We start from the raw sequence: 72089 nt of genomic DNA, 5'->3' as shown, positions 1-72089 counted from the left end.
TCAATGATTCTACAAGCTGAGAGGGAGGAGGGATTACCAAAAATATTGAGCCCATAAACTAAATCAAAAGGTTTAATATATACGACGGCATATCTCAGTGACCAAAGTCAGAAAGAGAAAACCACTGCATCAAACTTGGAACCAACACTCAATAGTGTGACTGAAACATCCAGAACACAACACAAGACAATCCAACTATATTATGTCCTTTTGAACTATCGAAACCTAATTATCAACATAACCTCTCCATTAAACCAATTAACCAAATCTTATTCTTAGGGCCCAATTTATGTGTACGGCAAGGCTGGCTTATACTTTTACAAAGTCTAATTCCTTTGTATGGCCATGTTTTAAACTGAAAATTAATTAGTTTTTGACCTAACGGTATAATCCTCTTACTCTTAAAGATGGGAGGGATTTGAATTCGGACATAAATAAAATGATGAATGTGTGTGTTTGCTTTGCCATTCCTAAATAATAATAATAATAAAATATAAAAAATGTGGAGAACAATAAATGTTTTAAACTGGAACCATCATCAAACCGGAGACAAAGTTCCCAGGCTAAGGGTTGACAATTCAACTATGGGACCAACCAGAAAGAACTACGAATGGCATCATAAAAATATAACAATAAATTTGAAAATAACAAATAAAATAAAATTAGGAACTGTAAGTTAAAGTCACAAATTTTTGAAAACAAAAAAGAAATATAGACCTGACTCTATAAGAAAAAGTTGAACTAGGAACAATAGCACTCAACCCAACAATATCTTATCCTAGCTGTTTGGATTCATTTACATTAATTTTATTTAGCCATTCGATCAGATATAAAGGTGGTATCAGAGGCTCAATTTGATCACTTATCTATTAAAACTAACAAGTTTTTGGTTTAACAACAATTCTAACACCATACAAAGATTAAAGTATCAAACACAATAACTAATTATGCCCTTCTACCACACATGTACACAAAAAAAAATCTAGATAGAACGATAAATCACGATATTATAATGGAATATAATTCTTGTACCGAATAATTATAGTAAAGGGTTAAGTGTAAAAAATCCTCCTTTACTATTGATATAATGCATATCAGTCCCTATGTGGTAAAAAAAACCCTATTCTATCAATTCGGTGCAAATAGTTCCCTATGTAGTATAAAATAATGAAAATACCCACACTTCAGTTGAATAAATTAATAAATATAAATATAGGCCATGTAAAATGACCTTTTTATCCCAAACATCACCTAAACCTAATTTCCCTCAACCCAAACACAGCCTTATGCCCATATGTCCTTGTTCATCTTCTTCCTTCAATCTCCACTTCTATCACCCGCCACCACCCATCACCGCCACACCCTATAAGAGCATCTCCAATGGTAAAATGCTAAATTTGGATGCCAAATCTATATTTTGACAGTGCTACAATGTCAAAATACTACATTTTAGCAATTCTACTCCAATGATGCATTTTATGCACAATGCTATTTTTTGACACAACCATTATTCTTTTTCAACTACCATTCCCACCATTCATATTTGCATCAGTAATGTTAATAATAGGCACATTCTAAGTCAAGTTGTAGACATTAGAAGGATACTAAAATTAAACTTAATTAAAAAGAATCAAAAATCTAAAATACATGGTCAATAAAGGATCCAAAAATATATATATATGTATAAATTTATATATTTGATTATATTATTATAGAATTTTTTTTTTCTTTTTCAGAAATTTATATTATATTATATATATATATATATATATGTATATTATATATATTTGATTATATTATTATTAAAAATATATATATATATTTAGGGCAAATCATTTCAGCCTCCCAAATTGCCATATATAGTTTTAGGGCAAATCATTTTAGCCTCCCCAATCGCCTCCATCTCTATTCTCGTTCTCAACTCTGAAATTGTCCCCTCTCTCTTTCTCTCTCCAACTGCAAACTACAAAATCAACAAGAATCAGAAGTTCAAAACCCATATCGATTGATCAAAACCAGACACTAGATCAAAACCAGGCATTGTTCCTGGGAAACTCAATTTTTATTTGGTTCGTCACACACATGATGATGTTGGATGGTTGAAGATTGTTGATCAGTACTATGTTGGTTCCAACAACACCACCCGGGTTCTCTCTCTCTCTATATGCATGTGTCTATGTGTGTATAATATATATTACATCAGTATCTCAAATTTTTTTCTTTGCTTTATTATTTGATTTTTGAACTCCATGGCACCATATCCTCTCATGTATGTATGGGTTTTGTTTTAATTTTTTTTTCTGTAATTCAATTTTATGATAAAGGTCTGTAATTCTATTTTTTTCTTGTAATCAAGGTCTGTAATTCTTGTTTTTTAAACTAAATCCTATTTGGTGTAATTCTTTTTTTTTTATTTTTTAATATCTATATATATATATATATATAGATCTGAATAGCTTCTCTCTCTCTCTCTCTCTGAAATAGCAGTAGCTATTTCTTGTGCTACAATTGGCATAAGAAATAACAAAGTTAAAAAGTAGCAGGTGATATAGCATTGCATTGGACAACCTATTTTAAAACATATCTGCTATATTTTGAATTGGCAGCCCATATGACAGTCCCATTGGAGATGCTCTAAGCATATAGATATACAATTTTGAAGCGGTGAAAAAAGCAAGCAAAGGGAGCAAAGAAAAAGAAGATAGAGGGTGTGCACCAATTTGTATGGCAGCAAGGATCCCAACAAATTTGTATAACGTGTCAAGATACAAGTTCCAAAGAATTTAGGGAAAATTGTGGAGCAACTCGGCGACTGGTCTATCACTTGACCCGAACTCGCAGACACCTTCAATTGGCATTCGATCCACATCCAACATAGAATCACAACATCAATTTAACCCAGCAATTGTGAGAAATTGTTGCAGAGTCACCATGAGAGAGGGTGATTGGTTAGAGAGAGAAAACATGCGTTTAAGAGGTAACGACAATGAAGACAAAGGAGAACGGCAAGGAGTTGCTCGACGAAGATGAAGGATTTACCAGCGATGAAGGACAGCGGCTGAGCTCGGTTTGAATAAACTGAACAAAATGGCAGCTGTGGAGGATCGCGTTTCCGGCGAGCACAGATGATTGCATAGGCGGGCTTAAGGCAACTAGAAACCGGCGATACAAGGATCGGCGGTGATAGTGTGGCACAGAGTTTGTATGTATCTTTTCGGCAGAGAGGTTGAAACCTTGGGGTTAATGTATCTTTTCGGCGATACAAGCACCAAACAAAATAACAATAACCCACAAATCTTTTTCAGCGACGCCGACTATTACAAGCTCCGACCCGCGACAGCTGGAAAGGATCGTCGCAATTCAGCTGGCGATGAAGTCATCAAAACTGGGTTTTCACTGGGGCAACTAGAATTTATGGCAACGGCTAAATACGCTTTAGGAATCGATTAAAAATAGATCTGAAATAGACCTGATCAATTAGTCACAGATTGGCAACAAAGAAGCAATTCCATATTGTGATTTTGAAATTTCTTACTCTTTGATGTCATCACTACATTGGGTTAAAAGCATGACACTTGTATAAAAAAATTAGGAAAAAAGTTGTCCAAGGAAGAGGCCAAAAAAAAAAAAAATCAAATTCGATGCTCTCTCTCTCCTCCAGCGACACCACCATCTTCTCCGGCGAGCCACTACCACCATCATTGCAGGCATAATGGTCCATAAATATCTTTCACCCAATAGACTAATTGTTATAATGAATTTTCATAATAAAACCTCATCAAACCATACAAGAAGATGAAAATTTATGTATCATGAATTGGAATAAAATTGAGAATTTGGGCCGGAGCCTTCCCGGCGTTCAAAACAATTATTCTACTCTCTCTCTCTCTCTCTTCGTATTTTCTCCCCTTTCCTGCAGCCGCAATGAATATAGTTTTTCATCACCGACTGTGGCGCCGCTGGTGTAGGTGTGGGGACGCTGTGGGATAGTGGTGATGGTGTTGCCGTTGTGGAACTTGTTGAGTAACAGAGTCAACTCAAATTTGGGTTTGTGATGTGGCTCTGATGACACACTGAGTCAACTCAACAAAAGGGTAGAATAGGAAGATAAAAGGGCAAATTAGGTTTTTTAAAGTTATTTTATGTCAATTTTGACCAAAAAGTGGTCAGAGGAACTAGTTCTGCACCTTTTTTAAATTTTGTGGACTTGCATACACATATTCAAAAAGTAAGGACTAATTTTGCACAAAGTCCATATATCAGGGGGGTTTTTTGCACTTAACCCTATAATAAATTGGTAGACCTACTTCATTTATATAATAAATAAGGGAATAAAACCTTCTATTTACTTGTATTTAGTATAAATTACCAATAAAAAATTATTTGATTAGGTAATTCATACAAGTTTTTGATGTGAGTATCACAGTACTCTATTGTAATACATTTTTTAATACAGCTAACTTCCTTGTAATAGCACCTATATGAGAATATTTGAACACGGATAAAGTTGCAAACAAGAAATAATTGAAATTCATCCTACCAATTGAATTTTCGATCGAATCTTTAAGAACAAAGGAAAAGGAAAAGAACACCAATCACACCATAGCACCACCATGGTTCAAAGATACAAACTTGGTGTTTTAGGCGAGGGCCCGAATTTCATACCATAAAGGAATCGGCTACGCACACACGGTCGTACACAAGTTTTCTACTACGGAATTTAATAACAATATGGCCAAGCACAAATTTTATTTACTATACAATCTAATAAAGATTTATCTTTAGTGAATTTTAGTAAAGTCAAATATAAGAATTATCAAGGGTCTTTTGTGTTTATCAAAAGGGTCTTGGAGAATGGTGAGGACCGGATCCGGATGAGAAAATGATTGGATATAAATGGGTGGGTATGCAGTATTACCCAACAACTTGAGCTTTTGGATAAATGGGTAAGCGCCCACCCGTTACAGTGTGTGAGTAAGATGTATGTTTATTGCTGAAAAAAAAAAAAAAATACTTTAACAATTTCAGAAGCAGCAAATAAGCGAAACATTGAGACTTAAAAGATGATTTTGCTTACCGCGAAAATTTATCAAGTTCAATCACATATTATAGTAGGGGTGGCAAATGGGCAGGTTGGGTCGGGTTTGGGTTAGGTTGAAAATGGGTGGGTCAATATACGTCAAGACTCATATTCAACCAGTTCAAAATGGGTCAAAATGGGTAGGCTCAACCCGTTATGACCCGTGAATCCATTAATTATTATTAATTATTATTTTTTATTTTTTTATACTTTCAGAAAAATAATGAAAATTTAGTAATTGAGATATAGGAGTTATGAATACGAACCATCAACTAAAAATGTAGGATTAGTTACCAAATGTTTACAGCTTTATTAATAATGAAATTTAGTAATAGAGAGATACGAGTTATGAATTCGAACCATCAACTAATTATTGTATGTGTATATATTAATATATGAAAGTAATAAATTAAAGTACATATATCAAATAAAATAATAATAATTTTGACTAGCACGCATTGATTTATGATACCGCTTCTATTTTCTTATAAATTTATGCAAAAATAATATGATGAAACATCTAACAGTAAAAGTATTTGAACTAACCTTGACTCCAAATTCACAAATACAATAATTTTATTAAAGATAAAATCTACAATCATTGAAAGAAGAAAATCAAGAATGACGAAATATCAACTAAGAGAGCCCAACGTCGTCCATGTTTTCAAAAGGTTTTTAAAATTTTTTATTTTATTTTTAAAATTATTATTTTTAATTATTATTTTTTGATTTTTAAAAATTTTTTAAATTATTTTTTAATTATTTATTTTTTTAGAAGAAATTTGAGAAACTTAGAAAGAGGAGATTGATGAAAGACAAATTTAGAGAGAGAGGGTTGTAAGTGAGAGAATTTTAGAAAGAGAAATGAGTTGAATGCAATATAGAATAGATGTGTGTTGTGTGTTTATTATGTGATGGTTGAAATATGGGTTGAATATGCTTAACCATATTTAACCCATCTTGACCCTCAAATTAAGTGGTTAAAAATTACCCAACCCATCTTGACCCTCAAATTAAATATAGTTCACCCATAACTATTAAAAGGCGGGTGGATATGGGCGAGTTGATGGTTCCTGACCCATTTTATGACCCCTAGTAAAATGAGATCTTTGCAGACCTAAGAATGTAGGCTAAGTTAATCTATTAGATATTTGGACCTCCCATGACCTAGGATGGAGCGTTAAAAGGCTCAAATTGAAGTTAAAAAGATATTTCAAGTGAAATAAGGATACACAACAATTGAACTCTTAATGGACCAATCTTACTTCTAAACAAATTTTATATGAAAAAAAGAAGGCGGAGATCAATGTTAGAGGATCGACATCAGAAAGTGACGAATGAATCGATTAACCAATCGATGACTGATGGATTGTGAGTGTTCTTGGCTCTGTTTGACTATTTTCAGTCAACAGAACTTTTTGCACCTACAACCATCAATTTATTTAATGAGTGTTAATTATAGTATTTGTAATGCTTAATAAAGAGTTAGGAAGATACCACTACGGTATTTAGTATTCTTATTTATTATGATTTATAATTACGTGAATTACACGTGTTTTTTTTTTTTTAATTAGTATTCTTATTCATTGTGATTTTTAATTACTGGCCAAGCTTTTAACGAATAGTTCAAACTCAGTACGTTTATTAAAGAAATGAACAAAACTTGAACAAAATTTATAATTTTGATTAATAAATGAGGCCAATCTCTAACAGCGCGGCTAGTTATTTTGTGAATTTATATGCTCATTCAACAATGTATAATACATAATTGCCCATAAATAATATTTGTGAAAGGGCATTATTTGTCATTTCATTCATAACCCAACCCAACCCAACCCATCTATATTTTATTATTTTATGTCTTTTAAAATAAATATCCCTAAGCCCATCAACTCAGTAGGCCCATAGTCCATTTGCATTTGCATAACCATAGATTATCTATCTCTTCTTCCTTTAAAGCCATGAATGGTCATTCCATTTCATTCCCATTCTAAACTCCATTCCATTCCCATCCTATTATATTCTTGCCACCAAACTAGTCCTCAGACTTATTAGGCGGTGCTATCTCCAATTGATATAAAGTCAATTTCATCGAATTAGATTATACATCCATACATTATGTATAATGGAACGGTAAGTTTTAATATATTCCGAGTTATAATCTTTTTATTCAATATATATTTTAATTAAAATTATTTAATTTTTAGAACACTTGGCTTAAAAAACCTATCATCACAGTACGATTTGTAGTAATTTATATCTCAATTAAATCTTGAATTTAAATTATTTTCAGTTTCAATTTAGATCAACATTTTAATTGAACTCATGAGTTTTTTAATAACTAAAGAAATGCAAACTAAAATAACCCATGGATCTCAATTCATTACTGGGATGTGACGGGCAAAGACCGTGCGCACCAGCAGATTGAAAACTTTAATTTTGGCTTTCTGTGTGAATGTGAAAGGAAATCTTGTTTTCTCCTTTCTGTCATCCATAACTTTCTCTAATCCATAACTCATCCGTTACTTTCTCTAATCCGCAAGGGTGTGTTTGGATGGGTTGATTTGGAGGGATAGGAAGAGAGAAGAAAAGAAAAATAGGGTGTGAGTGTGTTTGGGTGGGTTAAGTAGAGAGAAAAGAGATAATAGGGAGGGATGCTATCCCTCTCTATCCCTCATTTGGTTTCTCTCCCATTCTGAGAAGATAGGGAGAGAAAGGATAGTGAAGTAAGTGATATTTTTATAATACAAAAAATAACCTCCACAAACAAGAATAAAATGGATAGCTAGAGACATTATGAAAGGATAAGACAGTAATTTTGTCATTATGTTTTCTTTTCTTTTCTCTCCTCTATCTTATCCAAATAAGAATAACTATCATTTCTTTTCTTTTCTCCCCTGTCTATCCAAACAGGAATAAAAATTATTACTATCTTATCTTTTCTTTTCTCTCATATGTATCCAAACGCACCCTAAAGCAAATCAAATCTGTCATCACTCTCTCCATCTTTTATTTGAAATGTTGTCTGGACTATTGATGCTTTAGATGAGGAAAGATCATTTCTACACAAGAACTTAAATAAAATATTGAAGCTTGGTTGCTTGATGTAGAGCCAGATCCATAACTTTCCCTAATCCATAACTCATCCGTTATTTTCTCTAATCCATAAAGCAAATCAAATCTCTCATCCCTCTCTCCCTCTTTTATTTGAAATGCTATCTGGACTATTGATGCTTTAGATGAGGAGAGATCATTTCTACACATAAATTTAAATAAAATATTGAGCTTGGTTGCTTGATGTATAGCCAGACCCATAACTTTCTCTGATCCATAACTCATCCGTTACTTTCTCTAATCCATAAAGCAAATTAATCAAATCTCTCATCCATCTCTCTCTCTTTTATTTGAAATGTTGTCTACTAAGACACCAAAGTGACATTTCATAAGGCCACGGAACTCCACGAAAACCGATGCGAAAGAAAATATTAGAAAAAGACCAAATAAGCCCTCAAGGGAGAAATAGTCTTTTACATGGAAGCCCCACGCGCATACAAAACACTTCGGCCCCGACCTGGCTGCCCTCCATCTTTCCCCGATCTACCCAAGCTCGCCGATCGGACTGAGGCAACATCGGTGTGCACACCGGCGTGCACGTGGGCATTGTATGCTAAAAATTGAAATTTGGAGTTTGTGTTTGGAAATTTTATGGAAGCTTCCTTGAAGCTTAAGAAGTGTACTGCTTGAAACGGATTTCGACCAAGTCGAACACCAAACACTTGTGAATATTTGTACACTTGTGGGTGGCGAGCGTATGCAACGATATACCCAAGCAAGAACAAGAAGACCAAGGAATCCAGCAAATTTTTTTTTTTTTTTTTCCTGGATTTTTTTTTCCCCAAGAAATTTTTTTGAATTCCTAATTGAGAACCAGAATGTGAAAAATATGTTGTTGCGCCTTCCTACTTATCGGGGCCTGGCGCTTGCCCCGACGGCCGGGTATAGGTCACGCGCTTCAGCGCCATCCATTTTCGGGGCTAGTGGATTCCCTAAGCAAGAACAAGAAGACCGAGGAATCCAGCAAATTATTATTATTATTATTATTATTATTTTTTCCCCAATTTTAAACTGGGCTCTTCCCGGTTCGCTCGCCGTTACTAGGGGAATCCTTGTAAGTTTCTTTTCCTCCGCTTATTGATATGCTTAAACTCAGCGGGTAGTCTTGCCTGACCTGGGGTGGCGGTCGAGGCACTGTCGGTGACGCCGCGTTAGGGTACGACTTCTCCTTCCTCTAAATGATAAGGTTCAGTGGACTTCTCGCGACGTCTCCGGCAGTGAACCGCTCATATCTATTGATGCTCAATAGTCTTTAGATGAGGAGAGATCATTTCTACACATGAACTTAAATAAATTATTGAGCTTGGTTGCTTGATGTAAAGCCAGTTCCCATCCCTATTTATAGGCACAAGGGCAAAGATGCTTACAATACTTACCCCAATTCTAGACAATAAAGGTATTTTACTAGTGTCACAAGTTCAACGATTCTAGAGTAAAGATACAAGTGTCACAATTCCAATTATTTGGAGAATTCTATAATTTGGTTATAGAATGCTCCAAAAGAATAGCATAATTGGTGTACTTCATTAGTTTAAATATGTGGAGGGTACATATACAATTATGTCATCAAGATGTGGATCGATCCATTGCATTATTTAGTGTAAATATGTGAAGGTATATCTACAATTATGTCATTTTTGTGATTTTAAGAAAGCTCACCACTTTCAAAATGCATGGAAAAGGGACTTGATATATACTAGTAATAGTACTTAATTAATTATTCTCTATCTTTTAAGAGAAAAAAATATTACTAGAGGAGAAACATTGATGATATATATATATATATACACACACACACACACATATACATATTTAATGAATAATGATATTCTTTCTGAATTTCGACTTGTCTCAAAATGAAATTTTTGTTCCATTTTCAGAAGTCGAAATCTTGCCAAATATAAAACACTATTCTTTTCAAATAATAGAGTATATCGTTTTATGATTATTATAATTAGGAATCACAAAATGAACAAAAACCGAGTTGTACTAACTATTTTAACTTTTGCAACTTGGAGTTGTAAACTATTTATGCATAAACCAATGGAGTTGTGAACTATTTGGAATTCCAGAGCAAGAAAGGTTTCTCTCTTTTCTTGTCAAAATATTGTTATTATGGTTAGGGAAAAAATAGGGGTGACAAAAGTTGACACGACTCGCCAACACGATTCGAACACGACACGAATTAAATGGGTTTGGGTTGATTTCAAACGGGTTCAGGTCATAAACAGGTTGACACGATTAACCCGTTTAATTAATCATGTCGTGTTTGGGTTGAGGGATTCAACCCGTGTAACCTGTTTATATACGTTTAATTATATATGTCGTAAATAAATTTCTATTTAAGTTCTAAAATTACTATATAAACTTGTGTCTTATAATTTAATTTTTGTAAACTATAAACTATTTAGTAATATGGTTGATTAAAATTTATATATTTTTTAGTATTTATTATTTTATTGTGTATTATTAATAATTTAAATAATTTTTTTTTTTTTTTTTTTTTTTTTTTTTTTTTTTTTTTGTAAATAGGTCATTAAACGGGTTACACGTGTAGTCCGTTTAATAAACATGTTGTGTAGTCCGTTTAATAAACATGTTGTGTTAGTGTTGAGAGTTTCTGACATGATTATTCAATGGGTTGAACTGTTTAGTATAATACCCTTAAATTGACACGACACGATTACGACTCGTGAACATAAATTGCCACCCCTAGAAAAAATCGCATAACCGTCCTCTCTACTATTATTTTTGTCCAAAAAAGCTCCACTAAAAGTAAACACCCCCCTAAACTAAAGAAATGTTATTAAGTTACTACATGTCCGTGACCGACCTGTTTAATAGATTGTGAAATGACAAAATTAACCTTATGATTTAATATTAAATTAGAAATTAATATTTATTATTGTGAAATTACAAAAATACCATGATCTTTTTCTTCCTCCTCAACTTGGTATTTGAGAGAATTGGGATGCAGATAAAGGGACAGGGGTAGGGAAGACTTAAATCAAAGCAGTGTCAGGTAGAGAGAGAAATCAAAAGTGCATATCAGAGAGAGAGGTGCCAATTTTGTGTTACAATCGCAGGCTTTATCAACTTTATTTTTTTTTAATTTTCTAATTAATCTCTGTCACTGTGACACTGTCAAAGAAAATCTTGGTAGTTGAGGGTGCACCCATCGGTTGGGTCACTGAAATGAATAGAAATTAATTGGTAGTTGAGCTCTCGCCGGCGTCTATGGAGTTTGACTATGTTGAAGCTTTTGGTTTTGACAATGGTGAAGCTTTCTGGTCTTGCCCTTTTTCTTCTCTCTCAAGCTTGCTTCATTGACGTACCTTCAGCCATTTTTATACTCAGTCCATGAAACCCAGTTCTCTATTGAGAGCTCTCTCTCTCATATTTCTTCTCTTCAACCCAAGTATTTATGCTCTGCATCTTTCCTGGGTTTTGGTCTTTCATCTCTTTGAAGAAGACAACCAGCACGAAGAAGACAAATAACACGAATAGGGATGGGTCTTATTTGAGAGTGAGAAGTAAAAGTTCTAGAGAGAGAATAGGAAGAAGTAGATCAGGGGTATTTTTGTAATTTTATAATAAATATTAGTTTTAAATTTAATATTAAATCATAAGGTTAATTTTGTCATTTCACAACCTAATAAACAGGCTTGTCGCGGGTACGTGATAACTTGACAGCATTTCTTTAGTTCTGGTTTAATTTTAGTGGGAGGTTTTTTTGAACGAAAATGATAGTAGAAAGGGGGCAATTAAAGCCTAACCTTTTACTACTTAAACAAAGCCGTCACACCTAAATAAATGCTATAGTCGGTGAGTTCTCTAATCAATACGCTTCTATATATTTTATTGTTGCGTTATTTATAAATGAATTTATTTTATTTTATTTTCAACTTTGGAAAGAAATTCACAGATTCATATTGTCCTAATGACATTAAACTCTCTAATTTCTACTTAAAAAAAATTTATAAAGTTTTACCGATAGCCCTCTTAATCTCTTATTTCAATTTTTACTGATAGCCCGTTTATTTTTATTTTTTTCTAAAGCTTGTAATTTATCCCCTATCATTAGGGCTGCAAATGAGCCGAGCCGAGCCTAGCCAAGTTTTAAGTTGTTTGGGCTCGGCTCACCTAGGTCAGAGAGGTGCTCGGGCGAGCTTGGATAAGCAAGGCTCGAGCTTGGCTCGGCAATTCTTTGATGAGCTCGGGCTCGGCTCTGATCGGGCTCGTGTGTATCATGTATATTTTCATCATCTCCCACTCTGTCACCCATTTTCTCTAATATCAAATGAATAAACTACTTAACACAAAAAAATCACCACCTATCTCCTTCGAATCGACTTCCAAGTTCATCTATTAATCACCCATCTTCTTTGCAAAGTTCCAATTCATCAAGAGAATAGAAAAATAGAGGGAGAGAAAATAATATATAGAGAGAGGGGGGAAAAAAGAACACCAACCTGAATGTCGCCAAGGATGGTGCAACGGAGGATTGCTGTAGAAGAGTTAGGATTGCAAAAGTGTGGTTGTGTCCGTCCTTTAGGGCTAGTTTGGTGTGGTTGAATGAAATGAAGTGGGAGTGGAATGAATCAAAGAATGGAATGGGAATGGAATAACCATTCTCATTCCCATGTTTGGTTGCACAGGAAAACATCATATTTTTGTAAAACATATATATATATATATGTATGCCGACGTTTTATCAAATATTTTTTTTATTCATTTATTTATTATTATTATTTTTAAAGTGGGGAATTGAATGGCCATTCCTTTAGTTGGAAAGTGGAATGAATTAGTATAAATCACAGCAAGAATCATCATTCTAACTTTAAAGTTAATTACCAAACTAAAAAATGGAAACAAAAGCATTCCATTTTCACTTTATTTGATTCCATTCACTCACACCAAACATGCCCTTATTGTTTTCATCTAATCATTTTAACATATTATACATCCAATGGCTGAGATCAATAGTTAGTTGGGGTAGTGAGTTGTTTAACTTAATGGACTCTATTTGTCAATGGGCTTTTAATTACTAGTCAACTAACTGGACCAATTAAACAAACAAGAATTTTGGCTAGTATATATAGGTTAAACTTTTTAATTTTATTATTATTGAAATAAGCCTACTCACGAGCTGAGCTTAACGTTGCTCAAGCTCGGCTCGTTTACTAAACGAGTGTAATACCCCTAATTTTAAAAAGGATAGTCTCGGCATTTTACTTTTTGTTTCATTATATTGTTGTGTGGCTTTTTGCTTATTTAGTAATTGTTTCGTTGTTTTAATAATTAATTATTTGATTTAATTGTTTAATTGGGTGTTTAAATTTCATTTATTTGTTTTAATGGTTTAATAATTAATTATTTGATTTAATTATTTAATTGGGTGTTTAAATTTCATTTATTTGTTTTAATGGTTTAAATACGTGTTAGATTGCATTAATTGATTTACGTTAGTGAGTATTAATTTTGGGTGTATTAGTTTAACTAATTACGTTAAGAGATTTATTTATGTAATTAGATTAAATTAGTAACAATGTTTAGTGTATTAAATTAGATTCATTTATTTGTTTTAATGGTTTAAATATGTGTTAGATTGCATTAATTGATTTAAGTTAGTGAGTATTAATTTTGGGTGTATTAGTTTAACTAATTACGTTAAGAAATTTATTTATGTAATTAGATTAAATTAGTAACAATGTTTAATGAATTAAATTAGATTCATTTGTTTGTTTTAATGGTTTAAATATGTGTTAGATTGCATTAATTGATTTACGTTAGTGAGTATTAATTTTGGGTGTATTAGTTTAACTAATTATGTTAAGAGATTTATTTATGTAATTAGATTAAATTCGTAACAATGTTTAATGTATTAAACTACTTGTTAACAGGGGTTTAATTAAACAGTAGGGTTCTCTAAGAAGGTTTGTATAGTAAGCCGCCGTATGTTACAACTTAGATAGTTTCATGGGCCGGCTATGATTGGAATTAGAGCTCAATCTCTAATATTACATGGGTTAGGGTTATCGTTTTTCACCTATAAATACAAGCAATACGGTGGTTTAGGGTTTTAGAAAACTAAGCCAAATTCTGTAAAACAGAGAGACCGTGAGATACAGAGAATTACAGAGGGATATAAAGAGAAGAAAACTAGGATTTGGGCTTAAGCTAAGACTGAATCAAGGAGGGGAGTTTGGTGTGTGCTACTGGACTGAACTAGGAGCAGCAAAGGTCGTTTAATACAACCGACGTTGCTGGAGTTGATAAAGACGACAGTTAGAGATTTTAATCCAAAGTCTCAAAGGCAAGTTTATGTTCTATTCTTTCCCATGAATCTGTGTTCTGTGCATGCTTAGGTGGACTCCAGGAATTCAATAAAGGATTAAATACTCTGTTATGCATGTCTGATATGTATTTAATCCCGTTTACTGAAACTGTGTTGTTAATAAGTATGGTGAATTAATTATATATAACTATACTTAGTTTTGGATTTAATTGATACTCAAATTGTTATAAATGTATGTATTTAATCCCGTTTACTGAAACTGTGTTGTTAATAAGTATGGTGAATTAATTATATATAACTATACTTAGTTTTGGATTTAATTGATACTCAAATTGTAATAAGTGTATGTATTTAATCTCGTTTACTGAAACTGTGTTGTTAATAAGTATGGTGAATTAATTATATATAACTATACTTAGTTTTGGATTTAATTGATACTCAAATTATTATAATTGTATATATTTAATCTCGTTTACTGAAACTGTGTTGTTAATAAGTATGGTGAATTAATTATATATAACTATACTTAGTTTTGGATTTAATTGATACCCAAATTGTTATAATTGTATCGATTTATCGTTTGTTTTGGAGGATGTGAACGCTATGATTTATTTTAGTAATCTAAATAATTGGAGCATGATTTCTAGGTTCTCTAGTGAATACCTAATGTCATTATATATGTATTAAACTATACTGATGCATATTTTGGGGAACTGTTGATAAATTAATTAATGTTATTTTTATCAAATTATGCGGATTGGAGGACTGTATGCACCAATATGGGACGGTAGCATACTAGGGATGGATTAGTTCAAATACTAAGTTCTACCTAAAGTGGATTAAGGTGTGGATTAACCGTAAAAGTTAAGTCTAACTCCTATTAGTGTCAGGTCAGTAAATAACTGAATGATATAATTTTGATTTTTGGGATGGATTGTTATACATATATCAAACCTCTATACTAGATGGGTGATATTTTGTATTAGGAGGACACGGACTTTATATATATATATGATATGGCACCATGGTATGAGCTTGAGTCTCAGGACCAAGGTTATGGCCCGTATATCGCCTAGGATGGATAACTGGACATAGGTGTTGTTCCCCGGTAGGTCTAGGTACTCATGACTACTTTACGTGCGATTTGCATGATATCTCTACTCAGGCTGAGACAGACCTATTGGACTAGTGAACGTCCTATAGTGTGTATTTATACATATATGGACTACTTTAGATATTGTTTAGTCTATCTAGGATGTATCTACGTATCGGATTCCTGTTTGGATCGTAGTAGATCAGGACTTGTATGTGGGTCTGACCCACTCTTTTATTTTTCAGGTGCTCGTCAACTCAAGGGTTAGAGTTTGATCGTGCAGAGCAGATACAGACTTCTATTCCACCGACTACGTAGGACTGCTTCCTTATTAGCTTTGTTTGATTTCAGCTATTTTATTTATGTTGGGATTTGTTATTAGGGGTCCATTAGATGGATTCCCGAGTTGTAAAATAATTGGAGATTTTGGAGTTTGGTTCTTAATAATTATATTTTGAGAATTTTCATTAGAATTCATTTCAGCCATTTTTACTTATTTCTATTTCAACTTGTATTTGTTGTTCATACATATTAATTGTTTGATATCCCTCGGGTTTGGGTCTAGGCCTAATCAACCTGTGTCTCGGATCCGAGGGGTATCGCAATGAGCCTGAAAAAATGAGCTCGAGCTTGGCTCATTAACTAAACGAACAAATCCGAACTGAGCTTTTAACAAACCAAACCTGAGCTGTTCAAAAGCTCGGTTCGTTTGCAGCCCTACTTGTCATTTGCTCACCGAAGTTGTTAAAAAAAAATTAAATTAAATTAAAAAATTGTTCACCATTTGAAAAAACTATTTGAAAAGTGATCATGTACAGTGCATACTTTTTTGAAAAATGTATGTTGAAAAAAATATTTAAAAAGTCATCAATTAATTATATCTCATTACATAAGTACAAATATTTTATTTTAGTGAGTCATACCACATGACAATATTTAATAAGTTGGTGATATCACATCATTAATATAATAGGAGCAACAACGTATTTTTTCGAACGGACGCATGGAGCCAACATTGAAAAATAGCGAGTGATAGGCATGTATTTATGGATTTGTCGTTGTCAAATACACTCCATATCAAGATAAAATACCTACAACTATTTAACTAAAAATGTCTAATAGCAAATAGGGTCAAACCACGCATTGAAGATGAGTTTCTATTTTCGAACAAAAGATTTAAAAATATTGATTTTGAGGTTTGTCACGAACTATGAAAATGAAATTATAACTCCAAAATATTAAACACTTAAATGAGAATAAACTTGTGAAAATAACTTGCATTAAATTAGAGAAAGCTTTAAAAAAAATTACACAAGTAAATAAACTCTTAATGAAAAATACAACTATTTCTAACTATCTATTCTCTATCTCCAACTCTACACATTTTTGAATGCTCCAGAGTCGGCTATTTATAGCCAAAATTGTGTATCCACAATTGTTGCCTTCTTATTAGTATTAACTTCTTTGACTTCTTTCTTCCTTCATACCACCTCGCTACACCTTACTCTGTCCACTCCCACTTTTGTATCAACTTCACATTATCTTCCTTTCTTTGTTGACTTTTCTTTCCTTTGTTTTTTTTTTTCTTTTCTTCTTTCTCTCTCATCATCATTCTCTTTTTCTTTTATTCTTTCTCCCTCCTCCTTTTCTAGCTTCTTCACATGGCATATATATATATATATATATATATATTGCTATGACGTGGCATGCTGACTAGATGGAAGACCAAAAAAACAATGCTTGACAATGTTTCTTGTCTTTGGAAGGATTCAAACTTGGGAACTCATGAAAGACATTTGAACACAAAGACATCTCAGCTACACTGCTCCTTGTGTTTTCTTTTGTTTAGTAAAACATATAACCTTCCGTGCTGAAACAACTAATTGTCATTTCTTTTCCATTTTTGCTTGCATTCTTCTCATTCATGTATTAACACCTACAAAATACAAAACAAGCATATAAGAATATTTAAATAATATAAAAGTCTAATTAAAAGCTTATTTTGGTGCATGAAATAATAGGTTTTGTGTACTTATCAGCGTGTTTACCTTTGGCTCATAACCAATGAGTAAGAATGATGATACGGTATCACACACTAATTACATATCGACACATGAGTCAAAATACATTTATTTTAGTAAGTCCTATCATTATTTGTCCGTGTATAATTAATTTGTGATATTATGTCTCTATATCTGAAACATTTATCGGATAACCATCTCAACATTCGCTTCTTTGACATACTTATTTTATGCAAATGCTATTTCCAAACTGCCTAATATTTGGTAGGGAAAAAAAAAAAAAAAAATGAAAGAAATTTAAAAGGAAAAAGCTGGTGTGATTAAAGAAGGGGAATTATTATTCTAATAATAATTATTATTGAAGGGAATCAAATAAATCAAAGAGAAAAAAATGGAAAAATGATAGGGATTTTAGAAAGTGGAAATTTTAGGAGAAGCATCTTTGCAAAATTTCATAAAATTATATAGTAATTTTAAATTTTTTTTTTAAAAAAAAAACAAACTTAATAAATTTCTAAAATAAAGAACTAGAGGGAAAGAGGGAAAAATGGTGTTCATTTTATATACATAACAAGTGAATTTCTCTTTTGCTTTTATAACTAATAAATAAAATAATATTTTTGTTTGTTTTTCGTCACTTGAATATTCCAAGTAGGATGATTGGAAGAACACATGATTCCAAGGGTTTTATTTATTTATTTTTTTATTATTATTATTTTTTTCCTACTAATAAAGGTTAAATAAATGATATATGACGAAGTAATTACAAGAGGCCCAGAGTTAGTGAGGCCCAAATAGGATTGGAGAGCACAAATCCAAACATGGGCTAGTACAATGCAAGGCTTAAGCCGCAACATGACAAAACGTAGGTTAGTACTAGCTTTTTTTAAACTCTTCACAAAATCTATAAATTTATCTCGTTTGACAATCACAGTTACTTAATGTTTTTGCTTTGACTCAAAGTAGAAGTAATGTTTTTATTTTAGAGTATGTTTAATACTATTTCAAAACTTGTTTGGTAATGTAAATTTGTTACAAGATTTTTAAAAGCAAAAACGTGAAAGCATATTTGGTAAAATGTGTTGCAAATTTGAAAAATTGAATAGCTAGTTAAAAATGTTAATTTAGAAATGAATTTATTTATTTATTAATTATTATGAACAGTAATTTGCTATAGTGTGAAAGCAAATAAAAGTATCATTTTGATGTTTTCGATTTTGACCTCAATTTTGGAAGCACTTCGGTACTATTCAAATAACAGCAAATATTACCAAACATGTTTCGTGCTTTAGTATTATTATAGTACATTAGCAAAAGCAAAAAACATTGGCCAAACACATAACATGACAGAGAAATGTTCTCGAAATCAATGTCAAATTAACACACAAAAAAGTAATAAAAATAAATAATAATAATAAAAAATAAATTAACACCACACTGAAGTCAAAGTCACAGGAACATTAATCAGACTCAAAAGAGAATAAACAGAGAGAACCACACCTGGACACTGAGAGTGAGAGTGCAAGTGTGCAACCGTTAATTCACCAAACCATGACAATTGACAAAGAAAAGTTCATCTTTCTTCTTAGGGCAAGGCTACAGGGAGATGACACTTTTTCAATATATATACATAATTCATGTGTGTGTTTATATATCTATATACACAAACATATGAATTATGGTGGTTGATATGGTTTGTGTTGATTGAAATATTGAAACTGCTTGTATCTGATTATTATGGAACTTATTTTCATCATAAGAATGGTAGTTGACATGGTTCAATTGAAAATATTAGAACCGTCTACATCTAATTTATTGAAGAACTTATTTTCATGATACTAATGGTGGTTGACATGGCTCATGTCGATTGAAAATATTATAACTGTCTATATCTAATTATTGAAGAACTTATTTTCATCATAATAATGAGGAAGTTAATATCCACATGAATGTAATCACTGAAATGATTATTCTTTTCTAGAGTCCTCTACAATTTTTGTAGGCTTTCAACTCATCGACTCTTATCAGCATAATCCAATGGTTTCAGAATATAGCGCGAACTGAGTTTTGGAGAATAAGATTTGAGACGGTAATATTGGTTGCTTGGCCTGGCTCAATCAAAAAATTATTAGATAGTTCTGAACTATAAGCCACTTGATGATCTAGTCTAATTAAAATTCATGTTTAAGTTACTCTTTCTCTATATGCTAATAAACACTTATGACCGTCAATTACTATGATGTAAGAGTGAATTGGAAGAGAAAAACTACAAACCTTATTTTGAATAATTGTATAATCTAACTTGGTCATTATTTTTTTATATTTTGTAGTACCAATTTTGTATTTGGTTGAAAATTTTTTTATACAAACAAAATGACTTTGACAGAGAGCTTTTGAAAACTGTTTCTGAAAAAGATTTTGCAAAAAAATTCAGTTTCCAGGGGACCAATAGGCATTGAGAAATAAATCTGTCTCTTTTAGTAATTTTTTTTTTTCCCCGGAAGTTAGCTTTGAGTGAAATTGATACGACATTTATAGAGGGAACTAGGTGGTATGCTATTCAAACTTTCAACGAACCGTTCCAACTCAATTCGCTAATGGCTTGATTTACGTTTGTTTATTTAAGAAATGAACAAGACTTGAACAAAATTTAATCAATGAGACAATCTCAAATGCCCGGCTGGTTATTTCATGAATTTATGTGCACGTTTTATAAAAATAATATATAAAACATAATTTCAAGCCCATAAATAATATATGGAAGGACCATTTATTTTCATTTCATTCATAACTAAACCCAACACAAATCAGTCCAACCCATCTGAATATTCCTAAGCCCATCAACTCAGTAGCCCATAGTCCATTTGCATTTGCATAACCTAGGTCACCTCTTCTTCATTCACAGCCACAGAAGACGACCTCTGAAGATTCAACCAGATCTAGAGAGAGAAGAAAGCGTAGAGAGCGAGAGAGAGAGAGAGAGAGAGAGAGAGAGAGAGTCTTCCGTTTTAAGTTCTAACCAGGCTTCAAGTGGTACGTTATTCACTGCTCTGAGAGAGAGAGAAACAGAGAGGAACATTCAGGAGGAGAGAGAGAATATACAGATTTAGAGAGAGAAGTGTTGAGCACAGAAACGAAGCACTGAGGTGAAAGAAGGGGTTTCTTTGGCTTGGACAAGAACTTTTCAGGAACAATCGGTCTGATCCTAGCCGTTGAAGCTTCTGATTCGGACCGTTGGCATTTCTATCTACGAACGCCGGTCGACGGTCGGCTAATTGTCGTTCTCTGTTTGTGATTTTCTCAGATCTCGCTGTCTGGTGAGTGAATCGCTTGGATATCTCGAATTTATTCTCTAATTAGGTTCTTTGAATGTCGGTTCTTTGTTGTCGATGTCTTATCATGCCTTATCTGAATCGATTCGATCGAATGTGAATATTATTATGACATAGAAGTTTAATTTAAGTTATGATTCACGGAAGTGTTTAGAAATTAACTAAAAATAGAAAGTGCTTTTAGTTAATGCACTGTTTGGTTGCTGTTAAAGCTGGAAAAGAAGTAAAAAATTTGAATCCAAGATTTGGAACTAAAACATAATTCAAGTAATTTGTGAATTGCCCATTTAAAAGGGTTTTTAGTTTTAGCATGTCATTTCTTTTGTTGGGATTTGAAATATAGGTGTGAATTGAGAAGAAAGTTGTGTAAGGAATAAGGATCGACTGTCAATTGAGGTAGCCATCTGATTTGTGATGAAAATTCAATTAATGTTAAGGAAACTCTCCTTTCAAAACAGCCCTTCTAATGGATAGAATTGCAGATTGTTGTTACCCTTTCCTTGGGGTACAATGAGGTACAAGTTCATTGACTTATTTTTAAAAATTGTCCTTTAAAACTCTCACACTTAATTTATTTATTTATTTATGCTTTTGTCATTGATAAGAAATTTGCACACGTCACTCACACACTCATTTTGCACTTTTGAAAACTCACACTCACCATCCACTTTGAGATGTATTTATTATTGTTTTTGTGTTTAATATTCATTTATTCCATTCTAGTTTTAGCTAGAGGAGTTATTGGAGAACTAATTTTGATAAATTGAGCAGTTCTTTTTGCTTTTCATATGTGAGATGTGAAAATTGAAGAAACTGATACTATATTATTGAATTGAACATATATACACACGAAGAGTATGCTTGCCTCTAATCTATCACTCTCTCTGTCTCTCTCTCTCTCTATATATGTATCTCATACTATGTGTAATCTCTCTATCTCAGCCTCTCGTACTCTGTTTAAAGAACGACCTGATCTATCAGTCCTGTGCATTTTGGTTCTAGCAATATGCCTCCTCAGTCCTCAGGTAATTAATATCACTACTATTCATGCTCTTCTTCTTTCTTTAATTGGTGTTTTAAGACCTATAATCACATGTTTGTTTTCTTCATCTTATGAACTATTTGAAATCATTTTGAGCAGAGTTCTCTAGCTGTATGATTTTCTTATTATTAATATGTTATATATCTTTATGTCTGTGAGGCTAGCTTAAGTCATGAATAAAAATACTCAATTTTTTTTTTCTTCTCAAATTCTAGGTTTACTTGTTGGGACAAGACAACCTCTGTGAAATGAGTGGATTCGGAAAAAAATATAGGTATGTTTTCTGGGCTGTTCTTTTGTTAATTAAGTATGCTACATTATATTGTTTTCTTTCTCATGCATTTGAAAATATTCTGAACATTATTTGTATTACTAATGTCCCATATATGTGCATGCATTGACACATGCACAACACAAATGAGCTTTTCATTAATTTGTTTCTGTACATACATATTCATGTTGACCACGAGAATAGAGTGCCTGCACTAATTTAGAATAAGAATGATATATTTTCTTTACTTTGTGCAATACTAGATCATTTTTTTTATTATTATTATTATTTTTTTTTGTGGTATATATGAATAGTAAACAATAGAATAGAAACTATGCTCAGCAAAATTTATAATTGAATTGCATCAATCAAGAAGCAGTAGTGCAAAAAGTGGCTAAGGGTGGTAGTTCAGTTTCTTAAGCATGACAAAATGTTTTCAACATACCATGTACTTGTAGCTAATTCAAACATTGACTACATATGTCTTATGTTGGAGATATTGATGTACATTTTCACTATGTTTAAGGTTGCGGTGAATATTCGTTCATTCTTTTTGTTCGGATGACGTACATTTACAATCCATTCAAGGTAAATATTTGAATATCGAAAATCCTCTTTCCCTGTAGTGAATGAGAGATTATTTGCTTTCCCATTTGAGTTCTGTTTCATCTAATGAGTGATGAATCAATCAGCACCAGTCCTAGCGTGGCAAGCGGGACATGGGAATCTCAAATTATGAGTAGTGAATTTTATCTCCCCAAGTTTATCGATATTTATTTTAGTTTTAAAATCATATTAAAAAAAAAAATTATTTTTAAAATTGTGCATAGAACTCTTAGTAAAATTTTAAAAAACCTTGTGAACTAACAAAACTTATCACATTTCCTCCAAACCCGTAACCAAAGTGAAGTTATTGAGACCGACTGAATTTAGAAGTCTGATCGACTTACCTATCATCAAATGGGTTGTGAAATGTCAAATTTGACCATACTATTTAATATTAAATTAAAAGTTATAATAATTATTTTAAAGTTGCACCTTTATAATAATATTATTTAATGTTAGATGAGTTGTCTCATTTCTTGCCTCTATTATTTTTGTTATTTTAAAATAATAATTATAACTTTCAATTGGATCAGACCCCAAGAAAGTTAAATTCGTAATTTTAAAATACTAATTATCAACATTTTAATTTAATCTTAAATACTAAAGTTAATTTTGTTAGTTATTTAATTTTGTTAGTTATATCCATATTTTTTATGGTACATTTTTTTTTTTTTCCTTTTAATATTGATTTTATTTAAACCCTAATATTAAACATTGCATCTTTTACCCTTCTAAAGTAGTAACTGGTCTTCTAGGTTACGAACACAATGACGACCGCAACCCCTTCTCTCAGTAACTGCTGCGACTGTGAAGTTTCAATCAGGTAATGCATATACAATTATTTGTATAGATCTGTATTGAATGGAGAAAACAATACAAAATTTGCATTGTGATTTTGTTTCGGAAGACTTCAACTCTTCAATTGTAATTTTAGGTTTTTTTTGTACTCCGAGTCGAGCTATTCCGCCCAGATCTTTACTTTTATCGGCGGCTCCTAATTGTATGTGTATAACACACAATAATTCATTTGGATTTGGTTTCATTTTTTATATTTCATCTGAAATTGTATGTACCCAAATATGAATTTAATTTGGGATGTGGTGTTCTGATCTCATGTGTATCAGTTTCACCACTGTGTGCGCGTACGTTGAGACTCAAGGACCACCTCATCGGTAAAGGTAAAGGTGAGAATAGAGAGATAATATGTGATAATGTACGTTATTTATGTACCAGTTTGATTTATTTAGAGATCTCAGCAATTATATAGTTCTGTGATAGGGTACTTTCTTTTGTTGTACACAAATTTAGTATGTTTTGGTTATTGATTTTGATCATGTGCCCTACTCATATGGTGGAGCAGGTGTTTAGAAGGGGAGATGCAGTGCTGTAGTCGGTATAATCCTTATGTAGAGTAAAAAGAAATTATTCTGTAGCAGTTTCCCACAATTTTCTCTCTGGTTTTTTTTTTTTTGTTTTTTTTTGGGCATCTAGCAGGTGTCTCCTCTATTATTGAGTTGTCATCTCAAAAAAAAATGAGACCGACTTTAGGTTGTTGGAGCTCAATCTCATTAATATGTAAGTAAAAGCTGTAAAAGCTATAATGATACAGTTATAATTGTTATAACATGTACTATTGTAACTGTTTTTTTAATTAAGAGAAAAAATACACACTTTGGCACATGCATGACACAATTAAATACAATGAAGCATCAAAGAGACAATGGTGAGTACGCACCTGCTAAATGAGCTTTTCAAGAGATTTTAAACTTTCATTTATTTTTCTAGTCAATTATTGCTGCTTATTAATTTTTCTTATTTTTTATTCTTAATCAAAAAATTTTATACTCGTAGACACGAGCTGACAAACTTATATATATATTTTTTAGCTCATTTGGAGATTTAAATCATTATCATCTATTTTAACCATGCATTTTAAAAAGTAGAGGAGATACCAAGACTCTTGGTTATAAAATATTTATTGGTGGTTGAATGTGAAGTTAGTGTAAGCCCTTACTATGTTAACAAGTGAATGAGAATGTTGATATTTGTTTTTTAATAATGAACATTATGGGACGCCGGTTGATAATTGTATATGGGATTATTTGTGTCCTCCCATGCGATTGATCGCATCTCAACACTCAGAATTTTTTCAAAAGCCTTTGAAATGAATGCATGCTGTATCTGCGTTGGCGTGATCGTAGGTTGCCTCGCGATCGATTACCTAACAAAATTTTTGAGCATATAAAAAAATGCAAATTTTGAGCATCTAAAAAAGTGCAAACATGCAATCGATGCGTTCGCGCACTCGCGATCGATCACGAAATCCTAAAAAAACTTCAAATCTCAGGTAATCGCGAACTAAACGCGACCGATCACGTGCGCCGCAACAACTTTTTAAAGTTCATTTCGGCCGTTTTCCTCCTTTTTTCCCGAGCTCGTTCTTCTTCTCTCTGGTCCACGAAGCTTCCATCTTCCACTCTCTCCCTCGTACAAGCCAGATCCAGTGATTTAAAGGCATTTCTTTTTGCATAGGGATGATGAACTTTGATGCATGATAATGATGATGATATAGATGACATTGATGATGATTATTATATCATTTGAAAATGTTTCAATTTTGACTATGATCTTCCATGAATTGTCCATGCTTCATTCTTTGACATAATGATGAACTTTGATGCATAATAATGATGATAATCATGTTGTTGTTGCTGCATGACAATGTTAATTGATAACAATTGTCCCTTCTATTGCTTTGATCCATGCTTGGTTCCATGCTTAGGTGCCTATGAGAAATGGTGTTGATAAATGCTTGGTTTTTGCTCACAATCATACTTGCCATGTTGATGCTATTGTCTTCTCAAGAAATGATGGATGTATTCTAAAATGTTTGGTTTTTGCTCACAATCTTACTCGCCATGTTGCTGCTATTGTCTTCTCAAGAAATGATGGATGTATTCTAAAATGTTTGGTTTTTGCTCACAATCTTACTCGCCATGTTGATGCTATTGTCTTCTAAAGAAATGATGGATGTGTTCTAAAATGCTTAGATCGCTTAATTTTTGACTATTTCTAAGCTTTTATTCATGCTTGAGGGGGTCACGTTATTTTAATTGACCATTTTAATTCATTTTTTTTGCGGTGTAAAAGGGGTCACGTGCCTTAAGTGACCATGTTTCGTTGATGTGCATATTTGGAGGATGGGAATTATAGCAAATGGAGTATTGGATTGCACAGTGTTGCTTAAATTGTGTCGTGTTCATGCTAAAAGCTTTCACCTATTGCACTTCATGTTTAGGAAGGCATTCGTTGTCATTATGTGCATGAGATGGCTTGGGCACCGAAATAATGGTTCAAATGGTTACACGTCCACTCACACTGTGATTCATGAGTAAAGTACAGAGACATCCCCTTAGGTTTGAAGGTAAGGCCATGTAGATAGAAGTTCGTCTATTTTTGGACAATGATATTCCTTTAAGTTTGAAAAATGAACAAAGAAACTCTGAAAATAGTGAATTGACCTTATTGCCCTTTAAAATAAAATTAAAATTTTAATTGACTTAAAATACCCTCGAATTAAACCCTAACCCAAACCCATCTCGAACTCTAACCCGAACCTGCCTGTGTGTATATATATTTATGTATCTATGGCGGTGATGGTGAGTGGAGACAGGCACGGACCCAATGAATTTTTTATATTTTCATTTTATACCTTATTTTTTTTAGAATTTATGAAGATGTCCTCACTAAAATTATAATTTACCCCCATTGAATTTTTTATTTTTCATTTTATACTTTAAATTTTTAAGAATTTATAAAAATTCCCCCACCAAATTTACAATTAAGCCCATTGATTTTTTTAATTTTTTAAAAATTATTATTATTTTTTGCATTTTATACTTTACATTTTTGAAAATTTATGAAAAAAACCTTATTGAAAATATAAAAATGGAACACTATATAAGTTTGCCCCCCCCCCCCCCCCCCCCCCCCCGGGCGCGGCAGGGGTCACAAAATTTTCTGGGTCCGTCACTGGGTAGAGAGGAGAGAAAACGAAGAGAGGAAGAAATGAGATGACATAGATTATGGTTGTAGCTGCGATGGTGGGTGTAGAGAGGGGCGGCCATAGTTGAGGAGATAAAGGAAGAAGATAGGAGAGAGATTATGGTGATGGCTGCGACAGTGGGGGTGGCGGCGATGATTGCGACAATGGTGGCAATCGTTGTGATTGTCGTCGATTATTCAGTCGCCACCGCCTCATCATCACTCCTCAACTTTCCCCCCGCCCTCATTATCGGCGGCGGAACCACCGATCTCATCCTTAGCTATCCACATCATCCAGATCTGACGATGGTAGAACCACATATCTTATCCTCAAAGCTTCGTTACAGGCTCAAACATCAACTTTCTGTCACCGTTAATAATCAAAGACGCTGGCGTAGGGAGTACATCCTCATTATAAAACCCCGTGTTTTCGGCCTAACTGTGTCTCTGTCAATCCTTTATTCATCCGCTTCACGCCGAAAATCAGTGCTCACTGTGGGATCATTCTCATCAATGATCCGTCCGCTTCATGCCGGAAATCCGTCCGGCCCGTGCGTAACGCCGATTCTTACTCACGGCTCCACCGTCAGCGATCAGTCTCAAAAAACTTCGGAGTCCAAGTCAAACCCCGCTTGTCCGAGGCCAAGTTCAACTGAACCGAGGCTGAGCTCCAGCGAGATCAAGGAGGTGGCGGTGGCGGTGGCAGAGCTCCTCTTCGGCGTCTTCTTTAGTGGGTGGTGATTATGGAGGTTAGGGGTGGTGATGACTGTGGTTGTTTGTGAATATATATATATATATATATATATATATGTATATATATATAGAGAGAGAGAGAGATGGAAAAGGTAATTTGGTCATTTAAATATTTTGATATTTTATAATTAAAGTTAATAAAATAGTGAAGGGTAAAGTGGACTTTTCATATGTTTTAAGCTCTGTTTGGATGATAAATTTTACAAAGGGGTATCGTTATCCAAAAATAGGTAAACTTTCATCTACACGACCTTACCCCAAAACTCAGGGGGTATCCCTATATTTTACCTTTGATTCATTCATGTCAATGTCCTTAGGTGACCTCATCCTTAGCAAATGTCATGCTCTCACATGTTATATCCCGTAGTTGTCACCATTGTGCATCACTTCTTCATGTTCAATCATTTTTTAAGAAGTCTTGTGTTCTTTTTTACCAATAACATGTGCATTATCCATGGCCAAAGTCGTTTTAAAAGTAAATAAGTGTTCTCTTGCATTAAGTTGGCCATGTGTCTTGTGGGTCAAATTTTGTCAACATGATTCTAAAAAACTCATCCGGGAATTGTTATATGCCACTAGGGATGGCAATGGGGCGGGGCAGGGCGGGGATCTCATTCCCCATCCCCATACCAGGTAATTTTTTTCATCCCTATCCCCGCCCCCATCCCTATTTAAAATTTCACTTCAATCCCTGCCCCCGCCCCCGCCCCCGCCCCCGCCCCCGCCCCCGCCCTCCATTCCCCATCCTCACCCCTCAATTCCCATTCCCATTTAATATACACTATAATTTTTTTATTTTTATTTTTAGAAGTATGTTTATATATAATTTAGTAATATATCATAATATATAAGGGTATTTTAGTAAATGTACACTCTAAACAGGCGGGTTTACCCTATCCCCGTCTCTGCTGAGTTTTCAAAAATTACCCCCATCCCTATTCCCGTTTGCATAAAAGGGTCCCCAAACCCGCCCTAAACTGGACGGGGTGGGGCAGGGACCCAACGGGGATGGGAATTTGCCATCCCTATATGCCACCCCTTCTATTCATCTTTGACTTTGAGAATGTGAGTCCATTCATCAATGGCTTTAATAATCATATGCTTCCCAAGAATGCATCATAGCTCGGGGTTTAGAAACTCAAATGCATGCACACCAATGCACTCACCCATTATCCTATATTATCACTTGCATGTTTAGTAGTTTTGAAGCAAAGATTGTGTCAATGTGGTTTTGAAATAAAAAAGGAATGCATTCCCCACTCACTTTGGTTACCATTAGCATCATAGTCTATGCTTACCATCTTCATGCTTCAAGATTTAACCAAAAGTTCAAATTTAGCATAACCATTCGACTTATGTGATCATTGCATTGCCATGGTGAGTATTCCAGCCTGTCACGTGGGTGACACGATTCGATCCCTGGCAACGGCGCCAAAATCATGAGTGTGGAATATAAAGCTTGGAAATTTGTCAATTTTAAATTTATACCACTATTACTATATAAAGAGTATGCCGAGTGGGGATCGAATACAATGACTTGAAGGCTTAATTTAAGTTTAATTATAATGATCAAATGATAAGAAGAAGAGTTTGGTTTGCTTATAACTTAAGACTAAAATTGAACTATCAAAAATGTATTAAAGAGGATATTAATGTAATGTTTCTGATTTTTACCATTTTCTAATTTCTGGAATTTTCTGTTTTTGCGACGGCATTTTCGTATTTTCTCGTTTTACGTGCCGGACACCGTGGGGCGTGCCGGGTGTGTCCGAGAGTTAGTTGGGACATTTCTTTGAGTTTAAGACTCTTAGAAATGCAATGGTTGTCATTTCGACATTTTTTCGTTTTTCGGGCCGGACTGTCCCGGGTAGGACCCGCTACTGGAATTGTTGTGTACGGGTGTTGCGTCTTGAGTCCATTGCATTTCATGCGTAATTATTTTGTGCATAATTTTGTGGTGATGTGTTAATTGTGTGGTGGTAATATATTAGTGCATATACATTTTTGTGGTGGAAAATTAAAAATTTAAAAGAGTGGTGAGACCCACCATTTTATTTTTTAGTGGCCAAAAGGCCATATTTGACCTCACTTTTTCTCTCTCCCCTGTAAATCTCTCTCTTCCTCTCTTTTCTTCTCTTTTTCCTTTTATTTTCTTCACATATTTCAATCCTTGATTACTCTCTCTCAATTTTAAGAATTTCTCGGTGCCGTTTGCAGCAAATCGATGAGCTCGTTGTGATCTACGTGTTGATAGGAGCAATTCACCATTTTGGCCAACCCTTGATTTTTGAAATTAGGGCATCAAATTGGGGGTTTTTGCATTTTTGCAAATAGGGGTTTCTAATACATAATTTCTTGCACCTATTTGAATTACCTTTCATGATTTATTGTCTAGCATGCTAAAATTGGTTTGATTTTCTTGCAAAATGTTTAAAATTGTTATAAATGAAGTATGTGATTATATGCGTTAATTGATATTATGTAAATTAGCATGCTTAAGTGGTGGTATTCCTTGTTTATGATAATTAAAATGCCAAATTTCATAATATGAAAGCATGATATTTCTTTTGGGATTTCTTGTATATTATACTATGTGAATTGAGCTTGGATTCGATGAATGGAAATGGAGTAGCATGATACATTCATGCATGACTTTGGGCAAGGAAATTGGGAAAATTGATTTGAAATGGAAAAATGGAAATTTTTCGGAAAAGTTTTGATAAAGGGTTTGCGAAAAACCCGGGCGCCTAGGAGTTGCCTAGGGTCCGTGGTATTAGTGTGACCTAGAAGGGACTAGGGAGATTGCCTTAACGTGGTTGAGTTACCTGGGCCCAAATGAAGCCATGGAGTTGCCATGGGTCAGGGATAGTTAGCCAATCCTCCTTTCATGCCGCCATGGAGTTGCTATGGGACGGGTTTCACTAACGGTTTGGAAATGATGATGGAAAAGGTTTTGAAAATGGGGAGCTACATTGTATGACATCGCATCCCATTGCACGACATAATTCATTCACGACTTGGATTTATTGATATTGATGTTGTGGTTGTATTCTCCCCAGTATGGGATGATCCCGTTTCCTTTAGTTTCTATTCATTGTATGGATTCACGGGGTCACAAGATATGTGTAAGGCACCACCTACTGAGTAATTTGTTCACCCCTTTATATTAACATTTTTTTGGTCACGGGAAGGAGGTAGCGAATGACAATCCACAACATGTTTAAACGGATTAAAAAGAACTTGGAGCTCACTTGTAATCAATGTATTTACTTCTAATTTTGTAGTAAAAATGTATTAAGACGCATATTTTGAGCAGTTTGGTCTTAAAATGCTTATTTGTAATTCAATGTACTTGCTTAGGGTAGAAAATGGTTTTTGAGACCCTTGGCACCATATTTTGAAGTCTCATTAGAATTTCTATTTTTTTTGTTCTGAGGGTTATAGCTTTTCAAGATGTAACTTAAACTCATTTTGTTTATATACATTGTAGCCAGACAATGATGATAAATTTATGGTGTGATCAAAGTTTCTTTGCGTCGCCATGTTGTAGAATTCCTTGAATTAGCTTGTCAAATTGTTTATTTTTACCATTCGTGCATGTTGGATTGAGAGGATTTTAAAGTGCAGCTTAGAAATGCAATTGAGGCATTAATTTCAGATCTCCCAGGTTGGGAGCTGGCTCTTTTTTGTCTGGTAGGCATTTACGGCAAATTCTCTACATAAAGTTAGCTCCATTAGAATTAGAGCAGGCTCCCTCAGCAAAAAAGGAGGTGGCTCCATCAGAATGAGAGCTGGCTCCCTTGCTACTTTGAACCTTTTCTTAGCCTGAACTTTGAATGGCCATATGTCCCTCGTTTTAAATCCAAATGGAGTCATTCTTGAGTCCAACTTTGAGGATTTTGAGTCATCTTTCCAATTGTACCAATGCCATTTTCAGATTCCATTACTACTAGGAGACATTCACATTTTAGTGGGATAGTGTCGGAAGTTCACCTAGGCCAAGATGAGGTAGTTTTGGGAAACCTAGCTAATGTCCCTAGAACCTCAAATGATGTTACAAACTGGTTGAGATGGATTCATTTGACCTTGTTTGAGTCATATATCTCTCCTCACTTGTGAAATGACTAAGTTACCCCCATGACCCAATTATTGTTTCGGACCCCGGGCTTGGGTCGTTACAAACTTGGTATCAGAATGATGGTTCGAATACCATTAGGACGACGGGTAGAAGCCTACCTAGGATTGCATGGGAAGTTAAATTGCATGTTTATATGCTTATGTGTTAAGATGTTTAATTGTTGAAAAGCATGTATAACTGATTATCTGCTTTATTACTTATATGTTTACAATTTTGAAAGCATGCCTATTTGCTAAGTGCGTACGTGTTTAAATTACCGATACATGTAAATGAAGTGTTTATGTTATTTGAAAACATGTTATACATGATAAGGTGGAAAGTATGTGATACGTGACGGTGGCAAGTAGTAGGCACAGTTGGTACAATTTTCTTTTACGATAGTGTAACAAGTAATGAGCAAGGTTTATGAAAGCATGTTTCGTATAGTATTGTGGGTTTCATTCATCTTGTATATGTAAATATCTATATTCTTATGTGTTTACGCTATTAAGCATTGGATGGTTGCTAATACGATAGAATACTTGTCACGGCATGGATGGTTGTGTAAGTTTTAACCTGAGTAGGCGAGGTGCTCGATTACTCCAGGGTTGTTTGGGTGCCAGTTCTTATCGAACGGGTGGTTTTGTTTTCTAGCTCGTGGATTGAGCTATTTGGTGTGTAGTCATTTTTTATCTTCTTGTTGCATTTGGTACAGTGCATAGAGCACGACTTTAGAATGGGTTCATATCTCATGGCATGGTGTCCTTGTTATGTGTGAGTTTCATGCATCGGTGGATAGGTCCTGTAACCGTGGAAGTTAGGTGCGAAGTGAGGGTTTCGAGAAAGAAAGGTGTGACCTTAGGAGGTTAGTGGTTGTGACTTGGGTCATGGTTTGGTGTGGAGGTTCTTTTCGAACCGATCGTGGTAGGTGTGATAGAGGTTGTTTGAGTCACAAGCGTAGTCTATGGGTTGTAGATGTGTATTTTGAGTATTCTGGTATAGTCTAGGAAATTGTGTTGTTTATGGTTGGTTGAGAAATGATTCCCATTCCGGGAAACTACAGATGTGTGCCACGAGTAATTGACTCTCGTTGATTGTATGGCTCGGTGGATGAGCGGGGTTATAGGTTGTCACGGTTGTCGAAAGAGTCTTGAGGTGAGCTTTAGTGGTCAGTTTTAGCTGTGTAGAGCAGGGTTACACTATAAGGCAGGTTGTATGAGGTCATTAAGGTGCTCGGTCATTTTTGGACAGAGTGATTGATGGTAGGTACTATGTTACCAAATGGACTATGTTTTAGAAATTGAAGGCTGTGGACTGGAGTTGAATTTTACGTTGCGTATGGGGTATGAAGAGGTAATGCTTGTTGTTTAAGAATCAAAGAGGTAGATTGATGATTAGAATGATTGGGACAAGGTTGATCTTGTGGGTTTAGTTGGTAGCCCCATTTGATTTTTGTCGGGGCCAAGGGTGTCCTGAGGAGCGGGAATGATGAGAAGTAATGGTGTTAAACCTAGGGTATGAAGTTTTCTTGTTTAAATGCGTAGATTGCTTAAAAAGAGTGGTTTGAGTAGCCGATTAAGCATTAATGATTGATTGCATCGTTGATGGTTTTGAGGTGACAGTTGGGTGATGAGCATTCTGGTTTTTATGCTCATTTTTCTTTGGGGATTTGTCGGTATGGCATTATTATGTGGAGGTTCTTTTCTAGTGCTAAGTAGTGGGCGTTGTGGGGAGTATCGAGAGCAATGGTTATTCTCTTCTTATGATGGTATTATCTTAAAGATGTTTGAGGAAGAATCATTTAGCAGTGGCTTGATGATCCTGTGAGATGAAATGTTTGAACTGTCATTTGAGGATGATAATAGTAGAGGCGTTATAGTGGATGTTTAGTACTGATGAGCATAATAGTTTCAGGTATGATCAAAGTCACATAAAGCGGGAGCGAGAGTGAAAGCGAATTCGAGAGTGGGAGCGTGAAAACGACAAAATTGAGTCATAAATAGTGAGAATTTAAGTCAGAGCGTGAGAGCGGGAGCGCGCTTGGAGCGTGAGAGCGACACCCGTTGAGAAGGATTGTGTGACTTAGGGTATGATCCGAGGATGGATTAGAGATTGTGAGTTGTTTGTTGTGTATTGTCAGGTAGGTGATGGGGTTGTACATCAGTCGAGGTAATGGTGGACAGCTTAGTCTTTAGAGCCAGTGAGAGCAATATTGCCATATAGGCACCTTTTTTCTTTTGATTAGTCAGTGGATTGCTGTGACTGAGGTCACGGGTCTTGTGTGCGCGTTGTTCGAAGGAGTGTCGCCTTGAAAGGTAAAGATGGAATGGGTGATCTAATGTCATTGTTTAGCATGGAGGTTGTCATTTGGGAGTGACGGGCTCTTGATGGAATGGGACGTGGTGTCCAACGTCCATTGATCCTTTTTAGTGTTGGTATGTTGTGAGCATTGACACTCTTGTCTGATGGTTATGTTATGAGTTGTGTCATAGTACTCGACGAATGGGTGGTATGGTTCCGATTGGTTTTGTTTAGCATAGGTATTACGGTGTATCGTATGCGGGGTTTCTATATTGATAGTGTATGATGGTCCGTTAGTGGTGAGATCGCATAGAATTGAGGTCGTAGTCTCGTATGTGTTTCCAGTTGGTTATTCTCCTTATATGTGAGGAGTTCATTTCATCTCAGGTGAGATTAGGTGTCCATGGTTAGGCGATTGGTGTGTAGCATGTGACAAGGTGTCGGGTGCATTCGGGTAGGAGTTATCAGTCTTTGGTGAGTGCAGGGTTCATTCCCTTTCCGTTTGTTCTAGTCCTGGCAAGGACGTCATTTGTCTTGAGACTTGCTCTCCATTTATGAGTTGTGCACGTCCGTTAGTGGATGGACCTGTATGTGGGTTGTTATGTTGTTAGAGTTCACCAGTAAATGATTAGTTGTTTTGGTCGACTCACCCCCACGGAGGGAGGTGGGGTCTTTGGTTTTGGTTGTGCTTGAGAGTAGTATTGACTGGGGGTATGTGAGGCATGAGTTACAGAATAAGGATTATGTTTTTGATGTCTAGTACTAACGGTGATGGCTAGGGGTGTGTCGTGAACTATAAGCTTGATGATAATTAGGTGATGTGATGTGAGTCATGTACTTGAATGTTTTTATAGATGTTTGATCCGAATAGTGTCTTAAGGACAAATGTTGGTGTTGTTTAAGTGTTTAGGGGCTAGAAAGCGTATGCGGGACTCTATTGAGGAATAATGGGGATAATTGACTTTGGTTTTGAGGTTTTAGGCATGAGATGGTTGTATTGTGTGTTTTGAAGAGGTAAGAATTGAATCGAATGATATTATGGAGTTATTTATCTGATATGGGTGTTATGAGGAGATCGGAGAGCTTTTAGATTGGTCGATGATTGTGGTATTTGGTGCCGTGTTGCTTTTAACTTGTTATTAGTTGTATGATTAAGGCATGATTGGGATTTTTAGAGTAGGTATATGACTGTATAGTCGTTGTGGTTACTTAGAGCGATGGATTGACAATGAGTGGTTTCATGATTGTTTTATGGACGTTGTGAGATTTTATTTGAGGTTTGGACCAGAGGACAGCAACAACATCCATATTGAGATCGGATCGATGATGAGGATGGCCTGGCCAACCATTTTTTCTGAATCAGTCATTCTTTAGCACGATGTTGGGTCAAAGGTCAATGATTATTTCGATTTTGTTAGTAACAGTGAACAGTTTTGAGCTTTGTGTCAGTGTGGAAATGCGGATTCAGGTGGTTTATCTCGGGTGACGAGGTGTGTTAGGTAGGATCAAGTATCGTGGTACAACCACTGACTATTGAAGATTTTGTTTTGAGGATTTGTGATCTGGGTATAGGATAAATTGTTTTATTGTTTTGGTGACTCATAATTGCCGAATGATACGGTTGGTGGTCGCTTATACCGATGTGTGGTGGTGTCGCTGTGTGCTAAATGAACAGTGTTGGTCTGACAGAGAGATGTAAATCTGAGTTTGTGATTGTGTGGTGAACGGGGCTCCTTGTTTGGGGTCTTGTGTGTCCCTTAAAGGATGAGTTGGGTTTGGATGTTGTCTTGTTCGGTGGTTTGGCGATTGTTCTTCTTTCGGGCTTTGGAGCCTTTCGTGGCAGTGTAGAGTGAACCGATGTCCGTTTTGAGTTGAGTATAGTATAGAGCGTACCAGTTGGTTTTATGTTGCGGTGTTGTGAGAACTGAGTAACCATATAGGGTGGTGAGCATTGGGTTTTAGAAGCAGTGGTTTCTGATTGCCTGGTGACGTCCGGTGTCAAGGCAATAAGTTTGGTGACCTCAAAGTTTTGGGGTTTTGTGAGGTATTCTCGGGAAGGTGTGTGGCTATGGGCCTCCTTCTTTAAGGAGGGTAGATTTCGAGGACGAAATCTTTTAAGGATGGTAGATTGTAATGTTTCTGATTTTTACTATTTTTCAATTTTTGGAATTTTTTTTTTTTTGCGAGGGCATTTTCGTCTTTCTCGTTTTGCGTGTCGGATACCGTGGGACATGCCGGGTGTGTCCAAGAGTTGGTTGGGACATTTATTAGAGTTCAGAACTCTTAGAAATGCAATGGTTGTCATTTTGACATTTTTCCCTTTTTCGGGCCGAACGGTCCTAGGTGGGACCCGCTACCGGAATTGTTGTGTACAGGGGTTGCGTCTTGAGTCCATTGCATTTCAAGCATAATTATTTTGTGCATAATTTTTTGGTAATGTGTTAATTATGTTGTAGTAATATATTAGTGCATATATATTTTTGTGGTGGAAAATTAAAATTTAAAAGAGTGGTGGGACCCACCATTTCATTATTTAGTGGCATAGAGGCCATATTTGACCTCACTTTTTCTCTCTCCCCGTAAAGCTCTCTCTTCCCTCTTTTCTTCTCTTTTTCTTTTTATTTTCTTCACAAATTTCATCCTTGATTACTCTCTCTCAATTTTGAGAATTTGTTGGTGCTGTTTGCGGCAAATCGATGAGCTCGTTGTGATCTACGCGTTGATAGGAGCAATTCACCATTTTGGCCAACCCTTAATTTTTGAAATTAGGACATCAAATTGGGAGTTTTTGTATTTTTGGAGGTAGGGGTTTCTAATACATAATTTCTTACACCTCTATGAATTACCCTTCATGATTTGTTGTCAAGCATGCTAAAAGTATGTTGATTTTCTTGCAAAATGTTTAAATTGTTGTAATTGAAGTATGTGATTATATGTATTAGTAAATATTATGTAAATTAGCATGCTTAAGTGGTGGTATTCCTTGTCTATGATGATTAAATTGCCAAATTTCATAATATGAAAGCATGATATTTCTTTTGGGATTTCTTGTATATTATACTATGTGAATTGAGCTTGGATTCAATGTATGGAAATGGACATTGGCATGACATGGAATAGCATGATACATTTATGCATGACATTGCGCAAGGAAATTGGGAAAATTGATTTGAAATGGAAAAAGGGAAATTTTTCGGAAAAGTTTTGATAAAGGGTTTGCGAAAAACCCGGGCGCCTAGGAGTTACCTAGGGTCCGTGGCGTTAGTGCAACCTAGAGGGGATTAAGGAGATTATCTTAGCGTGGTTGAGTTACCTGGGCCCCAAATGAAGCCATGGAGTTGCCATGGGTCAGGGACAGTTAGTCAATCTTCCTCTCGTGCCGCCATGGAGTTGCCATGGGACAGGTTTCACTAACGGTTTGGAAATGATGATAGAAAAGGTTTTGAAAATAGGGAGTGACATTGCATGACATCGCATCCCATTGTACGGCATAATTCATTCACAACTTGGGTTTATTGATATTGATGTTGTGGTTGTATTCTCCCCAGTACGGCATGATCCATTTTCCTTTAGTTTTTATTCATTGTATTGATTCACGGGGTCACAAGAGATGTGTCTTAGGCACCACCTACTGAGAATTTGCTCACCCCTTTATATTAACATTTTTCAGGTCACAGGAAGGAGGTGGCGGATGATAATCCATCACATGTTTAAACGGATTGAAAAGAACTTGGACCTCATTTGTGATCAATGTATTTATTTCTAATTTTGTAGTAAAAATGTATTAAGACGTATAGTTTGAGCAGTTTGGTCTTAAAATGCTCAATTGTAATTCAATGTATTTGCTTAGGGTAGAAAATGGTTTTTGAGACCTTGGCACCATATTTTGAAATCTCATTAGAATTTATATTTTTTTCTGAGGGTTATAGCTTTTCATGATGTAACTTAAACTCATTTTGTTTATGTACATTATAGCCGAACAATGATGATGAATGTATGGTGTGAACAAAGTTTCTTTGTATTGCCATGTTGTATAATTCCTTAAATTAGCTTGTCAAATTGTTTATTTTTACCATTCATGCATGTTGGGTTGAGAGGATTTTAAGGTGCAGCTTAGAAATGCAATTGAGGCATCAATTTTAGACCTCCCAGGTTAGGAGCCGGCTCTTTTTTGTCTAGTAAGCATTTACGGCAAATTTTCCACATAGAGCCAGCTCAATTAGAATTAGAGCGGGCTCTCTCAGCAAAAAGGAGGCAGCTCCATCAAAATGAGAGCTGGTTCCCTTGCTACTTTGAACCTTTTCTTAGCCCGAATGTTGAATGGCCATATCTCTCTCGTTTTAAATCCAAATGGGGTCATTCTTGAGTCCAATTCAAGGATTTTGAGTCATCTTTCCAATGGTACCAATGCCATTTTTAGATTCCTCTCCTACTGGGAGACATTCACATTTTAGTTGGATAGTGTTGGAAATTGTCCTAGGCCATGATAGGGTAGTTTTGGGAAACCTAGCTAATGTCCCTCGAACCTCAAGGGATGTTACAAAATGGTTGAGATGGATTCATTTAACCTTGTTTGTGTCATATTTCTCTCTTCACTTATGAAATGACCAAGTTGCCCCCATGACCCAATTATTGTTTCAGACCCCAGGCTTGGGTCGTTACAATTAATGATCAAGTTAAAGGAAGATAAGAGAGAGAGTGTGTGAGAAAGTAGAGAGATCCCAAGCTTGATCCAAAATCCAACCCTTGTAAAATGACTTGAAAATCCCTTATATACTTGACTTTTGGGCTGCAAAATGGTCGATCCGTACACTAAAGTCAGCAATTGAGTGCACCACGAATTTGGCTCGAAATAGACTTCAAATCACAACTTAAAACGCTTCCACAGATTCGGCTCTAAACAGACTTCAAATAACAACTTAAAATGCTTATGCCGCAACCGGCACGGTCATGTGTGTTGAGATATTGATTGTGTAGTTTTTATTTGTTTCTTTTCAATTATTTAGCATGGATACGGATATGTCGACACACCAAATTTTAAAAAAGTAGGACACGGGTGCGACTTGGACACGACTATATAAATATGAATTTTTATTTGTATACATGTATTGGGGTGATAGTATTATAAAACTTTATTTCATTTTAATTTTTATACTTTGAGTTGTAATGATTTTTATATCATATATACAACATTCCACTACTTTATCATAATATCATTTTTATTTTAAATGAACAAATATAAAGTGTATAATGTCATTTTTTTTAAGAAAAAAATTGAACACTTAAGAATGTATTCATATTCTTTTTTAAAGATTACCGTGTACGTTTGTGTTAGAAATGTTCGGTCTAAGGGTTCAAGAAGTATCAGAAGTGTCGGAAAAGTATACAATGGTATCAAAGCCATTTATTGCTGGTAACTAGTGATTATTATATTGTTAATTTCTCTAATAATTCTATTGTTCAAATATTTTGATAATTACTTTGTCATATTTATACCTATTATCACCTGTCTGCCTTTGAGATAGGTGTTTTGGTATTAGGGTTTTGTTAACTGATTTTCAAAAGATTTATGTTCTAATTCTTTGAAAACTGTTTTTGAAAGCTGAAAACTAAACTGATCCAGGTGGGGTCACAGTGGTTTTGAAGGGAATAGGCAGGGCGTGCCTGACCCAAAAATAAACTCAGCCTGGTACATATTGTTGAATACAAAGATATGTTTCTCTATATATTGCCCACTTAATTGCGATTAGAGTTAATTCAAATACTGGAGTACTTACAAAAAACATAAAAACCTTTTTTTTTATTTTTATAAGTAATATTTTATTAAAAACGCTCAAGATGAGAGTGGAACCCAAAGGAAATAAAAGGCCAAAGGCGCCTCAAACCTTCAAAAAGGCTAACAAGACAAAAATCTCCTCTAAAGATCTATAATCTCTCCCTGAAACCCAACAAAAAAATGTGGAAATAATAGAGAACTTAAGCATAGAAACAAGTTTCTCCTTTCCCTCTAAATATCTACGATTCCTCTCTAGCCAAATGCGTCACCAAAGACAAAGAGGTGTAGCCCTCCAAGTATCCTGCACGAGAGTTCCAATTGAAACACCTCTCCAGGCCTCAATCAAAACTCTAGAAGAACGAGGCATAAACCAATGGATCCCAAATAATCCAAGCATTAAATCCCAACAGTCTCTGGCCATGCTGCAATGTAAAAGAAGGTGATCAATTGTCTCCTCATTGCACAAGAACATATAGCAACAATTGACCCCTACCTGATTTCTCCATCTCAAATTATCCTGGGTTAAAATCTTTCCCAGAACGGAAGTCCAAGCAAAGAAGACAACCTTAAGGGGAACCTTAGAACGCCAAATAGACTTCCAGAGGAAAGGGCCTCCATCAGAAACCGAAAGGCACCTAAAAAAGGACCTAACCTTAAAACTACCGTGAAAGTTAGGATTCCAAAGCCAACAATCCGAATCCCCAACTGTGATTACCTAGCGATACAGAACCTCCAAAAAATGAGAAACCTCTTCAGTCTCCCAGTCCTGAAAGAGTCTTCTAAACTGAACATCCCAAGTCAATGTCCCATTATCGAGGTGATAACAGTCAATCACCATGGCTTATCTGTGAGAAACAATCCTATAAAGCCGAAGGAAAGCAAAAGCAAGGGGAAGCTTCCCACACTAAAGATCCTCCCAAAATCTGATCTTTCTACCATCTTTAATCCAAAAATGAACATGATTGTAGAAAACATCCCGCCCCCTTCGAATGAAAGTCCAAACCCCCACTCCCCTAGGACTCCGCACCTCAAGAGAGCTCCAACCACCTCTGTTCTCCCTAAACTTGCTCGCGATAACTCTCCTCCAAAGCCAATGCCTCCCAATCCCAAACCTCCAAAGTCATTTCCTAATGAGAGCCTTATTAAAAGGCAACAACCTCCGTAACCCTAAACCTCCATAACGAATCAAACAGCACACTTGATCCCACAGAACCAGATGATACTTGAATTCCTCTCCCCTCCCCCCCCAAACAAAGTTACACTGTAATCTCTTAATTCTCTCAGCCACCGAAGAAAAGATCTGAAAGAGGGAGATAAAATAAGTGGGGAGACTAGAAAAGGTGCTCTTAATAAGTGTGACCCTGCCCCCTTTGGAGAAGTACTATTTTTTCCACCCCACCAACCTCTTTTTAAATCTATCCACAACAGGATCCCAGCTCCCCACACATCTCGAAGGGGCTCCCAAAGGCAACCCTAAGTAGGAAATGGGAAAAAAAACCAGTACAACAACCAAGAATCTGAGCAAACATCTTGATCTCAGGAACATCCCCAACAAGCACAAGAACACTCTTACCAATATTCACCTTGAGGCCAGAGACAACTTGGAACCAAATCAAAACACATCTCAAATACCTCGTTTGAGACGCATCAACATCACAAAGTACCAGAGTGTCATCAGCAAACATCAAGTGGGAGACCTCCAGCTGACTAACAACATCCCTGCCCACCCGGAAACCTTTAAAAAAAACCCAACTCCACAGCCCTATTCACAAAAAAAAACAAGAAAGGAGAGAGCGGATCCCCTTGTCTCAAGCCCCTTAAACTAGAGAAAAAACCCATTGGAGCCCCATTTACTAGGATAGAAAATCGAACACTAGAAATGCAAAACAGAATCCATCTCCTCCAACGCCCACCAAAACCCATCCTCTCCAACAGATGGAGGAGGAAACTCCAACTCACATGATCATATGCCTTCTCAATATCCAGCTTGCATAAAACACCCGAGACCTACAACTCAATCGGGAGTCCACACATTCACTAGCAATAAGGACTGAATCCAAAATCTGTCTACCTCCCACAAAAACATTATGAGAATCAGAGATGACACCATCCAAAACCTTTCTCAACCTGGAAGCCAAGACTTTAGCAATCAACTTATAAAAGCATCCCACTAAGCTAATAGGACGAAAATCCTGAACATCTATCGCCCCTCCCTTCTTTAGAATAAGAGCAATAAAAGTGGCATTCAAACTCTTCTCAAAAGAGCCCTGATCATAGAAAGCATGAAAAAAACACATCACCTTCTCACGGACAACCTCTTAACACTCCAAAAGGAATCTCATAGTAAAACCATCAGGCCCTAGGGCTTTATCCCCGTTACAGCTCTTCAAAGCAACCAAAACTTCCTCCTCCGAAAAAGGCTCTTCTAAAGCAGAGCACTCCTCACTCGAGATAGAGTCAAAGTGAAGTCCTGCAAGCAAAAGACGCCACCCAATTGGTTCAATGAACAAACTAGAAAAGAAATCAACAAAACCCTTACAAATCTCCTCCTCCTTACACAACAACTCCCCATCCACCTGAATCATCCCAATATGATTGCCCCTTCTATGAGCATTAGCCAGTCTATGAAATTTTTTTGTATTATTGTCGTCATCCTTAAGCCACACAACTCTAGACTTCTGCATATACGAAATCTCCTCCATAATGGCGATTTCTGCAAACTCTGTCTGACACTCCACCCTCCTAAGCTTCAAGGGAACCGGCAGTAGACCCTGACCCTCCATCCTATCAATATCAGCAATCTCAGAAAAAAACCCGATTCTTCCTCCAAGCCAGATTTTCGAACACCTCTTTATTCCAAACTTTAAGATCATTCTTCAAAAGACGCAACTTGCCAGCATAAGAATGACTTGGGGATCCACCCACTCCATACCCACTCCATACCCATTCCATACCCCAAAGAACATTAAAACCTTTATATCCACTTTTATTTGGATTATATGTAATAAGGAGATTAATGCAACTAACAGAGTGAGTAGGAGGATATATGAAAAGAATTAAGAAAAGGCCTCAAGAGAATAGTAAAAACAAAATTTTTGAAAAAAATTCAATTGAAAGGCAGCAGATACCATATTCAATCTAAGTATAAAAAAACCATAGATATTACTACTAAACATCTCAGGTATTTGGCATGGTATATGTAACCATATTCCTATATATGTATTTTTAAAGTAGGAGAGGGAAAGAAAGAGACTATACAGGACACAAATCTATAACTATAAGACCCTTTAACACCCACATAAAGAAACGATTAATGTACAAACCTAGAAATCATTAGTAGAATACAAAATAGATATTATCCCAAACATACAAATTATATTCTAGGATTAATTCTCATCATCATTGTCCGAAATGCAACTCTTGAGGATAACCAAGTAGTTGTTTCCTCAGTAGAGGTATCATAAGGCAAATGATTGCTATTTGAAGATGTTATGAGCTGCTAAAGCATACAGAGAATGTTCTTGTACCCTTGATATTTAACTTAAGAAGGGTAGTCAACTTTTTAAATCATCCGATAGGGATCACAAACTTAAAATGAGATTCAACAATAAGACGTCCATGATTGTCCATAAGAGAGAGCCCCAGAGTTGCCGGTGAGCAACCTGCTGAATGATATTTATCCCTCAAGGTGGCCTCAAAATTGCCACCATAAGTAACACCGCCCTTACCAGCTACTGCAGCCCCACACAACACGAATTTGAGTCATTTCTTAACAAGCAATTTGTCCTCGACTTTCATTCCTGTTGTTATGCCATCACGCAGAAAAGTAACTGAAGTACCAAAACTTGCATTGTTTTTTCTGTAATTAATAAGTCTCGTGTTGCTAATGACAGTAGCATAAAAAGAGTTCATTGTCCTATTAAAAGTCCCCATTTTAAAATATAAAGAAGTTTCTTTCCCTTTCCCTTTCCTGTGCTTTACTTTACTAGCTATTTCCATGGAGCCTCCAAATTTGCTCTTCTCCTTCAAAAATATACCCAAAAGACTTATAGGTATACTGTCTTTAACCTCACAGAATCTACCCATGAAAGATGAGTTGTAACTAAAATTGTGATCCCAGGGTAGTAGAATATTTTCAGCTGGCCTCATAAGTCAATAGCTGAAGAAATCAGCAGGAAAAAGATACAGGTAAGTTGGATGCTGAGTATCGAAAGTTATAGGCAAATCATCCACATCCTCATCTGGTAAGGAGTAACACATATCATCATTCTCCACTTTTATTCCTTTCAAGTAGCACTGCTTCTTCAGGAATAGTTTTTCCCAGTATTTCAGTTCATCAAAATAAGCCGCCTTCAGGCCTGTTGTGAGATTTGTTATCTGGGGCTTTGTTAGAATCTTAATTGGTGGCAAATCATGATAGTTATCTGATTCACCATTCAAATTTGATGATAAGTAATCATCAGCATCATTTGCTGAGGGAAAATTAAGATGATGATGGAGTTGCGGATGCAGCTGAGGGATTGATTGGAAAAGGGAGGTAAAAAGGAAATTCTAAGGAGTTGGTTTTGTTGATCGAATGCCAAAAAGCAATCTTCCAAGCCAAAATCCAGTAGTAGTAGTATTGGTTCGCAACTTTAGAAGGGTATCATTTGCCTCATCCATAATCATTGATGCAAAGGAAAGCAATAACAAGCGAGACACCCAAACCTGACCATTAGGTACCACGCTCAGCCCAATGTTGTTCTTTCTGCATCTTCAGTGGTTCGCTGCTAAAACAATTGGATTTATGATCTGCGTCATCCCCACTGCCTCGTAAATTGTTTTTTGTACAACATGAGACTTTTGAGTGACATACATATCATAACTACTACTAGCACCCCCGAGATGGTAATGGTGATGGTGATGATCAAGTGGAACCAATTCGGGGGCATTGGTCAGAACCACAATGGTCTTGTACCATAGCTGCGATCCCAATATTCTAGTGATTGTACGCAACAGTGGTATGTCCCCATAATCATCATTCTTAATTGGCATGTCCAATCTATCAACATAAAGAACAATGTGAGTGGGTATTTTTTTTTATAAACCTCTTAATTGAGTAGAGGGTTTTCTCATTCCACTGCTGATCTGAACAATTCGACAAAGGCACAAGACCTGGCATGTCGATGAACCCTACCTTAATTCCTTGCACAGTTCCCACAACAACCCGAACCTTCTTTGTTCCCAACTGAAACGAATTAGTGCCACATTTAACTTCATCATCAAATATGGAGTTGATGATTGCACTTTTACCTACTCCTGATTTCCCAAGAACTAGTATTGTACATCCTGCCCTCGCCTCCTCCTGATCATGACCAGCTGCTGTTGCTAGTTGCTCTGCGGCAATGGCATTTTCACGGTCAGAGCGAAAGGTTGCAATAGCTCGAAGACGATGATGATCATGACTTCCCGGTAGCTGTAGCTGTTGATGATCATCATCAGAAGAAGAAGGTAATAGTACTAGTCTTTGTAAGACTTGTGATACAATCACTTTATTATTGGGATTATTTAATCCTTAACAACTCAAGTTTGGAATGTTATCAACAGTATACATTCCAAACTAAAATTAAACCTAAATAGAGCGAAGCGGGACGGGGTGACCCTACCCCGTTCCCGCACTGAAACCGTGCATTTTTCTTTTTTTTTTTTCCTTCCATAAAACCCTTTCCCGCCCAAATCTCTTAAACGGTCCCCAAAATCAGTTTAAACGGGTAAGGCGGGTACCCACCCCCACGGGACAAATTGCCATCCCTAGTGGGAACCAAGTTGTGGTTGCCTTTAAAGATTGAAACTCTAGAAAAAACCAAGTTGTGGTAGCCTCTAAAGATTTAACCTCTAGCAAATCCTCCCAAGAACACAAACCAACAAACCGATGTCAAACCTTCTTTGCATAACAAGAAGTACAGAAAAGATGATTGTTTGAATCCTCCCCATTATTACAATTGTGACATATTGAAGTAAGAGTGAGACCTTGTCTCTGAAGGTTACAAAAAAAATTTATTAGAATTCTGCATCACTAACACTGCAATAATAGAAATCCTTGGCCTATTGCCATTCCAAACCAGATGATACCAATGAATTGTGTCTCCGTGATGTGTACTCAATACCCAAAGCAACTCATCTTCCACAGGATTATTGTCAATTAAGTAGTCAATAATTACTGCCGGCCATGAAGGTGGTAAAATCCATCTATTTTCCTGCCACAAAACACTGACAGTGTCTTCACTATTAAAACCTGCACGTAGTCTTCTGAGTCTAAATTTCTGATATAAAGAGGCACCATCACACCAAGGATCAAAAAATAAACCGAATGATGTGTCATTATTGACTTTATACCTCAAATGGGGGAGCAAACAGTCCCTGACATCCAGTAATATTTTTTTTTATCGGAGGGAGGAGAGTGCGACGGTGCATGTGTGTGTCTGAAGAGATACACACATAAGAGAGTGCACCATCAAGTAAATACCTATGCATTTGTACATTCCATCCTCTGTGACCCTTGATTGTTCTGATACAGGTTCAGCTAATGAATCTTGAAACAGAGGATCTAGGGACTTACTCTGTCGAATCTACCCTGCCATTTCCAATACTTGGGTGAATTAGTATTAGGGCTATTCTTGTGGTTGTTAGTGGTGGTGCAGACATCACAATCTGATTTCTTTTTGGATTTTCTATATTCCTTTCACTTGGTAAATACTAGTTTTTTTTTTTTTTTTTTTCGAAACATTATGCTTACTTCAGTCCTGCAAAGACTAAACTTCTTCTACTGGATGGCGGGTTAAATCTTGTACTTCCGGGGGCAGAAACGTAGAGGTTAAAGAACTGAACTTTTCATTTTACAAACATAGTTTTGTTGCTATCAACTAATTATTTCTTTTTCATCTATAGACACACACCCTTATCTTTATACATATGTGTGTGTGTGTGTATGTTTGTATTGTACATATTCTCTTACTGTATTCATAAACATAGCTGAACTTGAGAGTTTGAGTTTAAGCATTTTCAATTTATTGTCATTTATAACAGTTTTAGCTGATTTACAAATTGTTGTTTTAGATTGAGATTGTAACGATCCCAAAACTAATACCTTTTAAACACAAAAAAAAAAAAATTGGCATAACCTCCCCTAAAAATAGGCCTACCATACCCTGTTTAAATTCATTTTTAACCTATCATGGCTCAAATTCCGAATTCACGGCAATAGTAGATGATGATACACAATCAAATGACCTCAATAATACTTCAAACTAGTATTACTCTCCCCATTCATCAATAAGATTTACATGTTATCAAATTCACATCCAAAATATCATAAATACCTTAATTACATTACATGACAAAGTTTTTGCAAAATATACATATACACCTTCACACTTTTAGTGCTTTGCAAAAATAATGGGAGATATACAAAAGACACAAAAGTAAGCTTTTAGTATCGCTCAAGCTTGAGGTGGGTTGTCGCCCACCAGTTCTTTTCCAATACCTGAAAAAAATGTATAAATAGTAGGGTGAGCTATATGCTCAGTAGGTAACACTTAAGACACAAATCTTGTGTCCTTGTGAATTCAAGCAAAGCATAGGCCAATGGGAGATAGGGATCATACAACGTAGGGGATCAAATACAACATACAATTCAATTCCAATTATAAACAATGCAATGCAATGCAATGAAATGCAATGCATGTCAATGACACTCCCCATTTTCATTCTCAAAACCATCACTTTCAAACGTTAATACAGCCCGCCCTTTGGTAACCCCGCCGCGACACGAGAGGAGGATTGGCTAGTATCCCTGACCCTTGGTGACCCCGCGGCGTCATTATGGGGCCCAACTAGCTCAACCACACTAGGGCGACTCCCTAGTCCCCTCTAGGCTATATTAACCTCCGGCTCGTTGGTAACCCCGCAGCGACCGGGTTTCGCATAAAATCATTTCATTAAAAACACTTTCCCGAAATTTCCCCTTTTTGAAGTAAATCAATTCTTTCCCTTTTCCTGCCCAATGTTAATGCATGAATACCTCAATGACATACACAAGTTCATCATTCCATACTTTATCCAATTTAAGCAACATGGCATAATTCGCAAGAATAATCAAAAAGTCATAACATGCTTATACATAACAAATTCTAGCACAATGAACATATATAATCAAGTCCTAAACATGCTTCACATAGAACAATCAATAAATATAGTCACACAACTAACATATATGCATACATATCAACAATTCTCTAGATTTTAAACCCCTAATCAAATTAAACAACAATTAGAGGCAATTAACTCACTAAGGTACAAGATTTCATGAATTAAGGGCCCCTACCTCAAGATTGCACCAAAACCCTAGAAAATGGGTCTCAAGATTCGAAATCCAAAGGGGCACAAAATCTAAAATTGCTTGTATGGATGTGTAGAGCTTGACACGAGCTTTGTTTTGCCTCAAATGGCACCTCAATCCGACAAAAGGTGGAGGAGTAATCTAAGAATGAAGTTTGAGTTCAAAAAGAAAAAGAAAAAACAAGAAATAGAGACAGAAGGAAGGACCAGCGGGAGAGAAGAAAAATGGAGACCAATTGTGGTCTCAAACCCTTTTTGGGTGTGGTGGTAGGTCCCACCAAAATTTAAATTTGTTTTCTCTTTTTCTTTTACTCAATATACATCACACAATACACATATACTTACACAGACATCACATTCTCCCCAACTTTAAAAAGATTTCGTCCTCGAAATCAAGACATACTTGAGGAAGAAAACAACGCTGGGTACTTGGACCGAACCTCCTGTTCGAGCTCCCAAGTAGCTTCCTCGACTCCGTGGTGTCTCCAAAGGACTTTCACCATTGGTATTATCTTGTTCCTCAACACCTTCTGCTGTGTGTCAAGAATCTGAACTGGTCCTTCCTCGTAAGAAACATCCTCATCGATATCCACATCAACCCAACTCAAAATGTGAGATGGATCCGGCTCGTACTTTCGTAACATCGATACATGAAAGACATTATGAACTCTGTCCATCTGTGGTGGTAAAGCAAGCCTGTAGGCAACCTCTCCTACTCGGTCCAAAATCTCAAACGGTCCAATAAATCGTGGCGACAACTTGCCACTTTTTCCGAATCTCATCAATCCCTTCCGTGGAAAAACCCGTAGAAAAACGTGGTCTCCCACCTCAAAGGATAACGGTCGTCTCCGCTTATCCGCATAGCTCTTCTGTCGGCTCTGAGCTGTAAGTAACCTCTGTCTTATCAACTTAATCTTCTCAGTAGTCTCGAGTACAATGTCGGGTCCTAAGGCGGCTGTCTCACCTACCTCAGTCCAACAAATAGGAGACCTACAAGGTCTACCATACAACGCCTCAAATGGAGCCATCTGGATGCTCGCCTGATAACTGTTGTTGTAGGTAAAATCAATAAGTGGAAGGTGATCCTCCCAACTACCTCCCAAATCAAGTACACATGCCCGAAGCATATCCTCCAAAATCTGGATAGTACGTTCTGACTGACCGTCTGTCTGTGGATGGAATGCCGTACTAAGATGCAACGCTGAACCAAACGCTACTTGAAGTCCTTCCCAAAACTTCGAAGTGAACTTAGCATCCCTATCTGACACAATGGTTACAGGAACTCCATGTAACCTTACAATCTCCTTCACATAAAGAACACCAAGCTTCTCTGCATCATCTGTTGCCTTAATAGGCAAAAAGTGAGCTGTCTTGGTCAATCTGTCAATGATGACCCATACGGCCTCATTGCCCCTCCTTGACCTTGGAAAACCTGTCACAAAATCCATAGCAATATGCTCCCATTTCCATTGCGCTACAGGTAATGGTTGCAACAAACCTGCTGGCCTCTGATGCATGGCCTTCACCTGCTGACAGGTAAGGCATCTAGCCACAAACTGTGCAACATCATTCTTCATCCCGTTCCACCAATACTGACGTCTCAAATTGTGATACATTTTAGTACCACCTGGATGAACTGCAAAGCGGGAAGTGTGAAACTCCCGTAGGACGTCCTCACGACAATATGTGGGAACCACCAACAAACCCCTGAACCGTAGACCCCCATCTGCATGTAAGGCCCAATCTTTCACTGTCTCACCACTAGAGATCAAAGCGTGGATGGCATCTAAGTCCGGGTCCTGTCTCTGTGACTCAATCACTCGTACAACAAGAGTAGGCTGAGCCACAAGACTAAATAAGAATGCCGACTCACTGCAAGCATCATCATCACAACACTGTAATCCCATCTCTGCCAAATCTTCAAGCATCTTCCAATTCCGAATAGCTAAACTGGCCAAAGTTCCACGAGATTTCTGGCTTAAGGCATCCGCTACCACATTCGCCTTGCCCGGATAATACTGCAAGTCAAAATTATAGTCCTCCAAGAATTCGACCCATCGCCTCTGTCTGTTGTTCAAGTCCTTTTGGGAGAAAAGGTACTTGAGACTTTTGTGATCTGAAAATACCTCGAATCTCTCACCATACAAGTAATGTCTCCAACACTTCAAGGCAAATACAATTGCCGCTAACTCCAGGTCATGAGTAGGGTAGTTGTACTCGTGAGTCTTCAACTGTCGAGACCCATAAGCCACTACTCTACCATCCTGCATCAACACACATCCCAACCCATCACGTGAAGCATCACAATAGATCACATAACCTAAGCCACGCTCAGGTATCACCAACACTGGCGCTGTAGTCAATCTCGTCTTCAACTCCTGAAAAGATGAATCACAGGCCTCATTCCAAACAAACTTGACCCCTTTCCGGGTCAAACGGGTCATAGGAGCTGCCAAACGGGAGAAATCCTTCACAAATCTCCGATAGTAACCCGCTAAACCAAGGAAACTGCGGATCTCAAACACATTCTTGGGTCGCTCCCAAGTCAAAACTGCTTCAACCTTTGATGGATCAACTGATACTCCACCTTCTGAAACAATATGCCTCAAAAACTTTACCTCCTGTAGCCAAAACTCACATTTTTCGTATTTGGCATACAATCGGTGCTCCCGCAAAATCTGTAAAACAATACTCAAATGGACCTCGTGATCTTCCCGAGTCCGTGAGTACACAAGAATGTCATCCACGAAAACTACCACAAACTGGTCCAAGTAATCGTGAAAGACGCGGTTCATCAAGTCCATGAATGCCGCTAGCGCATTAGTCAAGCCAAAAGGCATAACAAGGAACTCATAGTGTCCATACCGTGTACGGAATGTTGTCTTCGGGATATCCTCATCCCTAACCCGCAACTGATAATAGCCAGACCTCAAGTCAATCTTCGAGAAACAACTGGCTCCCCTCAACTGATCAAATAAATCATCTATCCTTGGCAAAGGATACTTGTTCTTGATGGTGACATGATTCAACTTCCGGTAATCAATGCACAACCTCAACGAACCATCTTTCTTCTTAGCAAACAAGACCGGTGCGCCCCACGGTGACACACTCGGTCGGATGAAACCTTTCATCCTCAAATCATCAAGCTGCCTCTTCAATTCTTCCAATTCAACTGGTGCCGTACGATACGGTGCCATAGAAATCGGCGCAGTACCATGCATCAAATCAATAGTGAACTCCACTTCTCGGTGTGGAGGCAACTCTGTCAAATATTCTGGAAAAACATCCAAGAAGTCACAAACAATCGCCGGATAAACTTCTCCCACGACATCATCTTCTTCGGCTAAAAGACTAGCTAAGAAATAATCACCATGACTTCGTCCACGAACTCCATAAAACGATGAAATGTGGGAATCACTCCGATCTCCCACGAAAAAGAAACAGTCTCCCTCGGGAGTGCAAACTGTAACCCTTCCTCTATAACAGTCGATCGTGGCATGAAATGAAGCCAACCAATCCATCCCGAGAATGACATCAAAGCTAGTCATCTCCAGGAGGATAAGGTCAAACACAAAGGTCCGCCCGGCTATCACAATGGAGCAATCCCGCACAACTCGGCTCAATGACACTGAAACCCCAACTGGCGTATCAACACATAACGCCCGATCCATGAAACTAACCTCTAACCCCGATGCAAGTGCAAATGATGATGAAATGAAAGAATGAGATGCACCAGAGTCAAACAAAACACGAGCCCAACAACCAAACACTGGAAATATACCTCGAAGAACTGACGGTCCAGAAGATGCATCGGTCTGTGCCAGTGCAAAAACACATCCCTGTGGTACCTGTGCCTGAGGACTGCCAACCTGAACACCTGACTGCTGCACTGACATAGTAGGAGTATCCCTCCTAACTGATTGTGAACCCTGTGAAGACATAGTAGGCTGTGGTGGTGGTGGTCTGAAACCTGACTGAACTGTAGCCGATTGTGACGGCCTCTGCTGTAACCCTCTGCCACTAATAGTGCCTGCTCTCTGACTCGGACAATCACAAATCAAGTGACCCTGCTGGCCACACCCATAACAAGCCTTCGGAGCTGACGAAACTGAAGACGATCTCATCGGACAACTGGACTTGTAATGTCCAGGCTGCTGACACTGATAACAAACAACTGCACTCCTGTCAGGTCCAGCTGGCATAGGAGTGGTAGGAGTAGATCTTGTAGACTGTTGCCCCTGAAACTGAGATGGACTGCCCCTGTTCCTTTTCCAAGAAGATCCCTCTGAGGATGGCCCTGCACCCCTCTTTTGCTTCAATTGCTCTCTTCTTGTATCCTTCTCTCTATTGTCAGCCTCCAGCATCAAAACCCTTTCCACTGCTTCAGAGTAAACCTTAATAAACTGTGCCGTGATCAACGGCCTCATTCGATCATTAAGACCCGAGACAAACTTCCGAGTCTTGTTAGCTTCATCTTTCACCATTTCTAAAGCAAAACGGGAAAGTGATGTGAACCTGTTCTCGTATTCCGCCACTGACATGTTCCCTTGAATAAGATTATGAAATTGGTCTTGTAACTCCCATCTTTTGGAAAGCGGAAAGTACTTCTCATAAAACAGTTCCTTGAACCTGTCCCAACTCATATCTTCAATCTTTTACTGGTTGGTGATCGACTTCCACCAAACCTTGGCATCCATAGCAAACTTGTAAGTTGCTAGGATGATCTTCAAGTGATCCTCTGTCACATCCATTGAGGTCAACTGAGTTTCGACTTGATCCATGTAGTTGTCGGCTACCATTGGGTCCGCACCGCCCTCAAACATAACCGGCATCAGCTGAGAAAACCCCTTAATGATCTTGAGACGCTTCTGAGCTGGCATCTCCTCAACTTGAACCGTAGGTTGTGGTGCCAATTGCGGATTAGCAACAATCGTTGCCCTCACGACATTTTGCAACAATCGATTCAACTCCAGTGCCACAGAACCTTCACCCACTTCTACGGGTACGGGTGTTTCAACATTCTCTCTTCTTGGGGGAATCAAGTCCCTAAGAAGCATGTTCTCATCAACTGGCTCCACCGGATTGGAGCTAGAGCTCTCACCAACATCGCCCCTTGTTGGCCTAGGGCCAACTTCTCTAGGTTCCTCACGCCGTGACATCGTGCTATAAAACGAGAAAACGATTCAGAAACATGACACTAAGGTCCACTGTGGACGACTCAACAAGAATTAATACCGTACAACACTTAGCATGCAAGACTATGCAAGAAACATTTTAACATAAACAAGTAAGCAAGTAAGCACATAGGCAGTTAAGCATGCTCATTTAAATAAGATACCACGTAGCAAGTAGTCAAGTAAACAATACAAACAACATCCCATGCGACTCTATGTAGGCCTCTACCGTCGTCCTAAAGGTTTTCGAACCTTTGCTTTGATACCAAATTTGTAACGATCCCAAAACTAATACCTTTTAAACACAAAAAAAAAAAAAAAAAAAAAAAAAAAAAAAAAAAATATTTGGCATGACCTCCCCTAAAAATAGGTCTACCATACCCTGTTTAAATTCATTTTTAACCTATCATGGCTCAAATTCCGAATTCACGGCAATAGTAGATGATGATACACAATCAAATGACCTCAATAATACTTCAAACTAGTATTACTCTCCCCGTTCATCAATAAGGTTTACATGTTATCAAATTTCCCGAAATTTCCCCTTTTTAAAGTAAATCAATTCTTTCCCTTTTCCTGCCCAATGTTAATGCATGAATACCTCAATGACATACACAAGTTCATCATTCCATACTTTATCCAATTTAAGCAACATGGCATAATTCGCAAGAATAATCAAAAAGTCATAACATGCTTATACATAACAAGTTCTAGCACAATGAACATATATAATCAAGTCCTAAACATGCTTCACATAGAACAATCAACAAATATAGTCACACAACTAACATATATGCATACATATCAACAATTCTCTAGATTTTAAACAACTAATTAAATTAAACAACAATTAGAGGCAATTAACTCACTAAGGTACAAGATTTCATGAATTAAGGGCCCCTACCTCAAGATTTCACCAAAACCCTAGAAAATGGGTCTCAAGATTCGAAATCCAAAGGGGCACAAAATCTAAAATTGCTTGTATGGATGCGTAGAGCTTGACACGAGCTTCGTTTTGCCTCAAACGGCACCTCAATCCGACAAAAGATGGAGGAGTAATCTAAGAATGAAGTTTGAGTTCAAAAAGAAAAAGAAAAAACAAGAAATAGAGACAGAAGGAAGGGCCAGCGGGAGAGAAAAAAAATGGAGACCAATTGTGGTCTCAAACCCTTTTTGGGTGTGGTGGTGGGTCCCACCAAAATTATAATTTGTTTTATCTTTTTCTTTTACTCAAAATACATCACACAATACACATATACTTACACAAACATCACAGAGATCGAACAGATAATTTTTTCTATGGTTCCGCAGTTCTACTTTAGCAGCATGTTGATTAAATACAAGTTAGTTGGAGAACTTAGATTTTTGCAAATTTGGAGAATTGAAAGGCTGTTGTCAACGTATGGTATTTCTTCGTTCTTCCCCTTTGTATAATGTTGTTTCCTTCATGCCTTTCAAATAGAAGAAATGGTGGATTTAGAATCCATTTCGATTTAATAAATTACCCCTGATTTGGCTTCAGTAATTCCTCCCCACTCCCCACTTTTTTTCTTTCCTGCTTTTGAACTTTGATGGTAAAATTCTTATTACTTCAATTGTAAAACTGTTTCTTTCATTTTACCACCGAGATGTGTAAACATATTCCTAAAGTGCCATTGCTTGCTAAAATAAGTGCCATTGCCACTTTATCATATGTTTTAATCTAGGTAGTGTCTGACTTGTTACTGTGCTAGTGTGCTCTTGATTCTTGGTTTTGAATAAAGTTATTGTTCCGTATTTTTCTTTGAATCAGGCTCAAAATTTATTTCTTGGATGTGTCCGTTATTGGCTGTTTCTGGAGTACTGGTACTTGTACAATTTACCCCGTAAAATTTTTTATATGATCCAGGCATTTGATAAATCATTTTTGTGTATCTTATCTTTCTTCTCAATGGGACCAGATTTATTTATCATCATTCTCTGTTGGAATGGGAGCAGATTTAATTTCCTCATTTCTAAGTACTTCTTTGTACCATTTTGACCATGGATCTAACATTTTCCATGGCTTAGTTAAGAAATGCATTCCATTTCCAGTATCCTTCCTCAACATTGGATATAATTTCACATTTTCTACCTTAATCAAATATATGATATGTGAATGTTTGTAAAACTGACAGTAGCATTGAAGTTCTCTCTTTTTTTCTCTTCATTTTCTTGGAAACCAAACGAAGAGCCGAGAAAGTAATTGAATTTCCTCTATTTTGGTTGTATGATAAACCATTTTGACCTTGTTGGTGAATAATGTTTCACAGGGAGCTGAAGAGGATGAGAAGACAGAGAACAGGGCTTTATTTACCAAATTTGTAAATACAAAAACATAGATAATGCACTTTACGATTAAGATTGTCTTTTGTTGGGAATACAGGACCCTTCGTTAAGTTTTTCTAGAAACTGCAAGAGCTAGTTTTCTGCTTCCGAATTGATATATTATTCTTATGTTGTGTTATAGGTCCTTTTTACCTGGCATGTGCTTGGGGCTGTTATTTTGTATGTCTAGGTTGGGATGCAATGTTCATTCTCTTCTTCTTCTTTCTTTTTATTTTTTATTTATCACTATTTAACCCAATAAAAAGTATTTACATGGTTCTTTTCTCCTTGTAATGCTCATTTTTCTTCCTGTGCATTACAAGAATCGAATCCTTGAAATTCTTTGGGTAGTGAAAAATTTAGCTCTGCTAAGTGTCATACGTTGTTTCACTGTCTTCCAAATAAGAATGTGAAAGTTTTGTATTGGTTGTATTGTTTTTATACTAAACGTGAAATCGAGTCAATGTGCATAAATAAATGGTAAAACAAGCAATGATATATGATTGATCAGACCAATGTAAAAACTACTTGTTCTTCATTTCAAATGAAGCAATAGAGGGACAAATCTAATGTGTCATCTCATTCTCCTATGAATCATAAATGAGCAATTGGAGTCAAATTGCATATGACAGCAGAATTTAAATAAAATCCATCAGATTTACAGATAATACCTTTGGAATATCTAGATGACATTTTGTTACCAAAATTCTGGTCTTCGTCGCACACTGCTTCTGAATTGAATTTGGGCAGTGAAAGGAAGCAACGAGCAAAAGGGAACACCAACAGATTATCACACTGACTCACTTCGGAGTTTAGACTTTGGGCATGCTCGTCTATCCTCTGAAGGATGTAATTGTAGCAATGTATAAAGAATCGACTATTATCATTTCTAAAACCCATAACTATAACATCTGAATCAGGATAAAAACCATAAATCCATGGATTCATAACATCTGAATCAGGATAAAAACCATAAGTCCATGGATTTCGCTCTGAAGGCTTCGGAAAATTGTTAGTAAATTTGAAGTAAATATTGTGCTTTAGGGACCAATAGAAGTCATCTTTATTCAGAGAGCCATAGATGTTACCACTTGTGTGCTCCAGTGTAAAAATGCGCAGCTCTTTGCCATTAAAGAAAGCATATTGCAGGATGTCCCCATTGTGCAGCCCAAGGCATTCACGTCTTATACATCCTGGAAGTAAAAGATTTCGAGCTAGAGGAGGATCAATGGATTGAACACGATCGATTTTGCTCACCTGCTGCCAGTTTATGAAAATCCTCATAATGTGGCCTGTCAGGGACAGTTTGAACAGTGTCCCCTTGAAGAATACAGATTGTGTTCTCTCTAGATTCAATTCTTTTTGGAGATGAAACTTAGATTCAGTCCACTTCTGTGTCTCCGAAGAAAAGATCTTCAAATGGGCACAACCCTGCCGGTTTGGGATGAGGACAACCTTATAGTGATTGGATTCAGAAGGATTGAAAGCAAGTGCGCCAATTGCATCATGCGTGGTATCAAAGGTTTTCCCAATAATTTTCACACACTCACTCGTGGTGGGATTGCACACAATGTACTTGGGAGTTGTATATACACTCGACTGGCGAAATAGCAACAACCCATTGCAGCAGTCTAGAAATTCTCTGTTTTCATGAGGGCTGGACGGGCCTGGTAATGGATTCTCGGCACCAATGAGTTTTTTCTGCGAAGATGAGCGACGTCCATGGCAATACCACAAGCCTCGTCGGGACGAATAGCCCAAGAACCCAACGGAGAAGATGAATCCGGAGAAAGGATATCTATCCTTTGGAATCAGTTGGTGATTGCAAAGTTCAACGATCAAATGGCGCCAACAACTCGAAACGCCCTTGTATTTGATGAGGGTCTCAGGAGGGAATCTACCAAGGATCTGGTCTTCAGTTAACATGTTAATGTTACTGATACGAGCACCGGCACCGTCGTCGTCATAATCGTCAATAATCCCATCGCTACTAGCACCATACTTGCCCTCATCAATACTTGTAATCCTAATGCTAGAAGTACTATCAATCTTGTTTTTATTGCTAGTGATCTTCTTGTTGATACCACGAATGTTCTTGAAGGTATGCTCTATGTCATTCCAGAACCAGCCCAACAATAAAATCAAAGCGGAAGATATTCCAATGACTTCTTCCATGTGTGGAATGGTTACTAATTGACCGAACAAGTCCGGACCCTATAGTCGTGTCTTTTTACGGTCGTACTCTTACTTGATTAGAATTCTTAAAATTACACATTACTTAAAGCCTTTGTTTGGTAAGGCCAAAAAAAAAAAAATATGAGAGAGAGAGAAAAATTTTAAACTTTTTTAAAGTTTGGATAGATAGAAAGATAATCGGAAAATTTAGTTTCCGCTTTCCCCCCAAAAATTTTCCTCTAAAAACGTGTTTCTCTGCGCAAATTATACCGATAATTTTTTTTTTTTATTATTGTTCCATATTTATATGCAGTTCCTATTTTACCCAGCAGTTTAATCGTTGCAAAGTTCTCTCCAAAGGTAAATTCTCTTACAGATAGAATTTTTTTTTTTTTTTAATTATATGTTCTATATTGCATTTCTAGCCACTCATAATCCCAAATCATACTAAAATCAGAATTTTTTATAATTAGGGAGGTTATTTTAACGATTTTTTTTGTTCCAAATATATACCCAATATCCAATATATATATATATAGATACTGGGTATATACCCAGAATCCAAATCATACTAAAATCATAATTTTTTATAATTAGGAATGCTATTTTAACGATTTCTTTCGTTCCAAATATATACCCCGTATTAAATAACTATATCTATATCTATATCTATACTATTATTAAATGTGCAAAGTGTTTCAGTGTTTCGGTATTTTAGTATTTCAGTATTTATTTATTTATATAAAAAAATATTTATTAATTGATATAAAAATAGTTTTTGTAAAAATAGTTTCTATAAAATTTTAAAAATTACCTAATAAAATCAATTAGTTATTTTTTATGGATAATTATAGTTTCTATAAAACTCTAAAAATTACCTAATAAAATCAATCACATTATATATAAAACTCTTATTTTTAATTATTTTTTATGGATAATTATCACAATATAACTAGACCGGCCCAATTATGATTATGTCATTAACAGAAAAGGACACATGTCATCATCCTATTCATCCAAGAAGTCTATAAATAGAGGCATGGAGGAAGGCGAAAGGAGTACAGAAATTGAGAATTCTATAAATCCAGAATTTCAGAGTAAAATACTAAAATACAGAAGCTCTATCAAGAGTTTTTATCTATACTATTATTAGATGTGTAAAGAGCTTCATTATTAATTTATATAAAAAATATATATATTTATTAAATGATATGAAAAGAGTTTTTAGAAAAAAAAAAAAAAAAAAAAAAAAAAAAAAAAAAAAAAAAAAAAACAGTAAAATCGACATAATAAAATTTAAATTAACCTATTTATCTATTTATTATTATCCATTTTTAATTAAAGAAAATCTAATTAGACAAGATTTATTAATATAAAAAATATTTATTAATTGATATATAAAATAAAATAATTTTTTATAAAACTCTACCACAAATTAGCTTTTATTATGAGTATCTTAATAAAATTAAATCTAATTAGACAAGTATATATTTAAAGAAAATAAAATAATTTCAAGAAAACTCTATTACAAATTACCTATTTTATTATCAATAAAACTCTATCAATAAACATATATTTAAAGAGTTTCTATAAAACTCTAACACAAATTATTAATTTATCAATTTATTATGAGTTTTTTAATAAAAGGAAACCTAATTAGACAAGTATTATTAATATAAAAACTTATTTATTTATTAACTGATACAAAAAGAAGTTTTTAAAGAGTTTTTAAAATACAAATTACCTATTTCTCTATTTATTTTGAGTTTTTTAATAAAAGTAAATCAAATTAGACAAGAATTATTAAAATAAAAAATATTTATTAATTGATATAAAAAGAGTTTTAAAATAGTTTATATTAAACTCTAACACAAATTATCTATTTATTTACCTAATAAAACCAATCAAAATCTATATAAAACTCTTATTTTTTGTTATTTTTTATAGATAATTATAGTTTTTATAAAAATCTAAAAATTACCTAATAAAATCAATCATATTCTATATAAAACTCTTATTTTTAATTATTTTTTATGGATAATTATCACAATATAACTGGCTCGACCCAGTTATAATTATGTCATTATCAGAAAAGGACACATGTCATCATCCTATTCATCCAAGAAATCTATAAATAGAAACATGGAGAAAGGACAAAGGGGTACAGAAATTGAGAATTCTAGAAATTTAGAATTCCAGAGTAAAATACAGATTCCAGAGTAAAATACAAAAGCTCTGTCAAAGAGTTTTCGTGTTTCAATATTTATTTATTTATATAAAAAAATATTTATTAATTGATATAAAAAGAGTTTTATCTATACTATTATTAGATGTGTAAAGAGTTTCAGTATTTATTTATTTATGTAAAAAAAATATTTATTAAATGATATGATAAAATACTAAAATCTACATAATAAAATTTAAATTAATCTATTTATCTATTTATTATTATCAATTTTTAATAAACTAAATCTAATTAGACAAAAATTATTAATATAAAAAATATTTATTAATTGATATATAAAATAAAATAATTTTGACATAACTCTACTATAAGTTTCTTAATAAAATTAAATCTAATTAGACAAGTATATATTTAAAGAAAATAAAATAATTTATATAAGACTCTATTACAAATTACCTATTTTATTTTCAATAAAACTTTATCAACAGAGTTTGTATAAAATTCTAACACAAATTATCTATTTATCTATTTATTATGAGTTTTTTAAGAAAAAAAACCTAATTAGACAAGTATTATTAATATAAAAAATAATTTATTCACTCAAACAAACAGAGGTTTTAAAAGAGTTTTTAAAAAACTCTAACACAAATAACCTATTTATCTATTTATTATGAGTTTTTTTAATGAAACTAAATCTAATTAGACAATATTTATTAAAATAAAAAAAAATTATTAATTGATATAATATGAGTTTTTAAAAGAGTTTATATTAAACTCTAATACAAATTACCTATTTATTTATTATAAGTTTATTAATAAAAGAAAATCTAAGTAGACAACAATTATTAATATAAAAAATATTTTTAATTGATATAAAAATAAAATAATTTTTCTAAAATCCTACCACAAATTACCTTTTATTATGAGTTATTTTAAAAAAAAGCTAATCTAATTAGATAGGAATTATTAAAATATAAAAATATTTATTAATTCATATAAAAATAGTTTAAAAATATTTTCTATAATACTCTAACACGTATTACATATTACAATCTTTTAATAAAAGAAAATCTAATTTTTAGAATAAAATACAAAAGTTCTACCAAAGTGTTTTAGTATTTATTTAATTGTATAAAAAAATATTAATTAATTGATATAAAAAAGTTTTTATCTATACTACTATTAAATGTGTAAAGAGTTTCAGTATTTAAGTATCTATTTATATAAAAAAATATTTATTAATTGATATGAAAAGTGTTTATTTTAAAAAAATAAAAAAAAACTTCTATCAAACTCCAAAACCTATCTAATAAAACTTAAATTAACCTATTTATCTATTTATTATTATGAATTTTTTAATAAATGAAAATTGAATTAGACAAGAATTATTAATATAAAAAATACTTATTAATTCATCTATAAAATAAAATTATTTTTCTAAAACTCTACCACAAATTAACTTTTATTATGAGTTTCTTAGTAAAATTAAATTTAATTAGACAAGGATCTAATTAAATAAAATAAAATATTAAATATACAAAGAGTTTCAGTATTTTAATATTTATTTATTTATATAAAAAATATTTATTCATTGATATGAAAAGAGATTTTATATAAAAAAAAATAATAATAAAAGAAAAAAAAAACTCTATAAAACTTTAAAATCTACCTAATAAAATTCAAATTAACCTACTTATCTATTTATTATTATGAATTTTTTAATAAAATTAAATCTAAAGTTTCAGTATTTATTTATTTATTTAAAAAATATTTAGAAAGAGTTTCAGTATATCAGTATTTATTTATTTATATAAAAAAATATTTATTAATTAATATGAAAAGAGTTTTTATAGAAAAAAACTTCTATAAAACTCTAAAATCTGCCTAATAAAATTCAAATTAACCTATTTATTATTACGAATTTTTTAATAAAAGAAAATCTAATTTTCAGAGTAAAATACAGAAGTTCTACCAAGGTGTTTAAGTATTTATTTATTAATAGATATAAAAAAAGTTTTTATCTATAGTATTGTTACATGTGCAAAGAGTTTCAGTATTTAAGTATCTAAAATTTAAGTTAATCTATTTATCTATTTAATATTATGAATTTTTTAATAAAAGAAAATCCAATTAGACTAGAATTATTAATATAAAAAATATTTATTAATTGATATATAAAATAAAATAATTTTTCTAAAACTCTACCACAAATTAACTTTTATTATGAGTTTCTTAATAAAATTAAATCTATTTAGACAAGGATATATTTAAAGAAAATAAAATAATTTTTATAAAACTCTATCACAAATCACGAATTTTATTTTTAATAAAACTCTATAACAGTAGACAAAGATATAATATTTAAAGAGTTTCTATAAAATTTTAACTCAAATTTCCTATTTATATATGTATTAAGAGTTTTTTAATAAAAGGAAGTCTAATTACACAAGTATTATTAATATAAATAATTATTTATTAATTGATCTAAAAAGAGTTTTTAAAAGTGTTTCTATAAAATTATAACATAAATTACCTATTTATCTATTTATTATGAGTTTTTTTTAATAAAATAAAATCTAATTAGACAAGCATTATTAAGATAAAAAATTATTTATTAATCGATATAAAAAGAGGTTTGAAAGTAATTTCTATAAAACTCTAATACAAATTACCTATTTATCTATTTATTATGAGTTTTTTTAATAAAAGGAAATCTAATTAGAGAAGAATTATTAATATAAAAAAATTCTTATTAATTGATATAAAAAGTGTTTTTTAAAGAGTTTCTATTAAACTGTAACACAAATTACCTATTTATTTATTTATTATAAATAGATTTCCAGAAAATAAAATAATTTCTATAAAATTCTACCATAAATTATCTATTTTATTTTCTTTAAAACTCTATCACATATAACTTGTTTTTATCTATTTATTGTGAGCTTTTTGATGAAAGAAATCTAATTAGACAACGATATATTTAAAGAAAATAAAATATTTTTTTAAAAGAGTTTATATAAAATTCTAATACAAATTACCTATTTATGCATTTATTATGAATTTTTTAATAAAATATAATATAACTAGACAAGAATTATTAATATAAAAAATATTTAATAATTCATATAAAAAATAAAATAATTTTTCTAAAACTCTACCACAAATTATCTTTTATTATGAATTTTTTAATAAAAGAAAATCTAATTAGAAAATGATATATATATTTAAAGAAAATAAATAATTTATATAAAATTCTACCACAAATTGCCTATTTTATTTGCAATGAAACTCTATCACATTAAATAATGATATATTTAAAGAGTTTTTATAAAACTGTAAAACAAATTACTAAAACTTTTTCACAAATTAAGTATTTTATTTTCTTTAAAACTCTATCACATATAACATGTATTTATCTATTTATTATGAGTTTTATAATAAAATGAAATCTAATTAATTAAGGATATATTTAAAGAAAATAAAACAATTTTTATAACTCTATCACATTAGAGAAAGATATATTTAAAGAAAATATATAATAATATAATAATACATATAAATAAAATATAAATGTTAAAGAATTTGAACATTTTAGTATTTATTTTTTAATAAAAATTTATTTATTAATTAATATAAAAAGAGAACTATATCACATATAAGTAGATAACCCTTGTATTTATCTATTTTTTATGAGTTTTTTAATAAAATAAAATCTAATTTTACAAAGATATATCTAAATAAAATAAAATAATTTCTATAAAACTCTACCACAAATTACATATTTAAAGAAAATAAAATATAACCTAGGGTCTTCCAAAAACCACAAACTCCATATAATAAATTTTTATATCAATTTCAATCTAATGTATAATTAGTATAATTGAATTTCTATTTTAAAATTTAATTAAAAATTAATATATTTGGATTTCTATTGTAAATTAAAATTTATACTAAATTTCAAATTATCTAATGAAATTCAAATTACAAATTACCTAATAAAATTCAAATTACCTAAAAGAATTTGTTTGCAAAACTCAAATATTTCACTATTAAAATAAAAACTTATTAATTAATAAAAAATAAAATATACATATTTCAGTATTAATATAAAAATGTAAAAGAATTTATTAATTTACGAAAGTTAAACTCTATCACCAATTTCAAAATATTTTAGTATTTATTTATTAATATAAAATAAATATTTATTAATCAATATGAAAACAAAAATTTTATAAGTTATAAAATATTCACCACGTGCATCGCACGTGCCTTTTCCTAATATATATATATGTGTGTGATCTACGAAGGCAAGTAGAAGTGGATGCTCTTTACGAATACAAAGAGACAACATATGGTATGATATATATATATACCAGGTTGTCACGCCCTGGATTCCTAAACACAGTCTCATGCCATGAATATAATAGAAATTTTAAAAAAAAAAAAAATTAAATTCTTTTTTATTTTTTTATATTCTTTACTTATTTACTTCATCACGCCGTGAACAACTAAGCCTTGTATATATTAGTATGTTGTGTAATCTGGTTAGACTTACGTGAATAATTAAAGTCAAATTTTCACAGCATTTAAAACACGATTCTAGAGATCCAACAAAATGATTTAATTCTCCGTATTGGTGCATTTCTGACTATCCCAACAAGAAGATGGTATTCATAAGGTCATCATTAGCATTGACTAAGTAGGCTGGTAACACTTTTTTTCCACTGTCATATATTTACAATGTTATTTATTTACAATATTCATATTCACCTACGTATAAAGATAATGATCACTTGTACCATATCAGTTTCCTTATTCAAATATAATATATATATGTTTTCATTATTTTGCAAACCAACGTCTATGTACCTGGGAGTAATCATTTTTCCCATTTAAAGGAATATATATATATATATATATATATATATATATATATATATATAAAATACTCATGCACCTCTCTCTTTATATAAATGAATATACAATAGAATCGATTTTTCTATTTGTTTTGATTTGTCTCTTTGTTTTTTTATATCTTCCTTGTGCTGCTTTGTGTTTCCCTTTTCTTTATGTTTATTTAAGGTATATTAGACTAGGTGTCTTCTTAGTGTGCTTATAGTATTGTGAATTGGTTATCAGTGAGTTTGATTCAAGGAATTGCATGATTTGATATTATTTTCAAATGAGTTGTGTTTTTTCTTAATTAAACAGCAAAAAAGTGGTGGTTAGCCTATATTCTTAATTTTAGTTGTTCTTATTTCTATAGTGCGTGTGAGAAAAGACGCATGTCTAATGATTTGTGTCGCAATTATAAAAAGCAAAAAAGAAAAAAAAAATTTAATTTGGTGACTTTCAAAACATTGAATTGAAGGTATACTTTGTTAACAAGTTTAGATTTTTGAAGTTAATCTAGAACTCGGTATACCATATGGATAACAAATTAGTTATCATTGTGCTATAACCATTGAAACTAAAATAGTACTTCTTTGTCATACTATATGTGTTTGATTATAATTGTTTCTTGTTATTAAACTTTTCAGATGGATAGTAATGACGAACATGATGAAGAGCTCAGTCTCATTGTTACATAATTTGTTGGTACTGTAACTTATATGTGTACATACTACTTACCACAATTGATAGGGGTCCACAACGTAATTGTTATTTGACTAAACGAGAATTTGTGAGTGACATTATGCAATCTAATGAACACTGTCATAACTTATTGCGGATGAATGTGGAATCCTTTCAAAGATTCGTGTACATATTTTGAGGAACTAGGAGGCTGAAAGACACTGTGCATTATAGCATTGAGGAGCAACTTGTAATGTTTTTACACATTGTATCACATAGTGTTAAAAATCGAAGTGCAAAATACTACTTTAAACGTTCAGGTGAAACTATATCTCGACATTTTAAAACCGTGTTAGATGCAATAATAGGCATGGAAGAAGACTTTTTAAAGCAACCTAGCTCTAAAACAGAGACACCAAAGGAGATACGTGATAACAACAGAATGTGGCCATATTTTAAGGTATGGTCTCATTTAAATAATGCAATTACAGCTTTGAAAAACACTACAGGTGAAGTGTCCTCAGATTCTCACACAATTAAAGAGTGGTTAGTGAATTTTTACACTGACTTATATAATGAGAATGGGGCGACGAATGCTGAAGTTATTAATCCAAGAAAACAGATATCTCAGGAAGACAGTTGTGCTATTGATCAATGTTTCACTGCTGAGGAAATAAAAAATGTTGTGATGCACTTCAAACCTGATAAGGCTCCGGGACCTGATGGTTTCCCTGCTAGGTTCTTTCAGAAATTTTGGGAGATTGTTGGCCAAGATGTGGTGAGTGAGGTCCTACATTTTTTCAATAATGGAAATCTTCCAAAGGGAGTTAATTCAACCTTTCTTACTCTTATCCCTAAGAGTAATCATGGAGACAAAATTGCGAATTACAGACCTATTGCCTTGTGCAATATCACTTATAAGATTATCTCTAAGTTGCTTGCTAACAGGTTGAGTTCTGTACTGCCTAATCTGATAGGACCAGAACAGTCAGCATTCATCAAGAATAGGAGACTTCATGATAACTTCCTGTTAGTGAATGATCTTGTCAAGGGGTTTGGCAGGAAGAAAGGAGATCTTTCAGTGGCCTTAAAGATTGATATTAAAAAGGCCTATGATTCAGTGAATTGGAGATTTTTACAGAATATTCTTCAAAGTCATGGTTTCAGTGAGAAGTGGATCACATGGATAATGGGGTGTATTACTATAGCAAATTTTTCTGTGCTCTGTAATGATGTCCCTGCAGGTTTTTTCTAAGCTTCAAAAGGTCTTAGACAAGGGTGCCCTTTGTCTCCTCTGTTGTTTGCCTTTGTAACATAGTATTTTTCTAATATTATAAATAAGGATTCTGAGGTTGGAAGAATCAAGAGATGCAATGAGGTGGTTAAAACAGGTCTGAAGATTTCACATGCCTTCTATGCAGATGATTTGGTTATGGTGGTGAAAGCTGAAGTGGCCTCAATCAAAGCTATTGCAGATATTTTAACTGTGTTCAGATCTTCTTCAGGGCTGCAGGTGAATAAAGAAAAAAGCTCAATTATTTTCTCCAAAGCTATAAGAGGCAGAAGAAGATTATCCAGAATTTTGAAGTTTTAGTTTGAACAGTTTCCTTTCAAGTATCTTGGGTTGCCTTTATCATATAACGTTCTAAGAACCGGTAACTATAGGATCCTGCTTGATAAAGTGGATGTTAGGTTGGGTCATTGGAATACAATCAACTTATCCTTGGCTGGGAGGGTGGAGTTGATCAAATCAGTTGTGTTCTCTTATTTATATCATTGGATTTTTGGATTCAAGGTTCCTTGGGAAGTAAAAAATATGTTGGAGAAAAGATGTAAACAATTTTTATGGAGTGGTAAACAAAATACCAAGAAGATGGCTCAGCTTAAGTGGAGTCAAGTCACTCTTCCTGTTGAAGAGGGTGGTTTCAATGTCAGAAAGATTAGAGATATTGATTTTGCAGCAAAGGTAACCATGTGCTGGGATTTTATTCAACAAAAAGGTAAATTATGGATACAATGGTTGAAGGCAGTATATTTGACCAAGACTAATTTATGGCTTGTTATTCCAAAGGTCACTGATTCAGTTGTTTGGAAATATCTGCTGGGGGTCCGAGAGATGTTGTTGAACAATGTAAAATTTCAGATTGGGGATGGCACTCAGTTCATGTTGTTGACAGACCCTTGGTGTCAAGGACAGTCTTTATTATAGTTGTTTGGGGCTAATAGATTTAGAAATTTTGATAGACAAACTTTCTTATATGTGATTCTACATCAAAGAAATTGGAATCTTCCTACAGATTTCTCTGAGAACATGAAGACTGTTATTTAGCAGACTGATATTCATGCAGGAAGTGATCAAATCAAGTGGAAACATGGGAATTTCTCTCTGAAAGCAGCATGGAATTGTTGCAGAGTTACTGGAAACAGGTGCAAATGGGCTAGATTGTGTTGGAAACATTGCAGGTCTCGGATCAATTTGTGTGCTGTCATCATTTTACATAACGAAAATTTGTCTTTTGTGAAGTTGCAGAAAAGAGGACTGCCAATTAGTTCTATTTGCCATAATTGCTATGCTGGGGATAATTCTAATGAACATTTGTTCTATCATTGTGGTTTTGCTGTTGAGATTTGGAGAAAGGTTTTTGATTTGCTGCAGCTACAGGTCCTTCAGTTTTTAAGTCTCAATCACATTGTGGACTGGTTTTTGCAAAACACTATGACAAAGTCTCTTAAATCTAAGATTTTGAATGGGATTTTTCCAATTACTCTATGGAAGATATGGTCCAGTAGAAATGCTATGCTTCATACAAGGATACAAGAACAGAGCTCACATGCACTGCAAGCTATTATTTGGGATGTTATCACATATCTCAATATTAGTTTAGCAGGCTTATTGATTGTATTTGGTTTGTAATTTTTCATTCTGAGGTTTGCTGTTTGCTGAAATTAGAATTTATTTCCTTTTTTTAGGCTTTGGAGATTTGTCTCCTAATGTAATTGTACTATTTTGAATATTTTTATAAAATCAACCCATTCAGGAAAAAAAAAATGTAACCTAACATTACTTCAAAATGTATTAGCAACTTGCACGTTTGATTTGAGATTTACTTATGTACTAGCTGGATGGGAAGGTTCGCATCCGATTCTAGAGTTTTAGAAGGTGCCACTCACAGGGAAAATAAACTTACATGTCCCCTAGGTAATTATGTAATTTTCAAGTATATATAATCCTTTTTAAACTTCTAAAAAATTACTAAAACTACTATTGTAATTTTTTTAGGTAAGTACTACCTTGCATGCATTTATATTACATTTTATTTATTTATTAATATTTGATTCTTTCAAATGTTGACTAGGCGAATCATGATGCAAAAAATTGACTTGATTGATGAATTGACTATAGTTTGTGGCACTAATCATGCAACCGGAGAATGGGCTAGTTCTGCGAAGGATATAAATGCTAACATGTCAAAACAAATGAATGATAGTGAAGAGGAATATACACCTTTAGCGGATCCTGGTGGCAACATGATTGGGGATGACTTAGGTGACTCTGAAGGTAATTGTTTTGCTAATCCATCGGGTAATGTTGGTAGCCAAACAACTAATGTTGGTAGCCAAACAACTGGGGACAAACATAACCAAGGATCTTCTTCATGTCCATTTAAACGTCGTGCGAAGAAACCACGAACTGCAGAAAGTGTTTCTGAAACAATGACTACTATTGCAAATAACATGGCAAGATTAGCTGATGCATATGAGAAAAACAAGCCATGTATCAATTATTCAGAACTTTACAAATTTGTGATGGCTGTTGAAGAGCTTGATATCCCTAACCGCATGAATGCATTTGAGTTCTTGAATGCTGATCCTATCCAAGCAAGAGCCTTTTTTATTTATCCTTCTGAGATGCGTTACTTGTTTTTACTTCGACAACTCTCCTCAAATAATTCTTCTACTATTTAAATTTTGATGGAAAAACTTTATTGCATGAATGTTTTATTGAAAGACCATATTGAACTTTTGATTTGGTATATTAATGCAAGTCAATTCCATATATATATATATATATATAGTTATATGGTGAAATATTTGATTTTTCTCTCAAAGGGTAATTTTGATATGTATAATCATTTTCTTTTCACTTTCATGCTATTCAAACTAACAAACTAATATTTTTCAACTATTTTCTTCGATAAATTTTCATGTTAACCAAATGCATACTAGAAAATCACTTTTCTTTTCATTTACTTCACTTTGTGTGCAAATGTGCAAATTGTTTCAATATTTCAGTATTTATTTATTTATATAAAAATATTTATTAATTGATATAAAAAGAATAATTATTTTTTTATGGATAATTATCACAATATAATCGGCCCGGCCCGGTCCAGTTCGGTTATGTTTACGTCATTATCCGGAGAGGACACATGTCATCATCCTATTAATCCAAGAAGCCTATAAATAAAGGCATGGAAGAAGGAGGAAGGGGTATAGAAATTGAGAATTCTATAAATCCAGAATTCTAGAGTAAAATACAGAAGCTCTGTGAAAAAGTTTCAGTATTTATTTACTTATATAAAAAAATATTTATAAATTGATATAAAAACAGTTTTTATCTGTACTATTATTAAATGTGTAAAGAGTTTAGTGTTTCAGTATTTATTTATTTATATGAAAAAATATCTATTAATCAATATGAAAAGAGTTAAAACTCTAAAATCTACCTAATAAAACTAAAAATAACCTATTTATCTATTTATTATTATGATTTTTTTAATAAAAGAAAATCTAATTAGACAAGAATTATTAATTGATATAAAAAGAGGTTTTAAAAGAGTTTCTATAAAACTCTAACACAAATTACCTCTTTATCTATTTATTATGAGTTTTTAAATAAAAAGAAATCTAATTGGACAAGAATTATTAATATAAAAAATATTTATTAATTGATATAAAAAGAGTTTCTATGAAACTCTAACACAAATTGCCTATTTATTTATTTATTATGAGTTTTTAAATAAAACAAATCTAATTAGACAAGAATTATTAATATAAAAATAAATTGAGAATTCAAATTCCAGAATAAAATAGAAGCTGTGTCAAAGTGTTTCACTATTTCAATATTTATTTATTTATATAAAAAATATTTATTAATTGATATAAAAAGAGTTGTTATCCATAATATTATTAAATGAGCAAAGAGTTTAGTGTTTTAAAAATTATTTATTTATTTATTTATATAAAAAAATATCTATTAATTGATATGAAAAGAGTTTATCTATATATATATAAACTCTATAAAACTCTAAAATCTACCTAATAAAATTAAAATTAACCTATTTATCTATTTATTATTATGATTTTCTTAATAAAATAAAATCTAATTTGATAATAATTATTAATATAAAAAATATTTATTAATTGATTTATAAAATAAAATAATTTTTCTAAAACTCTACCACAAATTAACTTTTATTATGCGTTTTTTAATAAAATGAAATCTAATTCGACAAGGATATATTTAAAGAAAATAAAATAATTTCTATAAAACTCTATTTCAAATTACCTATTTTATTTTCAATAAAACTCTATCATATTAGACAAAGATATATTTAAAGAGTTTCTATAAAACTCTAACACAAATTACCTATTTCTTTACTTATTGTGAGTTTTTTAATAAAAGGAAATCTAATTAGAGAAGTACTAGTAATACATATAAAAAGAGGTTTTAAAAGAGTTTCTATAAAACTCTAACACAGATTAACTATTTATCTATTTATTATGAGTTTTCTAATAAAAGGAAATCTAATTAGACAAGAATTATTAATATAAAAAATATTTATTAATTGATATAAAAAGAGTTTTAAAAAAATTTCTATGAAACTCTGACACAAATTACCTATTTATTTATTTACTATGACTTTTTAAATAAAAGAAAATCTAATTCGGCAAGAATTATTAATATAAAAAATAAAATAATTTTTCTACAACTGTATCGCAAATTACCTTTTATTATGAGTTTTTTTTAATAAAAGGTAATCTAATTAGCCAAGAATTATTAATATATAAAAATATTTATTAATTCATATAAAAAGAGTTTTTAAAAGATTTTCTATAAAACTTCAACACATATTATCTATTTATCTATTTATTATGAGTTTTTAAATAAAATAAAATATAATTTAACAAGAATATATTTAAAGAAAATAAAAAAATTTAAAAAATCTAGCACAAATTAACTATTTTATTTTCCATAAAACTCTATCACATTAGCTATTTATTTTGATTTTTTTAATAAAATAAAATCTAATTAGACAAGAATATATTTATAAAAAAATAAAATAATTTCTACAAAACTCTACCAAAATTAGCTATTTTATTTTCTATAAAACTCCATCCTATATAACA

The 72089-nt window shown here is 34.0% G+C and overlaps 2 protein-coding genes and 1 long non-coding RNA gene across 11 annotated transcripts; 1 reads left to right on the top strand and 2 right to left on the bottom strand.

The window, feature by feature from the left end:
• The first annotated feature begins 20493 nt into the window (after positions 1 to 20493).
• Positions 20494 to 24535, top strand: LOC132271238 (uncharacterized). Of its 8 annotated transcripts, none has more exons than XR_009469676.1 (8): positions 20494 to 20923; positions 21881 to 21963; positions 22196 to 22254; positions 22778 to 22839; positions 23613 to 23680; positions 23792 to 23857; positions 23982 to 24041; positions 24218 to 24535. It is a non-coding gene; the product is annotated as an uncharacterized LOC132271238 (long non-coding RNA). The 8 variants fall into 8 exon arrangements; XR_009469681.1 differs by having other exon boundaries at positions 23982 to 24070; XR_009469680.1 differs by having other exon boundaries at positions 23613 to 23857; positions 23982 to 24035.
• A 16728-nt stretch (positions 24536 to 41263) lies between these two features.
• On the bottom strand, positions 41264 to 42145 carry LOC132270023 (uncharacterized). Its single transcript, XM_059771245.1, has 2 exons — positions 41808 to 42145; positions 41264 to 41567 (listed from the first exon to the last, which is right to left on the bottom strand). The coding sequence occupies exons 1-2, from the start codon at positions 42143 to 42145 to the stop codon at positions 41264 to 41266; spliced, it is 642 nt and encodes a 213-aa protein (XP_059627228.1).
• Positions 42146 to 46455: 4310 nt separating this feature from the next.
• LOC132271237 (uncharacterized) lies at positions 46456 to 54585 on the bottom strand. Of its 2 annotated transcripts, none has more exons than XR_009469674.1 (2): positions 54303 to 54585; positions 46456 to 47370 (listed from the first exon to the last, which is right to left on the bottom strand). XR_009469674.1 is itself a non-coding variant. In XM_059772567.1 (2 exons), exons 1-2 carry the CDS (start codon positions 52865 to 52867, stop codon positions 47327 to 47329), a joined length of 906 nt encoding a protein of 301 aa, XP_059628550.1. In that variant the 5' UTR covers positions 52868 to 54068; the 3' UTR covers positions 46456 to 47326. The 2 variants fall into 2 exon arrangements, 1 of the variants encoding a protein (XP_059628550.1); XM_059772567.1 differs by lacking the exon at positions 54303 to 54585 and adding an exon at positions 52006 to 54068.
• Between the last annotated feature and the right edge of the window lie 17504 nt (positions 54586 to 72089).

The sequence above is a fragment of the Cornus florida genome, unplaced genomic scaffold, assembly GCF_030987335.1.
Source record: "Cornus florida cultivar Cherokee Brave unplaced genomic scaffold, ASM3098733v1 CherokeeBrave_3.0.0_Hap2_Chr08, whole genome shotgun sequence".
Lineage (NCBI taxonomy): Eukaryota > Viridiplantae > Streptophyta > Magnoliopsida > Cornales > Cornaceae > Cornus > Cornus florida.
This window is presented reverse-complemented; position numbering and strand designations above follow the sequence as displayed.

Excerpts from the sequence above, each read along its gene's own strand:
- LOC132270023 (XM_059771245.1), bottom strand. The coding sequence starts at position 42,145 with ATGTGTTTTTTTCATGCTTTCTATGATCAGGGCTCTTTTGAGAAGAGT. Across the intron at positions 41,568-41,807 it reads TTGAGAAGGCATATGATCAT|GGATGTTGTTAGTCAGCTGG; the intron begins GTGAGTTGGAGT and ends CCGGGTGGGCAG.
- LOC132271237 (XM_059772567.1), bottom strand. The coding sequence starts at position 52,867 with ATGAGTTGGGACAGGTTCAAGGAACTGTTTTATGAGAAGTACTTTCCG. Across the intron at positions 47,371-52,005 it reads TGGACCGTCAGTTCTTCGAG|GTATTGGAAAAGAACTGGTG; the intron begins GTATATTTCCAG and ends CATTTTTTTCAG.